This window comes from Kogia breviceps, chromosome 2, assembly GCF_026419965.1.
Source record: "Kogia breviceps isolate mKogBre1 chromosome 2, mKogBre1 haplotype 1, whole genome shotgun sequence".
In the NCBI taxonomy this organism is placed as follows: domain Eukaryota; kingdom Metazoa; phylum Chordata; class Mammalia; order Artiodactyla; family Physeteridae; genus Kogia; species Kogia breviceps.
In genome coordinates, this window is record NC_081311.1 from 63,087,346 (window position 1) to 63,159,268 (window position 71,923).

A 71,923-nucleotide genomic window follows, 5' to 3' on the forward strand; every position below is an offset into this window, starting at 1 on the left:
TTTAAGAACTGCAGAGTAAAGAACCTTTCTGTAAAGTGTATAAAGACCCTAATCTTTCTTTCGAGTTCAGACATTTTGTTGTAGGGCTTTCTCAAAGGGAGGCCAACTTGTGGATGCAAATTCTCTGACCAGACTTCTCTTGGGAATCTCTGGGTCCCCTGAAAGAGAACTTGGGTTCCTGCCCTCTTCTCTCTACATGAGGTTTCCCAGTCCACACCCTCCCTGGGCTCTGAATATGGTCCCACTTTGTGGGCAGAGAGCTGGAATCTTCATCCTCACGGCTCCAGGACCTGACTCAGGGCCTCCTGAAAAGCAGCACTTGTGGAATGAATGAAATGACAACAGGGTTTTGGAGGGCCAGTACATTTATGAAGGAGGTTCAGAGAGCTGAGGTGGCGTGTCCCAGATCACACAGCTCATTTGCAGCAGAGCTGGCATCAGGACCCAGAATCTAATGCTGAGCAGGAGAGAGAGACAAGAGTAGGGGTCAGGAGAATGTTGTAGGCTAGTCTGCCAGTACAGACCAAGTGAGCAAGGGCAAGTCATTTCCCTCTTTGGGCTGCAGTACCTCATCTGTCAAAGGGGAAACGGTGAGGATCACAGGAGTCACAGACGTAAACTTTAAAGTCCTGTGGAAATGCAGAGTGTGTTCTATTCCAAGCAACATTATCAGAGCATCCAATTATTTGAAATGGCACCACCAAACAGATCTATATTGTTTGGGAAGAATAGAGTTCTCTTTCTCCTCTCTCTGGTTCTTTAAGATCTGTGAAGTCAAGGGCCAGACTGTGGTTTTGTGTGTGAGGGCTGCTGAAGCAAGAGTGTGAGGGGTCCACGTGTCAGTGGGAACTTGCAGGAGAGGCAGTGAACTGTCTCCATTCTGGCCCTCCGCAAACCCACCAGATGAGCTCAGGATTTAATGGCCTGCCTCCCTTCTCAGGGGCTCAGTTTTCCACCTGCAGAGTGGGGGCCCTGTGGCGACAGAAGGGAAAAGTCGTGGCATGTGATTGCTAATTTTCTCCCTCTGCAGGGCCATCCCAGAGGAACTTGCAGTGCTCTCCCTGGACTCCACCCCATACTTCCTGCCTTAGACTTGGTAAGTCAAGAGGGAGAGACTACAGCTGGGACCCCAGCAGCCTGACTCATGAACTGTGGGCTGAGGCCTTCCCTGGAGCCAGTCTCGGCAAGCAGAGAGCAAAACCTTTCCCTGGCTCTCTACCCCAACCCCCTTCCCTGGGGCTACAATGGTTGCTTTTGTTGGCAAATATTGTATGCTCAAGCTCTTTTCTAATGAGGAAGCCTTTGTTAGGAACAGGGGACATGGGAGCAGAGCTCAGAGCCTGGGCTAGAAGGTGGAAGAAATGGCTGCGTGGCCGGCCCTGTTTCTGGAGATGATCGGAGCCAAAGCAAAGAAATCTCCTGGCATCTGCTGGAACCCTCCAAGGACAGCAGGTTCTGGGTTCCCAGTCTCTCACCTGAGATTCTGCACGGGGAAAATGGCTTGGATGGTTCTCTTGCTCACAGCCCTCCGACCCTTGTCCAACACTCCTCCCGTCCAAAGCCCTGGCAGGAGATGGGGAGATGCAAACAGCTTGCACTGCACACAGTCGGCAACCACCTGGAAGATATGACAGGTGCGTGAGAAAGCCGGACAACCAGGAGAGACAGGGACGGAGAAGTGCACACCGGATGAGGGAGCAGGGTCACCCGTGAGCGCCCCCTGAGGAGGAAGGCAGCCCCGACACCGCTGGCGCATTCTCCTTTGAGCACAGACAAAACCCCAGAGACTGGAGCTGGAGGTGCCCTGAGATAGTCTCCAAGCCAGTGCCCCACCCGCATTTTACAGGTTCCATCTAGAGAGTCAGGGGACTCGCCTCTGGTCACACAGCTAGTTAAGAGTGAGACTAAACCCCTGGCTTCAGAACCCAGGTACCTGCTCTCTCACCTGCAGGAGCACAGCCTCTCTCCCAGGCACCAGCTCTTTCCCTCCCCTGCTCCACCTTCCAAGAGGAGGAAGACGGGGTTTGAGGTTGAGACAGCAAAATCTCCCCTCCTCAGGGGGAGTCACAGACGCCCCTAAGGAAGTAAGAGTCTCAGCCTGAGACAGGTCTCTGCAGCAAGAAGCCAGGAAGTCCCTGGGCAGGATGTGGATGGGGGAGACGACATAGCAGTGGCATAGGCTTGTCACAGCTTGGGGGCCCAGCAGGTGGCTGTCATTTGTTGAATGCCAGCTGCTGTGCTTTACATGTTACCCTGAAACACACACACAGAGTCCCTTTCTTATATCTCCTGGTGTGATCAGTGACCCTCTGGGCTCTGACTTACTCAGGCGAGGAGAAAGGAAATTCCACTCTAGCTCAGTGACAGCCACACCATCCACCCAGTTAGGAAGCCAGACAGCCAGGCCACCCTAGTCACCAACTCACCTCCAAGCCCTATATAGTCAACTCTAAAGGACCCCCACATACAGCTACTTCCATCTCAAATGCGTCCCCTGCCCCACCAGGTCACCAGCATCCCTTCAATGGCCACTGCCATAAGTTTGTCCTAACAGATCCTCCCCCCAGCTCTGGCCCCTGACACCTCTTCTCCAACTGCATCCGAGGACATATTTGAATCACACCTTAGATCATGTATCTGCCTTTGCTATAAAACCTCCAAAGGCTCTGTTACTCTTGGGATAAAGACCAGACTCCCTAACACAGCCTATGAGGCGCTGCACAGGGTGGTCCTGCTGTCCTTCCTGCCTTCGTGTCCCCCCACTCACAGCCCTCCAGGCTAGCTCCTTGTATGCACCATGCTCATCTTGCCTCAGGGCCTTTGCACAGGCTGTCCACTCTGCCCTGAATTCTCTATCCTGCCTCTTCGCCCAGTCAATCCCTGCTCACCCTTTGGACAGCCTTCTAGTCGTCACTACCTGAAACCTGTCCGGCCCTCCCTACCAAGGACACCATCTCTGTCCACCTCCTTCACAGTACTTCTCACTGTTGAGTTTCACCTGATTTTGTGTGATTCACAGATTAACATCTGCTTGCCCCCCGGACCATAAGTTCCACAGGGAGCAGGAACCTTGTCTGGATTTTTTTCCAAATTGTATCCCCAGTGCCTGTCCTGTGTTTGGCACCTAGTAGGCTCTCAATAAATATTAGTTAAATTAATAATCAAATGAATGGAAGCTGGAGAAGGAAAAGTTCATGGAAAATCTGGGGAGTTAACCATTTATAAAAACTGCCTAGCATAGGTAAATCTATAGAGATACCAATTAGGTTACTGGCTGCCAGGGCTTGGGGAGGAAAGGAATAGGGAGTGAGTGCTAAAGGCTGTGGGGCTTCGATCTAAATTCAGATAGTAGTGATGACTGCATAATTCTGTGACTATACTAAAGACACTGAATTGTACATTTTGGAAGAATGAATTTTATGGTATGCGAATTACATCTCAATAAAGCTGTTAAAAAAAAAAAGAAAAGAAAATTTGGGTACCACCATTATGGAGAACAGTATGGAGCTTCCTTAAAAAACTAAAAATAGAACTACCATATGATCCTGCAATCCCAATCCTGGGCATATATCCAAAGAGAACCATAATTCAAAAAGATACATGCACCCCAATGTTCACTGCAGCACTATTTACAATAGCCAGGACATGGAAGCAACCTAAGTGTCCATTGACAGATGAATGGATAAAGCAGATGTGGTACATATATACAATGGACTACTACTCATCCATAAATAAGAACGAAATAATGTCATCTGCAGCAAAATGGATGGACCTAGACATCGTCATACTGAGTGAAGTAAGTCAGACAGAGAAAGACAAATATCATATGATATTGCTTACGTGGAATCTAAAAAAATGATACAAATGAACTTATTTACAAAACAGAAATAGAGTCCCAGATGTAGAAAACAAACTTATGGTTACCAAGGGGGAAAGGGTGGAGAGGAGGGATAAATTGGGAGACTGGGATTGACATATACACACTACTATATATAGATAGATAAGGATAGATAACTAATAAGGACCTACTGTATAGCACAGGGAACTCTACTCAATACTCTGTAATGACCAGAAAAGAGTGGATATATGTATATGCATAACTATTCACTTTGCTGGACAGCAGAAACTAACACAACATTGTAAATCAACCATACTCCAATAAAAATTTAAAAATGAAAGAAGGGAGGAAGGGAGGGAGGGATTGAGGAAGAAAGAAAGGAAGAAAGGAAGAAAGAAAATTTGGGGAGTTAAGCATTTCCCAGAATAATCGTTCCAGGGGAAAACCTGAGACATATACATGCAAGTTCTGATTCCATCACCAACAAGAAGGTCACCAGGCTCCATAGTCAGGCAGAGATGGGGGAGAAGAGTCACCTTTGTGCACCCCCCAACCCTTGAAGAGATATTGAAAATAACAAAGCAATCATCATAGCAGCCACTTACTGATCGGGCACTTTGCATATTTGCATCAGTTCCCGCAACAGCCCTAGGCTTGAGTATCCTCATCCCCCTTCCAGGCTCTGCAAGCTTAGGTGATTGCCCCAGGCAGTATTTGCAGCTACTTAATATCAGTCATATTCACTCCCAAGTTGGATTCCAGCCCACAGGCTTCTGAGTACACCATGGTGCCTGCATGAGATCGCCCCACCCTTATCCCATTAGAGGTCTCCTAGTTCATTTTGTCTTCCTTTTTATTTTCAAAAAAACTTTTTGTTGTGAAAACTATAACACGTACAGAAAAGTGCCATCTGCTTATTTTATAAAGGGCTAAACTGAGGCCCAGAGAGCAGAGGTGACCTTTTCAAGGCCACACAGTGAGATCACTCAGGAGCAAAATAATACCCCAAGACTCCTGGTTCCTGGTCAGGTGATCTTAGAGCATCACTACTCTAGGCTCCTCCCACCCAAGACCAGGCCCCTCTGGCCGTTCATCATTGGTTCCCACCTCAGCCCAAAGTGAAGATGAAGAAAAGTTTGGATCTCTTCTTCCTGACACCTGAAAGCCACTGTCCTGCCGAGAAGTTCTAGGCCAGTGGTTCTCAAATCAGGGTTTCCCGGAGCAACAGAATATCGGCATCACTTCAGTGTCTGTCATCAATGCAGATTCTCAGGCCCCACCCCAGACCTGCTTAATCAGGAACTCGGAGGAGGGGCCCAGTAATCTGTATTTTAACAAGTCCTCCAGGGCATTCTGATGCATGCTCCTATTTAAGAATCACTATTGTAAGCATAGCCTTGAAAATAGGGGCAAAAGTGGGACTGAGAACAAACTCACTGAGGATTTGTGACCTGTTCCTTATTGATGGCTGCCCCCCCTCACTTCCCATCCTGTCTCCAAAACCTGAGCTTGAGTTTATGTGAACTCTGAGTCCTTGGCAGAGCTCCGGGACATCCAGAGGAACCAGAGACCGTGGCTTGTGGCCCTTCTCCACATCATCCTTCTCCCTTTTTCCCCCAGCATTCCCTCTGCACATTTTTTGGCAAATGTCTAATGACTGTATCTAGTAGACCTGGATGGGCTAAGTTAACCACAGTGATTTGTCATGCATTACGGAACAGCTGATACCCCCAAGACCAGCTGAACCATGAGATCAGTTAGAAACAATGCTGTCGTGCCCGGTGTGTAGACCTTCTGTGGTTGTGGTTACTGTGTGTTGAGGGTTCAGGGAGAGGAGGTCTCCCTGTCCCTGTAAGGAAGGATGCCAGAAGGTCCAGCTGTCCTTTGGGAACTCTGCTTCTGCCATTTCCTCTCCCAAAACTGTCGGTCTACGATTACAATATCAGCATCCCTCTAGCCAAAGTCCAGTGCAGCCCCTGGCATTGGCCCTTTGGGGTTCAAGAGAGGTAGTGAAATCGAGCAGGACCCTGTGGGGCTCCTGGGCACAAAAGCCCTTCTGTGTCCCCCGTTTCTTCTTTGTAGGGAATAGGCTTCAGCCTCCATGACCTTCCCTGAGTTCCAAAGGGCAGGTTCAACGGGTTGCTAATCAGGGAAGTGAGGGGATGCAGAGACAAGGAAGGAGCAATCAAGAAACAATAGTGCAGGGCTTCCCTGGTGACACGGTGGTTATGCATCTGCCTGCCAATGCAGGGGACACGAATTTAAGCCCTAGTCTGGGAAGATCCCACATGCTGCAGAGCAACTAAGCCCATGTACCACAACTACTGAGCCTGTGCTCTAGAGCCCACGAGCCACAACTACTGAGCCCACGTGCCACAACTACTGAAGCCCACACACCTAGAGCCCGTGCTCTGCAACAAGAGAAGCCACCGCAATGAGAAGCCCACGCACCGCAAGGAAGAGTAGCCCCCACTCGCCGCAACTAGAGAAAGCCCGCGCACAGCAACAAAGATCCAATGCAGCCAAAAAATAAAATTAACTAATTAATTTTTTTAAATATGCTTATTAAAGAAAAAAAGAAAGAAACAATAGTGCAGCCTTGGGACAGGGTCCTGGTTTCACCTCAAAGGATACACATAACAATATCTTTGAGCTCTTCTTCAGAACTAAAACCCCCAACAAATGGAAGATGTTAACTACAGTACTTGATGAAGCATTCTTCATTCCAGAGAGAAGGTCACAGTTTGATAACCTCGAGAACCACAGAAGCTCATCAGGAGACTACCTGAGGCCAGATTAAAGGAATGCAGGCCCTGCACACACCCTGATCCTTAGCAGCAACCCCACCTTTGAACCAGTGCTATAAAACTCCGCACCAAATGCCCCAGATTGGGACACACAGAGTTTGAGGGCATGAGCCCGCTGTGTCCCCCTTTGCCTGTCAAAGCAATAAACCTATTCTTTTCTGCTTCACCCAGAACTCTGTCTCTGAGATTTGATTTGGCACCAGTGCACAGAGGCCAAGTTTTCGGCATCAGCAGGCAGAAAGCAGAGACCACTCCCACTTCCTGGAGACACTTGGGTATGACAGAAGGACTCGGAGAGATTTGGCAAGGACCCATTTCTCACAAGCCTTTCTTCCAATCCTGGTGTCCCCTCAGATGCCATGGTGGCACCCTGTAGCAGAGAAGAGCCAGGCCTCCATTCTGTTCCTTTCTCCAGATCAGTTGAGTTACATGTAACGACAACAAAATTAAATATAGCTTAATTTATTACCCCACATAATATGGAATACTGAAGCAGGCCCATTCTGGCCTGGTTAATTTGGCAACCCAAAAGAATCATCTGACATCCCAGTTCCTTCCTCTTTCCACTCTGCCATGTTTGGTGGTTAGTCTCATCCTCAGGCTTGTCCCTTCTGAGTCACAGAATGGCTGCATTAGTGCCAGGCAACATATGTTCACCAGATGTGAAGATCACCAGAGGCAATGCAAGAGGGAGTTCTTTCTTGTCCTCACTTTAAAAAAATTTTATTATGCAAATTTTCAAACATACACAAAAGAAGACAGAATAGTATGAAGACCCTCCTCTCCCCACTTTCACCCGTAACCCAGCTTCAATCATCATCAGCCCATGGCCAATCTTGTTTTCTTTACTTCCTCCCCCCCACACCCTGGGTTATTTGAAAGCAAATCTCAGGCATTATCTGCCATTTAGTATCAGTAGTTCATAGATGAGGACTCTCTCTTCTTTAAAAACAACATGAACAACAAAAACCATAATGTCTCTGTCACACCTAACAAAATTAACCACAATTCCTTCAAATCATCTTATATCCCATCATTGTTAAAATTGCCCCAAGTGTCACAAATTTTTTTTGTTTTGTTTAGTTTTGTTTTTAAGACTTGGTTTGTTCAAATCAGGGTCCAAACAAAGTCCGCACATTGCATTTGGCTGATGTGTCACAGAAGAGTCTTTTCATCTAAACCAGAGGTGGGCAAACTACACCTAGGGCCAAATCCTGCCACTGCCCTGTAAACACTCCCACCCACATCCACTTGTTTACACATTCTTTGGCTCATTTCTTGCTACCAAGAGAGTGGAGTAGTTTCTCCAGAGCCAGCATGGCTCACAAAGACTGAAATATTTACTACTTGGTCTTTCCAGGGAAGGTCTGCTGACCCCTAATCTAAACAATTTCCTCTTCTTTTTTTCCTCTCCATTTTTTGATTGAAGAAACCAGGACATTTGTCCGACAGAATTCTGCATTTTCTTTTTTTTTTTTTGCGCTACGCGGGCCTCTCACTGTTGTGGCCTCTCCCGTTGCGGAGCACAGGCTCCGGACGCACAGGCCCAGCGGCCATGGCCCACGGGCCCTGCTGCTCCGCGGCACATGGTACCTTCCCGGACCGGGGCACAAACCCATGTCCCCTGCATCGGCAGGAGGACTCTCAACCACTGTGCCACCAGGGAAGCCCCAGAATTCTGCATTTTCTTGTGCCCCTTTTGAAGAACAAGGTAAAGGCTTCCAGAGGCCCCCTTGCAGCAGTTTGCCCCTCAGGGTCCAGAATTTCCCTCAGCCCATTCCTCAGCCAGTCCCCAGCAATGGCTGCTCCTATGCAGCCATAGCTGCTCTGAAGAAGATGAACAAATCACGTTTCTATGAGAAAGGAGGGAGGGTAGTGAATGGTTACTACGTGGGAAACCCTGATTGATTCCGACTTTCCAAAATGAGCCAACTCAGCAAAATGCCACAGCTGGTCCTGTCTCCCTCTGTGGCTCTAATGGTCAGGGTGGCCCCCTCACTCCCAGGACACAGATTCTCCCTGCTCCGGCTTCCAACTCGTGGCCAACATCTAACAAACTCCTGGCATGCCCCCATTGCAGCCCTGTGCTGGACACCAGCAGTCAGAGGTGACCATGGCAGACCAGTCTGTGTGTTCTGCGCTCACCATCTAGTTGAAACTGGAGGGAAGGGGGCAGGGCACAACCTTTAAAAGAATGAAAGAATGACATAGCCCGAGGACACGACATAAAGTGATTAGAACTAAGTAAGTCGGGCCTCCCTGGTGGCACAGTGGTTAAGAATCCGCCTGCCAGTGCAGGGGACATGGGTTTGATCCCTGGTCTGCGAAGATCCCACATGCCACAGAGCAACTAAGCCCACGCGCCAGAACTACTGAGCCTGAGCTCTAGAGCCCCCGAGCCACAACTACTGAGCCTGCGTGCTGCAACTACTGAAGTCCGTGTGCCTAGAGCCCGTGCCCTGCAAAAAGAGAAGCCACCGCAATGAGAAGCCCGCGCACCGCAACAAAGAGTAACCTCTGCTCGACACAACGAAAGAAAGCCCGTGTGCAGCAACGAAGACCGAATGCAGTCAAAAATAAATAAATAAATTTATTTAAAAAAAAAAAAAAAAAAAAGAACCAAATAGGTCCAAGATGGCAGACGAGTCGACTTCCACTAGACCTTGAGCCTCAGTATACGCTCACTGTAACACATCAGCAAGCTAAGTGACACGCCCACAGGTGCCATGACAGTCCCAAGGCTGACCATAAAGGTCAAAAAGTGGGTGGTGGCCCAATTTCTGGAAATCTCCACCCCTTCCCCCAAATAGCTGGAATACTCGTCCCACTTATTAGCCTATGAAATTACCCACCCCTATAAACACTGACAACCCCATACCCTTGTGCCACTCTCGCCTTCTGAGATGGCCCACACTCTGTCTGTGGAGTGTGTATCTCCCTAAATAAACCTTCCTTCACTTTACTATGGCTCGTTCTTGAATTCTTTCCTGAGCAAAGCCAAGGACCCACACTTGGTGGCTGTCCCAGGGACTCGTCTGAGACCTGGGACGTGACCATCCTCTCGAGCCCCACTCTCTTTCCTGCAACATAGTGAGGGTCACAAGGGGGCTCCGGTGAGGGGGTGACCTGCTGGGAGGGGCGTAGGCACACATGCTTGAGGGCGCAGAGCAGGGACTCCAAACCTACAGGTGAGCCGATGGAAGACGCTTCCTGGAGGACATGCCCCGTGGCTGGTGGAGAGAAGTGGGCAGGGATCCGACCTTGAGGTGCCTAAAAGGCCATGTCCAGGGCTCTGGCCCATCCAGAGGGCTCTCGGCAGCCACCAGAAGCTTCTATGAGTGGGCAGGAGCAGTGTTAGGATTTGGAAAGCTAGTGAGATGTAAAAACTGCTCTCAAATTCCTCACTCACACTGTGGTACTGGGTACTTGAGGGTTTAGAGCCCGAAGGGGTGAAAATGTTAAGATATGGTGGGAGGGCGTGCTTATCACAGTATTGTCTGTCTTTCTGAAATACAGCAGATATACATATATTAAGATGTAGATCTTTGTGTTATAGTTTATATTTAAATATATAATTTATATAATACATACTATAAAATGTATATTATAAATATTATATATAATGTATATCAATATAAATAAATGTATATATTATGATATATAAATATATAACATATTTAATATACAATACATACTTTAGAAACTATATAATGTGTTATATAATTATGTATTGCTATAAACTATAATATAAAGATATATACCTTTGGGACTCCCCTGGTTGCCCAGTGGTAAAGAATCCGCCTTCAAATGCAGGGGATGCAGGTTCGATCCCTGGCCAGGGAACTAAGATCCCACATGCCGTGGGGCAACTGAGCCCGCATGCCACAACTACTGAGCTCCCACGCCTCAACTAGAGAGCCTGCGTGCCGCAAACTGCAGAGCCCACGCACTCTGGAACCCGTGTGCCACAACTACAGAGCCCACGCACCCTGGAGCCCACACACCACAACCAGAGAACAGAAAAACCCACATGCAGCAATGAAAGATCCCGCATGCCTCAACGAAGATCCCACATGCCACAACTAAGACACAATGCAGCCAATAAATAAATAAATAATAAATCTTCCAGAAAAAGATATTTGCCTTATATATATATTTGACATACTTCAGAAGGACAGAGAATACTACTTTGTTTCCATATGTTGTCAACACGGTGGAGTAGCAGAGTCTGGTGGTGAAATTGAGTCTCTGAAATGCAATTCAGGTGGTGGTGACTTCTCTTTACTCAAGACCAACTTTGCTCCAATAGCTTGCCCCTGCCTGCACCCCTCTTTGAGCCTCAGTTTTCTAAATCTGGATAATGAGACTACAAATATCTGTCTCCCATCAGGAACAGACACAAACCACACCAGCCATGTCTGAAAGCTCTTTAAGAACCAGCACAGAGAAGGCATAATATTATTGGCACTTCTGCTTTCTTCTTAGCCCCTAAAACTGAAAGTCCTGAGTGACTTAGAAGACCCTGCCCTCTGCACCACTCAAAGGGCAGAGTGGCTGGAGGTGAATCTAGGTTCACTCATTTCCAGGATGACCTGCCTCTTTTCAAACTGAGGGCAACCCAGGTGCTCAGGCTTTGCCTGTGAAATTCTTACCTTCCAGTGCACAGAGCTCTCATAAGCCCTAGCTTCAAGTCATCACGAGTCGAAAACTGTCATGTGTGCAACCTCCAAAAGAGGGAGAGGCTGTCACCCGCCATCCAGCCATGGAGAAGGCTGCAGACATTTATTGAGCATCAACTCTGTACTGGGCACGGTGGAAAGCACTGCAGAGACCCCAGTAAATGTCAGCCCCTCCAGCTCTGCTCTCCATTTACAAACTTTGAGCTAAATTCAGATGACCTGAACGCATACCTGCTTGTGTTTCAAATGGGAAGATGATGTTTTGTGTGATGTCTAGCGTTTGCTCAGCAAGAAAAAAACCTTGGCTGGGAAGTGAGGAGGCCAGGCTCTGGTCAGAACTCTGCTGCTGACTGACTGGGTAGTTCTGGGCAGTCCTTGCTGCCCTCTGCACCAGGAGTGGGTAGATGAGATCATCTCTGTGGTGCCTCTGAGCCCCGACCATCCATGACTCAGCCCCCAGGGCTTTGCACCCCTCAGCCCGGACGCCTCTGCCCCACGCCTCCATCCAGCAGGCCAATACTCTTCCTTCAAATCCTTTGTCAGTGGTCACCTCCTCCATGAAACGCTCCCAGACATAGAACTACTCCCACTCTCCCAGCCAGCAAATCATCCAATCTCCCCCTTCTGCTCCACGTCTATAGCTTGGACAAGTCCGTAGGACTTCCTGTGCCGAAATCATCCATCTGTTTAATAACTGTGAACTAAAGGTCTCATTCCACCTCTACTTACTGCCTAGCATATAGTCTGGGACACAGTAAATGCTTTGTAAATGTGGGATGAATCAACGAATGAATGCATCAATTAAACATTTGTGGTTTCTTAAGTCTGCTGTAGTGTTAGGAGATTCCTGCTGTGGTCCGGGGAAAGACACATACTTCCTGTTGAAGCATTTCATATCAACTTCTTAAGGACAGGGGCCATTCTTGGCTCAGGTTTTGTCTCACCAGAGCTTGGCACCCAGTAGGTGCTCAATGGATGTGTGTTTCATGGACCAGCATCAAGGTCCCCTCCCCTCAGCCCTCCATGCTGGGTGAACCACTCTCTCCAGGGGGCTCAATGATTCCTCTAAGAGTTTGAACTCATTGCCATGAAAGGCACGTGGATCAGGGATTAGATTAGGATAGAAAATATCTACGCTGGCACCGGTGTGGGGAGCTGCAGGTCAGGCTCCCATTGGCAGGGTGGTAATCGCAAAGAAAAGCCCGCCAGCTCCTACAGCGTGCCCAAGATGACCATCACCACCATGGTTTATGAACCCGGGCTTAAGTAAAAAGTCACCAAGGAGAGAACCTCTCCTATCTTCTGTTACTAAATAATAGTGATAATGATACATTTGTGGAGCAAAGTGCAGGTACCACAGACTGCTGTTAAGGGCTGGGCTAGGTCAGCTCAGCCTTCAGCCAGGGGTTGGGGCAGTGGGGGTTGGATGTTCTAAGTGTGATCCAGCCAAGGATAACGTCTCCTTCCGTTAGGACCCAATGTCAAGTTAAAATTGATTTTACCATCTTGATTCATTTAACCCCCGTGGGTTAGGGATTGTCCCCATTTACAGATGAGACTAACTGAGGTCCAGAGAAGTTAATAACCAGCCCAAGTAAGCAGCAGAGCTGGGACTTGGAGTCAGCTCATCAGACTCCAAAATCCACACTCTCCAAGCTCCTGGAGGGTCTGCAAGCACATCATTTCTCACCAAATTGTTAGCTTCATAATGGTTCCTCAGAGTGGGAGGGAGGGAGACGCAAGAGGGAAGAGATATGGGAACATATGTATACGTATAACTGATTCACTTTGTTGTAAAGCAGAAACTAACACACCACTGTAAAACAGTTATACTCCAATAAAGATGTTAAAAAAAAAAAAATGGTTCCTCATAGCACATGGCTCCCCATGCTGCCTGGAACTGGGCTGGATCCACAGCCAGCTCTCAGGAGACTGCAGGGTACTGATCAAGTGATCAAGTTCTGTGCCTGATTGAGTTCTGTGCACTGATTAAGCTCTTGAAAGAAACAGTCCCCGCAGCCCCGGCTGGAAGGTGAGAAAGGCTATCAGGCTCCAGGGATACTCAGGCCTTGGAAACTCAGTGAGGCTGGATACACACCATCTCATCCAACAGCTGATGGCAACACCCCCAGTGGTCACCATTAGTCACCCAACCGCCACCAGCACTTCTGTTCTTTTTATAACTCCAAGCAGCTGAGGCCAGCTGGGCCCTACAGCCAGCCGTGCACATTTACGCTCCACAAGCCTCCAGAATATGATTTTTGGCAAGGCCTCCAGATCAATTAGCCAAGTCAGCCTTGGAAACTGGTAGGCTTGTGTGGGTGGGAACCAGGCCAGAAATTCCTCCCAGGGCCCCTGACTCAGTCACCGAATGGTTACTTAGGGTCAGTGGAGCTGAGCCTTGGGCAGAGCGGTAGAGAGCCGCAGAAGACAAGGTCACGGAGAGAGCAAAGTGCAGGGAGAATTGAGGTACATGGTGAAGACCCAAATGTGAAATAGGCTAAGATTTCACAGTACAAACTAGACTGCACAGTACAAATTGCAAAACCAGGGCTCCTGAGCTGTGTGCTTCCCTGAGTCCACTCCAGCTGGCCCAGAGGAAGCTTCCTCCTACTCGGAAGCAAGTGACCTCCACTGAGTGATCAAAATAGGTCCACATACCCCTGCAGACCCATGGCCCAGAGAGCAGCTGAGAGATGAGCCCTCTCTGGAGGCAGCCACTCACGGTGACCTAACTGTCTTACGGCAGGTGGGGCGGGGGGAGCCCTTCCTCAGTCCCAAGGGAGCGGCTTTTGGAAGATGCACTGCTGTCAAGGGGCAAATGGCCCAGAAAGCAGGTGGATTTAGCTGTCACCGGAAGAAATGTCCACAGCTGCGGTCCATCCTGTGCTCTGAGTTTCAAGCAGCACTGCAACAGCCTGGGCTCAGATTGGATCCACCCAGCTCTGTCTGTCAGCCTCGGGGATGCCTGGTTCTTCCTCCTCCTCCTGACTGCAGCAGTGCAAACAGCAGCCGAAGTGACAGGCGGGCAGCACACTTCCCTCCTCCCTCGAGCCCCACAGCTTCGCTACCAGGAAGGACAGTGGGGAACCTTTATGCCCCAAAAACCCCTTGGGTAGAGAGCCTTTGTTACCACGTCTATGGGGTATATCCCCCCCCCCCTACAGCTGCCTCTGTCGGGCTCTTATACTCTCCTCTTCCAGAAAGACATGTCTCCATCAGCACCCATCCTTGTCACCAAACCTGTGAAGCTGCGAAGGGTCTGAGGTGTCACCCTACTTGTACGCCAATCCCCAGTTTCCTGGCAGAAGACACTAAACTCCCGGGTAGGAGATCAAGGACCTTTTGGCTCACAGCATTCTTAGCAGCATGAGCTTCACATTCCCTTGTTCCCAAGTTGCACCAAGTTGGAGGTGGGCCTGGGTGGATGCCATGCCCTCGGTGGGTTTGGGTCATAGCTGAGGAACCCTGAGTTTAGGAAATTCCAATCTTATAAGGGGCTACTAGCAAGCCTGCTCAATCATTGCCCTGGGGGCACAGCAAAAAAATCTGCCCTCTGCCCTGGGGAGAGATAAGATCTTCACCTTGCAGGGCCATTAGTTATGCAAAAATCCTCAAAGAGATAGTTCTGTACAGAAAGCCTTAGACATCTCCCAAAAGATACTGTGGGGGCAATGCAAGCCTGTAAGCTAAGCAGGAGAGGCTACCTGCCTCCATAAATACAAGGGCAAGCTGTGAGCCACATCCTTTTCTTCCCTTGGCTGAGCTCTGCCTTGGACTAGAGCATCTAGAAGCAGAATCCAAGACAACACAGGTGAGGGCTGGTGGTATAGCCAGGTAACAGGAGTCCAGGACAGGGAAGGAGGCTGGGGACCGGGTGGGGACTTCCAGGACCACATCAAACTGATAAGGAGGTACCCCCCGGGGTGCAGCCTCTGACTTAGATGTGACTGCCCACAGAGGACCCCTACCCTTGGGACTTCTTCCTGCTTGATCCATGTTACTTCCCTGACCCTAACAAGACCGAAAGCCCCAGTGGAACCCAGATCTCATCCAGATGGTAGGAACCTGAGGGCTCTACAAATTTAGTCCAGAGGTTAAAGCTTTGGGCTCTGGAACCAGAACAGACTAGCCCAGGTTCAAGCCCAGTGCACCAGGTTCAAGTCCAGGTCCAAGCCTAACCAACCACCTGAGTGACGTGGTACAAGTCACTTCACCTCTCAAGTGTCTCATTTTCCTTCTCTGTAAAAGGAAAAGAAAATAGGTACCCACTCATGAGGGATCTTGCAAAGATTAACCCGATAACCCATGGGAAAGGCTCAGCTATCACAAAGTAGCAGTGCTGTGAATGATGACCACTAGTGTGCCAACAATTTCTCTGGTGGGAAAACTGAAGGCAGAAAGTGTAGGTGAATTGGCCAAAGTCACACTGCAGGAGAACACAAGCTCTAATATTGCAACCCAGGTTCCCCAACATCCTGCCCAGGGCACCCACACCAACAGGGGGTGCCCTATCGACCAACTCTATCTCCTTCTTTCCATTGTCTCTCCAACCTCAGCAGCCTGATACCCCCAACTCGGGCAGTAGATACTGTGGCAGGGGGATTCCATGCACTGCTCCTGGTTTGTCCCTGTCAGATGCAGGATCCCAAAGGGCTTAAGGAAAATAAGCAACACTGGCTCGCCACTTACCAGCTCTGTGATTTACAGAATGTTTCTTAAACAACCGCCCCACCAAGTCTCAGTTTCCCCATCTGTAAAGTGGGAAAATCACAGAGCTGGTTTATCAGACTGTTACTGTATACAAAGTACTTAGCAGAGTGCCTGGCACATCATAAGAACTCGACAAATGTCAGCTGTTATTCTGACTGCAGAATTAGCATTCTTGCTCTAAATGAGGATGACAAAATACTCAGACACACAGGTCTGGGGGCTTTGGTATATTCTGTGCTCTGTAAATGAGAAATTGAGAAATTACCAAATAAGATTGTGCATGGATGTGAAAGCCCTTTTAAACTATACTAAGCTGTGCAGGTGAGAGAGGCAATGATTAAATGGCCCAGAAACGTGCTTCCATCAGAAAGGCCTGGAAGCAGAGCAAGTAAATAGAGCTGCAGCAGGGTAAGGACATGGTGACCACAGGCTGGGCTCAGTTTTCTAAGCTCCCTACACTAGAATGAGAACAGGGGTGAAGATGACCACAATGTCAGCAGTCACCTGTCAGAGGTCTCCACTAGGTCCTTTCATATCCACGACGATCCTGTGTGCTTCGCTGGGCAAGTGGGTATCAATACTCCTGTTTATAGATGTGAAAACAGAGGCTCTGGCCCATGGTCACAGAGCCAGCACTGGAACCCATTCAAAAGAACACCCATGGTCCCAAAGATGCAGGGACCACAGTGGGGCCAGAGCCAGGTGGGTCTACAGCATCTAGAGGGCCTCTGTCCTATTTCTTTTTTTTTTTTTTTTTTTTGCGGTATGCGGGCCTCTCACTGTTGTGGCCTCTCCCGTTGCGGAGCACAGGCTCCGGACACACAGGCTCAGCGGCCATGGCTCACGGGCCCAGCCGCTCCGCGGCATGTGGGATCTTCCCGGACCAGGGCACGAACCCGTGTCTCCTGCATCGGCAGGCGGATTCTCAACCACTGCGCCACCAGGGAAGCCCTGTCCTATTTCTCACAGATCAGATTAAGCATTGGCTGGGTGCGTGACAAGGGTGAGCAACTCATCCTGGTTTGCCCAGGACTTTTCCAGTTGTAGCATTCAAACTCCCTGTTAGGCAAACTGGGATGGTTGGTCATGAAATTGAGCAGGCCCTGAGGGCACCTTCCTGGGTCAGACCTCCCATGTCCCCTGCTTCTTGCTTATATTTTGAAAAGCTTTAGCCTCCTAGGCATTCCCCAAACTCCAAAGAGCAAACATAATCAGTTAATAATTAGAGGAAAACAAAGGAAAGCAGTCAAACAAAACAAAATAATAATAGCTTAGCCATAAAACAAAGTCAAGGACACTTAGTTCCTCTTCAAGGGCTATAGATAATATCCTAACACATATCCTTGAGTTGTTTTGCAGAAGCTAAGACCAGCCCCCCCCCACCAGGTAGAAGAAGTTAACTGCGTGATGACCACCAGAATAGACCCCAGACAGGTTGGAACGAGAAAATTGATGATTGAGATTCCTGAAATACCACCCTGTTATCTCACCACCAACCAATCAGAAGAATGTCCACAAGCTGATCACATACCCTGCAACCCTCACCCCTAATGTGCCTGTAGAAACTCTTGCCTGAAAGCCATCAGGTAGTTGGGTCTTTTGAGCATTAGCTGCCCATTCTCCCTGCTTGGAACTCTGCAACAAACACTGTACTTTCCTTCACCACAACCCAGCGTCAGCAGATTGGTTTTGCTTCATGTCGGGCAAGCAGACCCAAGTTCAGTTCAGTTAACAGTGACCAGGAGCCACTGGCTTCAGAATGGGGCCTATTCCCTTCCAGAGAGCCCCTGAGTACCCTCAGAGAAGCCATTCTCAGCTCCTGCTTCACACCCCACACTCACTCCACTGTTGCCAAGGAGATCTGCCCATACTGGAGGTGGAGGTGCTAGAAAGAGGGCAGGTGTGGCTGAGTCAGCGGTGTGTGGAGAGGCTGAGGAGGGAAGGAGGTGAGAAGCTGCAGAGACCTGCTCTTATACGTCCTTCTCGGGCTCAGCTCCACGTGAGCTGGTGCTCCTGTCTCCACAGCTCCTCCCAGGCATCCTCCTCCTACTGCGGCCCATTTGCCCTGCTTGTGGCTGGCGGGGGAGCCCATGGATGTGACCAGCCTATGGCACTTGGGATGCTTCCTGGAGGACACATAGCACTTTCTGTGGCCCAATGGCACTTGCACCCTCTGACATGAAGCCTGAAGTGGGGCACTCTCCAGCACCTGCCCTTGGCCCCCACCAACTGGCCCACCTAGAGCTCCAGCTCCCAGTGTTACCTGGCCAGGGCCAAATCCAGCTCTCCCGCACTCCCAAGGAAGTTGGCCAATGTTCCAGAACCAGCACAGCTTCAGCACGAACTTGGTGGAGTGTTGCTTCTTGCAGGGGTGAGGCCTGCTGGGTGGGGGAAAGGTCAAGGAGAATGTAATGCTGGGAAGGAGGAAGAAGTAGCAATGTTCTATCTGCAATGAGAAGCATAGAGACAGAGACAGCGGGATGAGCAAAGGCCACTCAGCATGCGTCACAGGAGCCTTCCTGGGATAGGACTGATCCAGCAGCGCTAGTTTACTAACAGGGGCTTCAGTGATGTGGTTGGTAATACTGATGGAGAATTAGGCTGAGAGAGCATTTACTATGTTATTTAAATGATTTTTCTGTACTTTCCAAACTTTCAACATGAGTAAGTATTGCTTTCATCATCAGGGGACGACATTAAACAAAATCAAACCTATAGGCTCATCCATATCCATTTTCTATGTTGCCTCTTCCACAGAGTTTTTCCTGGCTCCTTGGAGGGTCAGTGAAAGAGCCCCCGTGACCTGTGCCAGTGCATGTGCCATGGCTCAGCAGCCACCAATCAGGACTGCTGTCCCAGCAGAGGGGGCTGGCCTGCCTGGAGGTCATGAACTTCCTGGTGACAGGTCTGTGGGGAGACTGGACCACTGCCACGGATGCCTACCTGAAGGTCTTCTTTGGCGGCCAGGAGTTGAGGACCGGCATGGTGTGGTGCAACGATCACCCCAGGTGGACGACACGCCCTGCCCACGGGGTGGGGGGGACCTGAGGGTGCAGGACTCTGGCTGGGACGATGACTACCTTGGCTCTTGTGACCCCAAACTTACTGCACAGAAGTTGGAGGTCAAAGACACCTGTTCCCTCAGTGAAGGGACTCTGGAGTTCGTGCACAAGGTGACTGGTGTCCTACACCTGAGCGGAGCTGGATGCCTACACTACAGCCCTCAGGAAGTCTTGGGGGAGCTCTCAGGAACCGCAGTGGGGCTTGCGGGGAGGGCTCATCCCACCCAAAGGCTGGGCCTGCTGCCTTCCCCAAGAGCAACCAGAGACATCTGGGTTCCCAGGAAGCTGAAATGCAAGGGACATAGCTCTGCTGAGGCCCTTCATCCAGGGAAATAAAGGGATAGGAGGTGGCTGACAGGGCAGATCAAGGGCTACTGGGAGGAGGTGGGATGGGGATGACTTCACTCTAATCCCAAATCTCCTGAGATCACTTAGGGGCCTTCCTTCCATCCTCCCCATCCTGGACTGGGAACCAAACAGAGCTGTCCTGGCCTTCCTGTCACCCACCTCAGTCCTGATAACGCTCTCCAGGTGGGTCTACTTATGGAAAAGTTCCGGGTCCCTCTGAAATTAGTAAGCTGCTCTGGGGTTCCAAGGAACAACAAAAATGCCTGTTGTGAGTGTATTTCTCTCTTGGTGGAAATTGAAGAAAGAGGTGTACCAGCCACTCAACTATGACATTCAACAAAAACCTTCCTATAGGGCTTCCCTGGTGGCACAGTGGTTGAGAGTCCGCCTGCTGATGCAGGGGACACAGGTTCGTGCCCCGGTCCGGGAAGATCCCACATGCCGCGGAGCGGCTGGGCCCGTGAGCCATGGCCGCTGAGCCTGCGCGTCCGGAAGCTGTGCTCTGCAACGGGAGGGGCCACAACAGTGAGAGGCCCGCGTACCACAAAAAACAAAACAAAACAAAACAAAACAAAAAAACCTTCCTATAATCCTCAAGAGGGCCTTATGCCACAGCAAAGAACGCTTTCAAAGGGACCCTGGATCTGAAGCCCGTGGAGTCTGCTGGCGGCCCAACTCTACAGAGGCTCCTGACTTGCTATCCCCAGATGTCCTCTGCTTGCTGACATGTTGCATGTTAGCCACCCTGGGTGGAACAGGAGACAATCACACTCCCCACTCCACCCCCAGAGGCCAGGCCCTGAAGACTCTTGTGGGACCCAGTCACAGGGAAGACAGCTCTGTCCCTCACTGCCCACCTCAGACCCACAGGCCTGACCCCAAGACCCCTCAGGACCTGGTCTATTCTCTTCCTCTTCCCCAAAGGCCCATTTTAAAGTGGTTTTTGTTTTTAACCAAAGCTCCATCTTTAACCCAAAGATAAATGCTATCTTTTAGCTCTTCCCCAAACCAAATGAAGACAAACAACACCAATCAGAATAGCTATCATCAAAAAGTCTACAAATAATAAATGCTGGAGGGGGTGTGGAGAAAAGGGAACCCTCCTACACTTTGGTGGGAATGTAGATTGGTGCAGCCACTATGGAAAACAGTACAGACGTTGCTTAAAAAACTAAAAATGGAGTTACCATATGATCCTGCAATCCCACTCCTGGGCCCATATCCAGAAAAGATGGAAACTCTAATTCAAAAAGATACATGTACCTCAATGTTCATTGCAGCACTATTTACAATAGCCAAGACATGGAAGCAACCTAAATGTCCGTTGACAGAGGAATGGGTAAAGAAGATGTGGTACATATATACAATGGAATATTACTCAGCCATAAAATACAATAATGCAATTTGCAGCAACATGGATGGACCTAGAGATTATTGTACTAAGTGAAGTCAGACAGAGAAACACAAACAACGTATGATATCACTTATATGTGGAATCTAAAAAAAATGATACAAATGAACTTATTTACAAAACAGAAATGGACTCACACACACATAGAAAACAAAAACTTATGGTTACCAAAGGGGAAAGGGGCAGGGGGGGAGATAAATTAGGAGTTTGGGATTAACACATACACACTGCCATATATAAAATAGATAAACAATAAGGACTTCCTGTATAGCACAGGGAACTAAGTTCAATATCTTGTAATAACCCATAATGTAAAAGAATCTGAAAAAAATATATATATGTATAACTAAATCACTTTGCTGTGCACCTGAAACATTGTAAATCAACTATTCTTCAATTTAAAAAATCCGCTGGTAAACCTAAAATAGCAATTTCCCCACTTCTTGACAATAAACTTTCAAATATAGTAGGGTCTACTCTCAGAACTCCATTTGCATTGAGAAGCAGAGCCTCTCCAAAAGATCAAATCTCAATATGAACTGGTCTCAGAACTGAGATGACTCATCTCCTGTCTCCCCCAGTGTACACCCTCCAGCAGCTGCTGGCCCCTCCCCAGGGGTGGGAGCTCACTACCTCTGAAGGATGCTCATTTCCTAACAGGATGATTCTGACTCGTTAAGACAGTTGTTTTCTCACCTTCAGCTCAAGCCTGACCCTCCTCCCTCATGGTCTAGTCTTTTCTCTGGGCACCCAGATACTCTCCTCCCTCAGCATTGCTGGACAGCAGTATGGACCCCTGAGGTTTGCTCACCGGCCTTTGTTCATGCACAGCGCGCTTCCAGTCCCTAGAGCACTTGACCGGCTCTAGCTCCTTGGGCCTCACAACAGCCTCGCAACAGTAGGCAGGGCTAGTTTGGGCACGGATGGAGAGGCGGACACTCAGGACACTGTCCCATCGCCTCCAGTTCATGCATAAACAAGTGCACCAGCCTGGAAGCCAGGCCTCCCCATTCCTTGGTCAGTGCCACATTCATCATGTTGGATCACACTCCCAGGAAGCTCTGGGGTTGGATGGTCTGTGTCAGTCCCAGCTCTGCTTCCTGCTGGCTGAGGGACTTCTCAGCCTCACTTTCCTCATCTGCAAAATGAGAAGCAGGACAAGAAAATGCAGGGTAAGAGGGCGAGAGATTGTTCAAGCAAGGATTGCTCTCCTCCTTGGCACTTTACCCCAACTACTGACGTGCAGGACTGGCTGCCGGCAACATTGCAAAGAAGCCATCTGGTGAAGTGCAGGAGATCTGGACTGAGCCCACCTGGGTTCAAACCCCAGCTCTGCTGCCTACTACATGACCTTGCATAAGGTTTAAATGAGATAATGCATATTAAGTGCTTCACACAGTGTCTTCTCCAATAGATGCTCAAAACAATACTTTTAAATTTGAACTTTAATCCTCCAATATCCACAGTATGCACCCTCCCCTCACTGCCAGCTCCTTTGCTTGCATGATTCTATACCCTCCAGATGGCTAGCTCCTACTTGGCTCCCTTCCCAAGTTGGATGTTTATCCCTTAGTTGATAGGGAGGCACGGAAGGTGGTTAGACAGGGAATGAACCTGTTCAACAGGAGAGGATCTGAGCACCTGAGGGGCTGTGCAACAGGCCGTGGGTGACATGAGGAGGCCTGATCCTACCGGCTGCAGGTCTAGGAAAGGGTACGCAAACCCAAGAGGTTGGATGAATATACACAGCTATTGATGAATTGAGGGAAGGGGCTGGAGGGAGGAGGAGCAAATAAAGATGATCCCACTGGTTCTTGCCTTGGTAATTGGGAGCAGGTGGGAATCATCCCCTGAAATGAGGAAGAGAAGTTCAGAAGGGAAAGGGAAGAGTTTCTTGGAACAAAGGTTTGAGGTTTCTGGAACTCAACCCATGGAACCCACCCCAGCTCCCTGGGCTGGGGAGAAATCCGAGGATCATCAGCCTTTGGGTGGCAATGGAAGCCACAGGAGAGGGTAAGCTGACTCCAAGGCCAGTGCATGCAGACAGAATAGAAGCTTGATGGTGGAAATAAAACACTCCTAGTAACTGGAGGTCTTGCCCCTTGAGAATGACCTTTGTAAGGTTCTTATATGTGGCATAAGATAGAGGTATATCAGTGAAATAAAACTGAGGACCCAGAAATAAATGCATGCTTTTTATTTTTTTTATTTTTTTGGCCACGCTCTGCGGCATGCAGGATCTTAGTTCCCTGATCTGGGATTGATCACAGATCTTCCACACCCTCATCAGTGAAAGCCCAGAGTCCTACCCACAGGACTGCCAGGGAATTCCCTAAACACATGCTTTTATAGCCAATTGATTTTCAACAAGTGTGGCAAGACCATTCAGTGGGGAAAAATTAGTCTTTTCAACAAATGGTCTGGGAATACATACTTGCTATACATACAGGAAAAAAAAATGAAGTTGGACCTTCACTTCACATCATATATAAAATTAACTCAAAATGGATCAAAGAATGTTAACGAAATTTACTGTGGTAATCATTTCACAACATAGGTAAGTCAAATCATGCTGTACATACACCTTAAACTTACAAAATATGTCAGTTATTTCTCAATAACATTGAAAGGAAAAAATAATAGCAAGCAGGAATTCTATTTATTCCACCATTACAACTTCATTCAGACTGTACTCTGTATGCTTTAGGAGTAGATTTTTCCATATCCATACTGACGTCTTCTCATGATAATGTTTATCATTGATAGCAGTTGTATTTTTTCTTTCTAATATTGGAGATTTTCTTAGGATATTTTTAAAAATTAATTTATCACCTGAAAAAAAAAAGTGGATCAAAGACCTAAAGCTAAAATCTAATATTACAAAACTCGTAGAAAAAAATATAGGTATGAATCCTCATGGATTAGGCAATCCTGCCTTGTGTTAGGCTATTATTTCTTAGATTTGACACCAAAAACTTAAGCTACAAAAGAAAAAAATAAATAAACTGAAATTTATCAAAATTAAAAACTTTTGTGCTTCAAAGAACACTATCAAGAAAGTGAAAAAGACAACCCACAGAGCAGGGGTAAATTTTTGCTAATCATATATCTGAAAAGGGTCTAGTATCCAGAATATATAAAAGAAATATACAACTCAACAATAAGACAAATAACTCATTTTTAAAATGGGCAAAGTATCTGAATAGACATTACTCCACAGAAGATATACAAAATGACCAATAAACACATGAAAAGACATTCAACATCATTAGTCCTTAGGGAAATGCAAATCAGAACCACAATGAGATGCCACTTCCCATGTGCAGATAGCAATTTCTCAAAAAGTTAAACCTAGAGTCACCATGTGACCCAGCAATTCCACTCCTAGGTATATACCTCAAAGAAATGAAAACGTATGTCCACGCAAAAACTTGTGTATGAATACTTATAGCCCCGTTGTGCATAATAGTCAAAAAGTGGAAACAACCCATTACCTGATAATTGGTAAACAAAATGTGGTATAACTATACAATGGAATGTTATTCAGAGATGAAAAGAATAGAGTACTGATAAATGCTACAACATGGATAAATTTTGAAAGCCTTATGCTAAGTGAAGGCATCCAGACATACAAGACCACATATACATATCATATGATTTCACGTATATGAAATTTCCAGAATAGGCAAAGCCATAGAGAGAGAAAGTGGATTAGTTGCTGGATATGGGCTTCTTTTGGGGGTAAGGAAAATGTTCTGGAACTGATAGTGGTAATAGTTGCACTACACTATGCATGTACTTAATGCCACTAAATTTTACACTTGAAAGGGGTGACTTTTATGGTACACAAATCTTAATTTTAAAAAGGAAAAGCATTTATTTTTAGGTATGGGCTTATTCCAATTTTTTATTTCTTTCCATGTTAGTTTTGGTAAGCTATAGTTTTAAGAAAATATTGATTTTACCTAAATTGTCAAATTTATTGGCATGAAATTGTTCATAATATCTTATGATCTTTTTTTTTTTTTTTTTTTTTTTTGCAGTAAGCGGGCCTCTCACTGTTGTGGCCTCTCCCGTTGCGGAGCACAGGCTCCGGACGCGCAGGCTCAGCGGCCATGGCTCACGGGCCCAGCCGCTCCACGGCATGTGGGATCTTCCTGGACCGGGGCACGAACCCACGTCCCCTGCATCGGCAGGCAGATTCTCAACCACTGCGCCACCAGGGAAGCCCTCTTATGATCTTTTTAATGTTTGTAGGCTCTGTACTGATATCACCTTTTTCATTCCTGATCTTTTCAATTTGTGCCTTCTCTCTTTTTTTCTATATGTCTTGCTAAAGGTTAATAAATTTTGTCATTTTAAAAAAACAACTATGGCTATTGATTTTTCTTTATGGTATATCTGCTTTCTGTTTCATTAATTTCTTCTCTTTATTATTTCCTTCCTACACTGTTTGGATTTAATCTGTTGCCCTTTTTTGCATCTTGAGATAGATACTTTAATTATTGATAGTAAATCTTTCTCCTTTTCTAATATATGCATTTATGACTACAAATTTCCCTCGAAGCTTGACTTTGTCACATCCCACATATTTTAGCATGTTATATTTTTACTATCATCCAGTTCAAAGTATTTTCTAATTTGTTCTTTGTCTTAGGGTCATATTGAAAGATACTGGCTGATTTCCAAACATCTTGGGATTTTCTTTTGTTTTTTGTTCTTGTTATTGATTTCTAGTTAAATCCATTAGATAACAGAGCATTCTCTGTAAACTTTCAATCCATTGAAATTGATTCCACTTTTGAGACTTATTTTATGGCCCACTAGATAAACAATTTAGAGAAATGTTCAATGTGCCCTTAAAAGAAGACGTATTTCTTCAGTACATGGGTGCAGTGTTCTATGTATGTTAATTGGGTTAAGGTTACCAACTGTGTTGTTCAAATCTTTTATATCTTTACTGATTTTATTGCTGTCTACTTATTTAATCAGTTACAGAGAGAAGTAAATTAAAGTCTTTCATTATGATTGTGTATTTACTCTGTTCCGTTGCTTGAATTTTCTTCCTTAGGTTCTCTTTTATATACAGGCTGGATCTTCTCTTCCATACCTATCATTTTCTCTCATATCTTTTCTCCCCCCATTCTCCAGTTTATTTTTATTTCTTTTTCCTTCTTTTCATCTTCTATTTCTCTTATGATATTATTTGTGTTATTTATTCACTCTGGTATTCACTCTAGTTTTCATTTCTGAGATGGTTTTTCTTTTTAGAAAAGAAAAATAGTTTCTCCTTACTAAATTCTATGTGAACTCTTTTCAAGTCTTCCTTTTGTCTAATTATCTCATTTATGAATTTTTATGATCCTGTGTTATGTTTTAATTTCATACCTCCTGTCATTTCTTAAAAAAATTCTTTTACCTCATTTTGAAATATTAAAGTAAAAATGTCATTTGTTTTGTAGGCATGCCTTTCTAGAGAACCTCATTGTCTGATGACCTGTTTATGCTCATTAGTCCCTTTTCTTATTAGAACCCTGAGTGGGGCTGGGTTCCTTCCCTCAACTCTTTTCTGTTGCCCGTGTTTAAGTGAGGTAGGTTTCCCTGTACTCCTGAATGGGAAGAATGGGCAGATTTCTTGGCCAAGATTCATGACTCTAGGGCTCCCCCTTCTGTTGTACTGGAAAATGGCTTTAAAATGTGGCTTCGGAGGAGTTTGAGAACTGCTTCCTGTTACACTCCACTACTTTTATCTAGATCTTCTCTTTACTTGGTTCCTCACTGTCCTGTTTGGTTTGGATTCCACTCCCAGCCATTTCTCCTCAGTGTAGGGCTTTGTCCTAAAAGGGATATTTGGCTGGCAAGTTTCAACGTTTCATCGGGAGATTTCATGTGCTATTGGGAGGATTAATTTACATCATAATTTTAAAGCACTTCTCAAGGTGCCTGGCAGATAGTGTTAAATATGGGATATTTACAATAATTATAATCATTAATACCTACCCATTTTCCTACATACTAGTCCTACTCATAAACACAAGCTATTTCCTTGATGTGAGTCTCTCTTTCCTGCCTCCATGCCATTGCTCCTGCTATTCCACCCCCTGAAAGCCATGTCTGCCACCTACCAATGCGCCATGTCTGTCACCACATCTGCCACCCACCAATCCTTCAAGAGCGTCTGAGTCTTGTGACATCAGAGGGTTAACTGAACCTAAAACCACTACTCTGGACCACTGAAGCTCCTCATTTCTAAGCCACATATCCCAAACCCCCTTTAAAATTTTATGCCGATGACTTACCTTTTATTTAGATCTTTTACTCTGTGCTAATCCCTGTACGTACATCACCTTTTAATCTCCACAGCAATACTTTGAGTTATAGGCATAGTTGGATAGGTACAATTACTGACCTTATTTTACATATGAGGACATTGAGGCTTAAAGAGAGTAGATACTTATCCAAGGTTGATGTTAGTTGGGATACAGCAGTGATTTTGACCAGGCAGTCTGGCTCCCAAGACTATAATCTCAACCACGGTGCTAAAACTTCTCCGGACTGTAGTCCCCATTAAAGATAGAATCCTATCTTGTGTGGCTCTGTAATCATCAGCACCTAGCATATAGTAGGTGGTCAGTAAAGACTTCATCGGTGAGTTACAATAGATGAATGTGCACAGTACTTTGTGCTGGTCACATGCATAAGGCTTCAGGGTTTTAAGACAAAACTTTTCTAGCTGAAAGGCACATGGAAAAGTCTCAGACACTGCTCAATTTCTTCCAAAGAGCCATTAGTCAGACTCTTACTCAGAACTTCTTTTTTTTTTTTTTTCCATTCAGCTTTAAGCTCAGGGAGACGTTTGTATTTTCACAAGCCCTTGGCCACTAGTAACCCATTACAAAACTCCCAGGCATGGTCAAGCATGGCCCTCAAGACATTCACAAAACCCACACCAATTTTCTAAACTCTATAATCTGAGGCCACCACTCTCACAGAAAAATCCCAGACCTACTGTTCTTTAATAGAAATATCAGAAAATTGGGAGCTCACTGATCAGTTAGAAATACAATTTTTCCAGACGTTGGAATTTCACTTGGATGTGGACTTACTAGGCAGCTGTATGTGAGCTGGGCTCCTGAGAAAGACCCAGCCTTGAGCCAGAAAACCTGGGTTTGGTCCCTGCTCTGTCACTTGTTGGCTGTGTAATGCTGGGCAAGTACTTCTTGCTGGGTCTCAGTCTTTCATTAAATAAAATAATTAGGAATAACAACATTCTGCTTATGTCACAACATTGTTAGGGGTACATTCAATAATGTATGTGACAGTCTTTGTAAACTGTAAAGTCCATGCTATACAAAATCAAAAGAGTGAGCCATGGGAGCCAACTGGGAAGGCTGGGCTGCCATGTTTAAACAGCCATGAAGGGACCATTGAAGCAAATGAGTGAGCCAAGAAGGCACCTAGTGAAAAGTGTAGAACAGAGCAGAGAAAGAAGAGGAGATGAAAGACTGCAAAGTCTGAAAGAGAAATACAGAAAGGACAAGAGAGAGGGAGGAGCCTGATGTCTTTGTAGTTCCAGCATTCTGAAAGATTCCCACAGTAATATATCCTTACAGCAACCCTCATTATCTCTATTGATTTAAAAAAAAAAAGCAGGAGATTCTACTTCTACTACTCATTTCTATGATATACACATTAGCATTCTGTTTTATTAATAGAGACTTCTCAGTAGATATTAATGTGGTGGGGTGAACCTCAAAGCAAGGGTGTTACAAATGCCCTCTCAGTGCTGTCCAAGTTGGGTTGATTTCACATGAAAATGTCAGCATCCACCATGCTTAGATCTCTTTGTTAAAACAGGAAAAAGTTTCCATTAATTTAACGGTGTATGAATTCACTAGTGGTTGCTATACTTATCAGAGGCTTTTGAATCTTTTGGAATAAAATAGAAAAAATAGAATAAAATAGTCTAGCACATAGTAGGTGCTATTTTATTTGAATAATAGGAATATTTGAATAAATATGAATAAAACATTTATTGAATGAATAATATTTGTGAGATCAAATACTATAGAATAATTATCCTTAAAAATCTCCCCTGCTGCAAAACACCTAGAAAGGTCAAATTAAATATAGTGACATGTATCAGAAAACATAGATGAGATTAAAATAAGTAAGAGAAATTCCAAGGAGCCAAAACCAAAGAAGTAATAACTAGGGAGAAAAGCAGGCAGACCAGCCATGGATGCCCTGAGGGCATGTGCCTATCCAAGAAAACCAGAGCCCAAGTTATAACGACCAGAGGAGTAAAAAGCAATCATGTCTTAGGGATGGAGGTGGGGTAGGGGAAATGAAGCTGAGATCATCCCACATAAAACCTAAATAAATGCTCAAAGGGCTAATAATGTCAATGAAAGGGGAGACTAGAAAAAGAAAGTATTTACTGGGAAAGGGAGTCAAGAAAGATACTTGTTTGTCTCACTCTCAAATCTGAGTGAAAGGACAAAATCTCTCCTAAAACATCATAACCACAGACCTACCCCTCCCCCTTCATTTGAGGTTCAAATTTATACCACATGTATGTGTTAGCATGTGCCAAGCCAAAAAATTAATACAAATAGATGGGTTGGTAAAACTGGGAGGTACCTCATAAAACCAAAGCAAACCTACTTTGGAGGAATTTCTCAACCCAGGCTTTGTGGGATTCCCACAGATAAAGACAATCAAGCATGAGATCACAATCTAAACTTACAAGCAAAACGCTCAAGGATACAAGCCACTAAGAGGGGAGAGTCAGCTGATATAACAACATAAAGGATTTGATACACCAAGGGTTACAGGTATTGGCATGACTAGACATAAAATTTTAAATGAGTATGTTTGAATGTTTTTAAACTTTTTTTTTTTTTTTTTTTTTTTTTGCGGTATGCGGGCCTCTCACCGTTGTGGCCTCTCCCGTTGCGGAGCACAGGCTCCGGACGCGCAGGCCCAGCGGCCATGGCTCACGGGCTTAGTTGCTCCGCGGCATGTGGGATCTTCCCGGACCGGGGCACGAACCCGTGTCTCCTGCATCGGCAGGCGGACTCTCAACCACTGCGCCACCAGGGAAGCCCTAAACTTTTTTAAAGGAATAGAAAACATAATCACAAAAGTTGGAACAGAATGAAACAGAGTTTATAAGTAAATAATAAATCACTGAAAGTAAAAATGAACTAAACAAAAATCTGGAAGTTTGACCACATACTCCATAGATAAGCCTAAGGAAAACAGGTCCACTCATGCATTGCTGTAGGAGTGAAAAACGATGCCAGCCCTATGGAGGGTATATATATGTATACATGTACATATGTATATATACTCTATATGTATATGTGTAACATATGTATATATGTATGTATGTGTGTATGCATGTGTGCATGTATACATGTAGTTTATAACAAAATTGAACATATATAAGGTTCTGACCCAGCAATTCAACCTCTGGAAATTTATACACAGATACACCTGCACATATCCAAAATAAGATATGTACAAGGTTATTCACTGCAGCATTGTTTGTAACGGAAAAAGACTGTAAACAACTCAAATGTCCATCAGTAGGAGGCTGGCCAAATAAGTTATTGTTCATCCATATAATAAAATACTATGCAAATGTTTAAAAATAAAAGAATGAGGAAACTATGTGCTGATATGTAAATATCTCCAAACTATTCTATTTAATTACAAAATCAAAGTACAAAGCAAGATGTATAACATGCTTCCTTTTGTGTGAGAAAGGGAGAAAATACGAAAACATTTCTACTAGTATTTGCTTGTATCAGTGTGAAAAAATTCTGAGAAGACACCAAAGAAACTAAAAAAGAGAAAAAAGAAAAGGAAAAAGGTGGCACCTGTGGAGGTAAGTTAGAGGGGGGGCAGGTGGGTAAAGGGGCAGGAAGGAGTTTAATCACTATATATCTTTTTATATTGTTTTGATTTTTGCATCTTGGTAAATGTATTACCTAATTTAAAAACTCAATGGATGGATTAAATAGCACATTAGACAAAGCTAAAGCAAGAATCAGTGAACTGAAACAAAGAACTAGAGAAAAATAATGAGAACACAGTACAGAGAGACAAAAAGTAGACAAGAAAGAGTATAACAGACCAGGAAGAGAAAGTGAGAAGGCCTATTATATTGTTAATTGCAAAAGTCAAAAATAGAGAGAATGAAGGAGATGGAATATATGAAGGGATAACGGCCAAGATGTTTTCATCATTTTCCAGAATGATGAAAGATGTGAATCCTCAGGTACAGGAAGAACAAATTCCAAAGAAGATAAATTAAAAGTAATTCATATCTGGATACATACTTTGTTGTACAATTTCAGAAAATCAAAAATGAAAAGATCTTAAAAACAGTGCCTCCCCCAACCCCAAAACACAAATTCTCTATAAAAGTAATGACAATTAAACAACAGCAACAATGGAAGCCAGAAACAGTGAAGTAACTTCAAAGTATTGAGAGATGTCAACCAGCAATAACTTCAAAGTGTCAGTCAGCTGAAATTATGATTCAAAAACAAAGGTGCAACAAAGACATTTCAGGCAAACAGAAACTGAGAGTGTGTGCCACCAGAGACACCCACTGATGCCCTTTTAATGTGTGCACTTTAAGAAAAAGGAGAATTATCCCCAAAGGAAGCCCAGAGAATAATGAGAAAAGGAATTGGTAAATGTGTAGGTAAATATAAACAAACGTTGACTGTATCAAGTAATAGTACCAATGAATAATTTAGTAGAGGAAAAGTAAGCTAGAACTAAAATACCAGTAAAAATAACCCTCAGAAAGAGAAAGGGTAATTTCAGATAACAGCATACTAAGTATCCCTGGAAAGGAGAATAACAGTAAAGAATGTTAGATCTTGAGAAGAATGCATGTTAGCATTTTTATGGGTAACCACTAAAGAATCAGGAAGATTCTAAGATCTAAGCCATGAGAGGGAAAAGAATGTACTTTTTAACAAGTTTAGTCAATCTATCATAAAAGAAGGCAGGAAAGGAGTGCAGAAAGGGAAGCAAAGAAGAAGAAGGACAATGAAAAAACATAACACATGATGGCAGAAATAAACTCTAACAGAACAATAATGACAATAAGTGTAAATGGACTTAATGCAGTTATGTAGTTACTCAGATTGGATGACAAAACAAAATCTAATTATGTTTAACAGAGACCCACTTAAAACATAAGAACACAGGGAGTTTGAAAGTAAGATAGATCTCCATAGTGAGTACTAATCAAAAGAAAGTCAGTACAGTTAAAAATGATTAAGATAGTAAATTTTATGTTATGTGTAATCTACCACAGTCTAAAATAGCAATAGTAAAAAAAGTTGGGATAGCTCTATTAATATGAGACAAAATTGATACTGTGGCTAAAAACATTACTTGGAATTAAAATGGTCACTAAACAAGGAGTTCAATTCACCAAGAAGGCAAAATGATACTACCTTGTTTCATAAAACAGCCTCAAAGCCTAAAGCAAAAGTTGACAGAACTCTAGCTGCAGGGAGAAATCTACAGATGTTGGATGTCTTCACAGTGGGAGATTTTAATGACTATCTCAGTAATTAGTATATTGACAAACCATAGATTTGAACATAGAACCCTGAAACAAAAAATTAGCAAACAGATATTCTTCTCAAATACATAGGAACATTTACAAAAACTTGACATTTAGTAGACCACAGAGAAAATTTCAACAACCATCAAAGAATGGCTGTCATATAGGCAACATGTTCTGACTACAATGCAACTATGTTAGAAATCAATAACCAAAAGATAGTATTTAAAACTCCATTTTCGGACTTCCATGGTGGCGCAGTGGTTAAGAATCTGCCTGCCAATGCAGGGGACACGGGTTCGAGCCCTGGTCTGGGAAGATCCCACATGCCGCAGAGCAACTAAGCCCGTGCACTACAACTACTGAAGCCTACGTGCATGGAGCCCATGCTCTGCAACAAGAGAAGCCACCACAATGAGAAGCCCGCGCACTGCAACAAAGAGTAGCCCCTGCTCATGGCAACTAGAAAGCCCGCGTGCAGCAACAAAGACCCAACACAGCCAAAAATTAAATAAATAAATAAATAAATAAAACTCCATTTTCTTCAAAATGTAAAAAGCACACTTAAAAAAATAACTCACAGGTCAAAGAAAAATCATAAGGAAATTTAGAAAATATGAAGAAACTAGGCAATAATGAAAATACTTCATACCAAAACTTTAGAGGTGCAGTTAGAAAGATTGTTAGAGAAATGGAGAAGCTTAAATGCTTACTTTAAAAAAGAAGAAAGTCTAATCCAGTAATTCCACTTCTGGGTATTTGTCCAAAGAAAACAAAAACACTAACTTGAAAAGGTATCTGCACCTGTTGCAGCATTATTTACAAGAGCCAAGATACAGAAGCAACCTAAGTGTCCATTGATGAATGAATGGATAAAGAAAATTAAGAAAGTTATAGATAGATGATAGATAGATATGCAAACATATATATTTATAATTATTATTCAGCCATAAAGAAGAAGGAAATCTTGCCATTTGCAACAGCATGGATGGACCTTAAGGATGTTATGGTAAGTGAAATAAGTCAGAGAAAGACAAATACCATATGATCTTATTTATATGTGGACTCTTCTCTTTAAAAGCCAAACTCATAAATACAGAGAACAAATTGGCAAGGGTTGGGGGGTCAGTGAGATGGGTGAAGGAGACCAAAAGGTACAAACTTCCAGCCACAAATAAGTCATGGGGATGTAATCTACAGCATGGTGACTACAGTTAATCATACTGAATAGCATATTTGAAAGCTGTTAAGAGAATAGATCTTTAAAGTTCTCATCACAGGTAAAAAAAAAAAAACATTTTGTAACCAAGTAAGGTGATGGATATTAACTAGACTTTTTGTAGTAATAATTTCAGAATATATACAAACATCAAATTGTTATGTTGTACACCAGAAACTAATAATAATGTTATACGTCAGTTATACATCAGTTCAAAAAAGAAGAGTGAAAGTTAATGAACTAAGGATTCATCTCAAGACATTAGAAAAAGAACAACAGAAGGAGCCCAAAGAATACAGGAAAAAGGAAGGAAATAAAAATATAAGAATGAAATGAACAAAATGGAAAATAATGATACAATAGAGAGGATGAATAAAGCCAAGAGCAGATTCTTTGAGAAAAGTAACAAAAATACATAAAAATCTTTAACAAGAATGATCTGGAAAAAAAGAGAAAAACCATAATAAAAATTATAATCTAAAAAAGGGGTATCACTACTGATTAAGAAAAAAATAACTTTTAAGAGAAAGAGAGACTGTTGTAAATAACTTCATGCCCACAAGTGTGAAATTTTACAGACAAGAAGGTTTCCTAGAAAAATGAAACTTGCCAAAACCAATACCAGAAAAAAAGCTGAAGAACCTGAACAGAGCTATTGAAGACATGGACCCTGCAGTTACAAATCTACCCAACTACAAAAGCTGAGCCTTCTACAAACTCTGCCATAGCATGGAGAAAGTGGAAAAACTCTTCAACTTATTTCATGAGACTGTAGGTGACAACTCGAGAATAACTATGGATAACTCATTTGAGGGGTGAGGAAGAATCCCAAAGTTTCACAAATCTGTAAAGAAAAGGGAACAAAGAATGATCACAGGATGAAAGGAACAACGCCTGGGACTGCATTTTGGATCTCTAAAATATGCACCGTAAGTACAGTCTAAACACTGGATTTGTTAAAGGACCTCTTTCCTTTCATTACAGTTCGTGTTAACAGTAGGTATAGTTTGTATAATTAGATGTCCTCAGGATCAGTATCTTTCTCATGTATTCTGTGTAGAGTATCCATGGAGCTTTTCTGTCAAGAGTAAACATTTTGTAACCTAAAAAATATATCTATCAAATCTATATCCACGTGCATAAGAATGAAGGTGGACCCCTTTCCATACACAATATAAACACCAAGTAGATCACAGGCCTACATGTAAGACCTATCTATAAGACTCTTAGGAGGAAACATAGGGTTTTTCATAACCTTGGGTTAAGCAAAGACTTTTAGATATGACACTAAAAGTATAACCAACAAAAGAAAAAAATACATAAATTGGGCTTCGTCAAAATTAACATCATTCATGCTTCGAAGGACGCCATCAAGTGAGTGAAAAAACAACTCAGAGAATAGGAGAAAACATTTGCAAATCATATACCTGATAAGGGTCTAGAATCTGAAATAAAGAACTATTATAAATCAATAATAAGAAGACAAATAACCCAATTCAAAAATGGGCAAAGGACTCAAATAGACATTGCTCCAAAAAAGATATACAAGTGACCAATAAGCAAATGAAAAGATGCTCAACATCAAATCAAAACCACAATGAGACAACACTTCACACACATAAGAATGGCTATAATCAAAAAGTCAGATAATAACAAGGATGTGAAGAAGCTGGAACCCTCATACACTGCCGGTGGGAATGTAAAACGATGCAGCCACGTAGGAAAACAGTTCCTAAAGAGTTACTGTAGACCCACCAATTCCACTCCTACATATAAGTCCAAGAGAAATGAAAACATATGTACACACAAAGAACTTGTACACAAATGTTCATAGCAGCATTATTCACAATAGCCAGAAAGTGAAAACAACCAAAATGTCCATCAACTGATAAATGGATAAACAAATGTGGTATGTCCATACAATGGAATATTATTCAGCCATAGAAGGAATACAGTATTGAGACATACTACAGCTTGGATGAACCTTGAAAACATTATGTTACATGGAATAAGCCAGATACAAAAAGCCACATCTTATATGATTCAATTAACAGGAAAATCCATAGAGACTGAAAGTAGATTGGTGTCGGGGGAAGGAGCAGTGACTGCTAACGGGTACATGGTTTCTTTGGGGGAGTGATGAAAACGTTCTAAAATTGATTGTGGTGATGGTTGCACAACTCTGTGAATATACTAAAACCCACTGAACTGTACACTTTAAATGGGTGAATTGTATGGTATGTGAATTATATTTCAACAAAGTTGTTAATAATAAACCGTATAGATGGTGTCTGAAAATTGCATCTTATGTCTCTGTGGAAAAACTGTGATTAAAACACATTTCAAGTGCTAAGTTTCAGTAGGAGAGGACAGCTGTCATCAGCTACATAGGCCAAAATCAGTAGTTGTAAACTTCAACGTCATCACTGCTCTTTCATGGACCACCACCCAAAAGCATCTCTTGGACATTTGCCACTTCATATGCCGAGTGAAAACTGCTAAATGCACATTTCAAGGCCTCCCTGGTGGCGCAGTGGTTGAGAGTCCGCCTGCCGATGCGGGGGATGCGGGTTTGTGCCCTGGTCCGGGAAGATCCCACATGCCGCGGAGCGGCTGGGACCGTGAGCCATGGCGGCTGGGCCTGTGCATCCGGAGCCTGTACTCCGCAACGGGAGAGGCCACAACGGTGAGAGGCCCGCGTACCACAAAAAAATAATAATAATAATAAATAAATAAATGCACATTTCAGCATTAGGATCCTTAGAAATTCAAAGTCCTCCCTCTGATTTTATAGGTGAGGAAACGAACCTAGAAAGGGGTTAAAACTCTACTGCCAAGAGTCACAAAGCAAGTTTGCATCGAAGCTGGGATTAGAACCTGTCTCCCCTACCTCACCTTTCTCTTCCTACAGATTTTCTGCGGGGTTCCACGCCCCTCAAACTGGTCTTCTGAGCACGGTCAAAACTAAACTCCTCACAGCCTGGATTTCTGACTTAGGCCGCGGGCAGGAGCTAGAAGGGGGTCAGGAGGCCGCAAATTCTAGGACAGGGAGGGGGACATTATGGGGAGGAGATGGGGCTGGCTTTCGAGAAGACAGTTTAAACCCCAGTTCTCGTAAGAGCAGGGGACACAGTGGGGGACATAAACTCAAGGGATGAGCCATCCCCTGGTGTCACATGTGGTCTGGGGCCTGTGGCTATTTTTTCCTGTCACTAACGCGGTTAGAGGGTGAACTCTCACAAGAACGGTTCCCCACTTACCCAGCTATCTCCACCTCAGACCAGTATGACTCTGCCCCCCCCCAGAAGTTGCCCTGTGAGCCACTCAACCCATGGAAACCTCATGTAAGACAAAGGTTGGAGAAGGCCCCAGGCCTCTGGCCTCACCCAAGTCTCTCTTCCCAGCAGTGTCGCACAGCTGCCCGCCCACCTGCACTATGGGTGCAATCACAAACCAGGCCTAGGGAAGAGCAGGAGACCCTGTCCTGACGTATGCGTTTGGGGCCCAGAACCTGGCCTGGGCTGGGGTGCAGGTGTGGGCAGGAAGTGGGCAAACAGATATGAACAACATTTATTTTCTCCCCACTGCCCTGGGAGGAGGGAACGGTCACATGCTTTAACACTCACAGAGGGCCAGGCACTGTTCTAAGCGCTTCACACGTAGAAACTCCCCAATTCTTCACAACCCATGGGGTCTGCACTAATATCATCCCCAGTTTGAGATGAGGAAACTGAGGCACAGAGAGGCTAAAGAAGCTGATCAAGCCACACGGTTAGTGCGTACCCGAGCTGGCCCAAGCCCAGGCGGACTGGCTCCCGAGAGCTCCTACTCGGTACTGCCTCTGACAGCCCACACATGTGATGCTGCAGGGAGAAGCAGGGAAGCTGTCGCTGCTGGCCTGTCATCAACACCAGAGCTGAATCTCGAAGCTCTCAGACCCCTGTGTTCTTGCTTCACCCCCTAAACCTCACCTGTTTGCCCCGGGTTCCCATGCCCCAGGCAACTCTGCTTGGCAGATGAGCCTCTGGCCCTCTCAGCTTGCTTCATGAAGGCTGTCAGCAGGCCGGATGAGGAGGTGAGGGTAGGGTGGGTGCTGGTGGGCGGGGGAGAGGGAAGGGGACCCATGACTAGAGCTGGGGGGCGGGGCAGGAAGCAGAAGTGACATGAACTGTGGCCTGCGTGATGAGCTGTGAGGAGATGTGAACTGCGGCCTGGGGGGCTGCACCACCATTTCAGGAGCCTCCTGTGGGGAGAGAGGGTGTCTCTCTCGTAGGAGCATCTCAACACAGGACTGCAGGTAGGGAGGAAGCAGGGGGTCAGGGAGGCTGGGAGCCTCTGAGTGGGGACAGAGGGGCACAAGAGTAGGGCTGCTCTGTCTGGGGAAGAGCCTGATGGGGCAGGAAGTGCTGTAACCCATAAGGCAAGAGACCTGGGTCCAGACTGTGCTCTGTCACTAACTCGCTGGGCAGCCTCATGCCCACCTGGGCTTCAGTTTTCTCTTATACAAAATGAAGAGGTTAGAGTACACAGTTTTTAAGGCCCCTTCAAATGCTGACAGTTAAAACTAAGAAAGCTGGAAACAGGCTCCCTGGGAAATAATATGACAAGGGTCAGGATGTAGAGTAAGTTCTTTAGATTAAGATTATGAACTATGCTGGCTGCCTAAGCAAGATGATCAGAGGGCCTTCAAAAGACTCCCCTTCTCCTATTTACCTCCCCGGGGCCTGCCATTTTGTCTAGAATTCCACCATTCAAGCCACTCCTTTAGGTAAGGCACAAAAGGTTCCAGCTGGAATACAGGGGAAGTTCCTGCTCTCCGTAATCCCCCGGGCCTCAGACAAGGTGCTGTCCCTGGCAGGTGCCAGAGTGGACAGGCCTCTGAGGAGCTCAGTCTGGATGGGGTAGAGAGAGGAGATTCCAGATCATAAGGAGGCCCAGTGAAGCTCCAGAGCCACCTCAAAGTGAGGAAGAACCTTTCAGCTAAGCATTGTCCAATAGTCGGCAATAGGCAGCTTGCAGACATGGCCAGAATCCCGAAGAGCGTTGGAAGGGAATGCCAAAGAGGAGACAAGCATCAGGAGGAGAGCAAACCGAATGGCCCCTCCCCACACAGGATCTAGGGGCAGAGGCGCATAGGCAGCTTTTATTCTAGAATTCAGGCTGATGTTCTTCCATGAGCTCAGAGGGAGGGCCCCAAAGGGGAAATGGGGAGAATGAGGGTGATGCCCAACCTTATTTCTTTTCCAATTCTGTTAAGGGCTTAATGGGGGTAGGGGGAGATAATGAGAGAGGTGAGGTGAGGAAAGAAAGCATGGCTTGTTCTTGGGTCCACAATAATACCTCTCCAGAATCCAGGCTTCCCTAGAGTTCCCAGATTCCCCAGTTTCCTCCCCAAATCTTCTACAGCTACTCTCCGTCCCCTCCTCTGCACTCAGAGCCCCCTCCCCACCAGCAGTAGCTGTGGTCCTGGGGACAAAACCATCCATCTGGATTACCATTTGGCCTTAAATAGTGAAATCCTAGCAAGGGTCTCCTCCTTGCTGTGTGACCTTGGGCAAGTCCACTCCCCTCTTTGGGTCCATCTGTACAATGTACGGGGTGGACCAGGTTTGCGAAGGCCATGCCGGCTCTGACATCCAATGACTTAAGAGAGATCTCATTCCCTCCCCATCCCATACGGCCTGATAAGCTACAGTTGGAGGAGGGGTCGGCCCTCCTCCATGCCCGTGCCCACAGCTTCTGCCCTCTGCCTCCACAGCTCCATGGCCTCCCGAGGGCTCCTCCCTGGCATCCTCCTCCTGCTGCTGCCCGCACCCACCCCTGCCCCCTGCTACACGGCCGCACGCTCTGAGTGCCGGCGCAACCTCAAGTTCGTGCCCGGCTCCTGGCTGGCAGGGGAGGGCGTGGATGTGACCAGTCTCCGGCGCTCAGGCTCCTTCCCGGTGGATACACAGCACTTCCTGCGGCCCGACGGCACCTGTACCCTCTGCCGCAACGCCCTGAAGCAGGGTGCCCTCCAGCGCCTGCCCCTGGCGCTCACCGACTGGCGCGCCCAGGGCTCGGGCTGCAACCGCAAAGTGGTCAAGGGTGAGGGTCGCTCCACCGAGGAGGTGGCTGGGGCAGCGGCCAACAGCATCCGTAACGACTGGCAGGTGGGACTGGACGTGACTCCCAAGCCCAGCAGCAACGTGCGCGTGACCATGGCGGGCTCGCACTCCCGGGCAGCCAACTTCGCGGCCCAGAAGACTCACCAGGACCAGTACCGCTTCAGCCTGGACTCAGTGGAGTGTCGCTTCTACAGGTGAGCGCCGGGGTCAGGGGAGTGGAGGGTGGATGGGGCTTGGAAAAGGCGTGGGAAACTCGGGGTGGTCTGGGAGCCCTGGGATGGCAGCGTGCGGAGTTGGAGGCCGCTTCCGCCAGGAGGAGATGGCAGTCCTGGTTCTCACGTACCTCCTTCCCTGAGGCCCTGATCTGGAAGAAGCCAGGGAGAGAACAGGTGGAGGGCAAGCCAGCAAGGCTATGCTCAGAGCCCCAGGTGGTGCCAGTCTGGTCTACTGAGCACCCAACGGCCACTTCCCTGGGCATTGCTAGCTTCCTGCAGGCAGGAGGCCTGGCTGGGTCCCTCCTATCCCTGGGCCTCTTTCATCCGTTCAAGCACTCTTCATTTCTGCCTTGCCAAGCTCTGTGCTAAAAACTCGGGCTACAGGTTGAACAACAGCAGCCATGCTCTGAGCCCTCAGGGACCTAGTCACCCTAAGAAATACATGGTCTCCATGGGACCCAGAGTCACCCACCCTGACTTCTCTCACGGGAGGCCATGTTTCCCACACAGTGAGACAGGGTACTCCTGCCTGCGTGGCCAGAGTTGCCAGGAGCCCAGGTATACAAGGCCCAACCCAGGGGACAGACAGACAAAGGCCACAGGACTAGGTTCCAAAGCCAGAGAGATACCATCGGTGTGGTACCATCACTTTTAAAATTAGAAAAGAAAAAGAAAAGAAAAAACTTTTTCTGAAAAAGAAAGACAAAAATACCTATACGAAGTACCTAGGTCACCAAGGGGCCACGGGCAGGGTGGGTTTCCCTGCTGGCTTGGTGGTTCAGAGCTTGAGCGTTGGAGCCAGGCCACCTGGGTCCAAGTCCTAGTTCTGCCACTTAATGTGACCTTGGGCAATCTCACAGGAGTTATTTAGGGGAAAACACTACCCACCACTGGGCCCATCTGACGTTCTTCTCTCCCCTCAGTTTCCACCTGGTGCACACTCCCCCACTGCACCCTGAGTTCAAGAAGGCCCTCAAGACCCTGCCCCGCCACTTCAACATCTCCACCGAGCCTGACTACCGGAGGCTCATCTCCAGCTATGGCACCCACTTCATCCGGTCCGTGGAGCTGGGCGGCCGCATCTCGGCCCTCACCGCCCTGCGCACCTGCGAGCTGGCCCTGGAAGGGCTCACGTCCCAGGAGGTTGAGGACTGCCTGGCCGTCGAGGCCGAGGTCAGCATAAGAAGCCACGCCAGTGCCTCGTCGGCATTCAAGGAGTGTGAGGAGAAGAAGAAACATCACAAGATGGGGACTTCCTTCCACCAGGCCTACCGGGAACGCTGTTCTGAGGTCGTTGGCGGCCACCACACGTCCATGCATGACCTGCTGTTCGGGAACCAGGCCGGGCCCGAGCAGTTCTCAGCCTGGGTGGCCTCGTTGCAGGACAGCCCCGGCCTGGTGGACTACACGCTAGAGCCGCTCCACGTGCTCCTGGACAGCCAGGACCCGCGGCGGGAGGCGCTCAGGCAGGCTGTGAGCAAGTATGTGACGGACAGGGCACGCTGGAGGAACTGCAGCCGCCCGTGCCCCCCGGGGCAGCGCAAGAACCCTGAGGACCCGTGCCAGTGCGTGTGCCATGGCTCTGCGGCCACCAACCAGGACTGCTGTCCCAGGAAGAGGGGCCTGGCCCGCCTGGAGGTCATGAACTTCCTGGCAACGGGTCTGTGGGGAGACTGGACCACTGCCACGGACGCCTACCTGAAGGTCTTCTTCGGTGGCCAGGAGCTGAGGACCAACACAGTGCTGAACAACAACCACCCCAGGTGGATGACACGGCTGGACTTCGGGGATGTGATCCTGACCACAGGGGGCCCCCTGAGGGTGCAGGTCTGGGATGCAGACTACGGCTGGGACGATGACCTTCTTGGCACCTGTGACCAGACTCCAAAGTCTGGCTCACACGAGGTGAAGTGCCACCTGAAGCACGGTCACCTGAGATTCTCCTACCATGCTAAGTGCTTGCCTCACCTGGCGGGGGGGACATGCCTGGAGTACGCCCCCCGAGGGCTTCTGGGGGAGCCTCCAGGAAACCGGAGTGGGCCAGTGTGGTGAGAGCAGTGGGCCGAATTGGAGGGGGTCTCACGAAGGGACCCAGAGGGCCTATCTCCATATCCCCATTAGACAGTTGGAAAACTGAGGCTTTCTTTTTTTTGCAGTGAGGTGGCTGAATTTACAGGCCAGCCCTGAGTCACTCTGTCCAAACTACCTTAGCTCTTCGATATTCTCAAGCCCCAGAAATGAGCTGGTGTTGGGCCACGCCCTACAGCCACTGCTACACAGGTCCCAGCTCAGGTCAGGGGCCGGGCAGAAGGCCAGGAGGCTGTTCCCACTAGGCTGACTGGTGTCCTTTGTACCATTCCCTTGCAGCCCCTCTTCTAGCGTGGTGAATTCTTCATCATATTAGATCTAACCCCTTTGGCCCCAGCTGCTCTGTTTGCTCTGTTTTCTTTGCCCACCAAGCATTGCCTCTCAGACAAATCCAGAGCTCTCTTGACCTGTCTCATTGTGTACACAGCCTGACAGAGGACCAATAAATGTGATGTGACAGTGACCATGATGGTGCTGGTTGTGGCAGAGGAGAGGATGGAGACCAAACACAGCCTTGGAGATAAACTTCTACATTAGCAACCCTACCCAACAGAACAGGTGGTAGACCCTAGGGGTAGGCAAATAATGTAAATAAACTATTTTTCCACTTTGGCTGGAAATGGGGGGGACCCCAAATATTTTACTTTCCTCATAACTCTCTGATTCGAGTAACAGCAGCATAAACAGTGATAAATGCCAACGGGCATTCAGTTCTGAGCCGAGAAACGAGAGGAAATGGTGAGGATTCTGGTGAACCGAAGGGCACGTCTTATCCAAGGAGGGGGTGGGGGGATGGGCAGCTCTGCACCAGCCAAACATTCCCAGGCAGGAATGTAAGCCCAGTGCTGCCAGGTTTTCTAATTTCTTCAAGTAACCAGAAATCCCAGCGTGACTTATAAGTGTTGACAATTCATTTCACTTTGTAAAAATAAACCTATATGGGCAAGCATAGCACGAACCAAAGAGGACGTGTATGCAGGCCACGACTGATCCGGAGCAACCAGTTTGGAAACTCTAATTTCAGCAGAACCCATCTGGCAGACTTAACAGCTCTCCCCTGTCCCACAGTTCGAGGAGAGAAGGCAGTGGTTTCAACCAGGTAGTGTCTGAGGGCCTCCTTGGCCCGGCATGCAGGAATCCCCAGAGCCTCAGGTTGTGATATAAAATGAACTGGTCCTTGTTTCATGTGCCTGGGACACAGGCCTCAGAACACAGGCCCATGGGGTGGGCGGCAAGATTCAGGGTAGCCTCCTAGACCTGGTAGGATTTGGCTGTGAAGGGCCGTTGTCAGTGGGGTTCAGAGGTGCTGACAGAGCCCTCCTGACTCTCTTTGAAACTCCCTACAAATTAAGCCCTTTGAGGTCCACGTGGACCCAGAGGCTCAAAAACCCAGCAGTGACATTACACTGACCCTGAATCCCCAAGTTGGGCGGGGGGATTGCCAAGCTCTAGAAGCCTGGTTGAAACCACCGTTCTTACACCTTTCCCTTCACAGCCACATAAACAAACAAGAGCACAAGAGAAATCACGAACTTCATGCTGCCTGCTGCACTCATTGAAAATAAACATGGGTATGGGCTGTACCCTCACGGAAAGCAGGGTCAGGGCAGTCCTGGCTCCGGAAACAACTCTGACAAGAGATGGCAGGCTTGTTCTAGTCCCCACGTGGTCAGTGACCTCCAGCAAGTCCCCCTGAGCCTTGATTTCCCCAAAAAGACAATCTGTGTTTTACTCCCTTCCCAGGACTGTTTGGAAGGGGGCCATGAGCCATTCTAGAAGGTCAGTGCTATGGAAGCAGTCCTGGAAGTCCATCTGGTTAATGCTCCTGGTTTTGCATTTAAGGAAACTGAGGCTCAGAAGAAGGGATTTGACCGTGGTTGCCGAGGTTAGTGGCCGAGCCAGGTCTCCGTGAGTCATGGGCACTCCACTCTGAGCACAGCTCTGGAGAGACCAGTGGGACCCCGACAGGAGGGCCCTTGGGGGAAAGGGGTGGTATTACCGAGGAAAAGAAATGGCTGATGTTGTTGAGGGGCAGCGATGGAGCTCTCAGCCCTAATGAGACATTTTCATGGACATTTCGCTGACATTTTGTCACACTTGGGGCCCCTTGTTTGTTCGGGATGTCCCTTGCTGGGCCTGGTGTCTTCCATCTGCCCTCAGGTCTCAGCCATGCCCTGCTCCGCCCAGCTCTGGCCCGGAGGCTGGCCGATCTGAGCCCACCTGTCAGTGAGCAAGATATGGGAGGAAGGGAGAAGGGGAGAGCACAGTGACAGGCCATGGACTCCCCTGAGTGCCTCTCAGTGAGGCGGCCTAGGGTTGACTGTGTCCCGGTATCACCGCTCCTCTCTGGGACGTCTCTGCATGTCTCTCTCTTTCTGGGTTCCAGCCACAGTTCCCTCCTCTCGTACCTTCAGACCTATAGGGATGGTAACCGCTTCACCACTATTAATCCCGAGTTATTGTACTACCCCTTCCGCTTCTCTACAGCCCCCTACACCTTTGTAAATAGGCCCTTTATAAAAATAAATAAATAACTAAAGAAAAACCCTCCTCAAATTACCATAATTTGAATATGTCATTTGGTCTGTGGTCTAAATGTTTGTGTCTCCCCACAATTCATGTATTGAAATAGTATTACCTCAGGGTGATTGTATTAGGAGGTGGGGCCTTGGGAGGTGATTAGGTCATGAGGGTGGTACCCTCATAATGTAGGTTACTGCCCTTATAAAAGAGGGCCCAGAGAAATCCCTGGTCCCTTCCCCTATGTGAGGACACAGTGAGAAAATGCCTTCTATGAAACAGAAAGCAGGCCCACTGAATCTGCCAGCACTTTGATCTTGGACTTCCAGTCTCTAGAACTGTGAGAAATAAATTTCTGTTGTTTAAAAACCACCCAGTTTGGAGTATTTTGTTATAGCAGCCTGAACAGATTAGGACAGCTTCCAAAAGGGGTACTGATGACACAACACCAATGAGTCTGGTGGGAAGCAGAGCTACCTCCCCTCAGAAGCTGAAAATGCCCTATTCTTGCTTCTCCAACCTCCCCTGCAACTAGGAAAGGACATGTGACTGGATCTGCCAGTCAGATGCCGCTGCCCAGGCACGGGGTCCCTTCAGAAGCTGATGCTGAGACCAGATTAGAGTATAGGTAATTATGTTGGAAGTGACCCTAAGAAGCCCACTAAGGGAGAGAGGAAGTAGGCCAGGGGAGGGAGGGTGACCCATAAAAGGGGCTTTATCCAGCAAGTTACCATATGGGAAACCAGAGCCAATGAAGAGTTATCCCAGCTGGGATGGAGGGGGCTGGGCGTCCATACACCACTTCCCATGCGTCACTGGTTAGGGCTGAATTATTTTCCTACTTATTTCATCCAGACTTGGCTTCTATTTCTGGCAACTAATAACCCTGGTGATGACACCATTCCATCTTTCCCCTTGCTGCTTCAACACCCCCATCCCCCTTCCCAACCATCCTCCCACCCCACTCTGGCGGGCCCTGTCCTTAGAGACACCATTCAATTGCCCCCAGCACTCCCCTCCCCAGGGCATGGAGCACAGAAGGGCAGGGACCTTTCATGGTTTCCATCATTCACCGATGCTTACTGAGACCTTCTATCAACCAGGTCCTGAGGCCAGTGAACAAGCCATGCAGAGCATCTGTCCTCTCGTGGTCTGTGTCTGATGGGGAGATGATGTGGGCCCGGAGGAGATTCGGGGAGCAGGGTAGCACTTAGGCTGCAGGCTGGGTTGGATTGCTTTTTTTTTCCCCTCTCTCTCTCCCCGCCCAAGTGATCTCTTCCAAGACTTCAGGCTGGGGTTGACAACAGACTGGTTTTTGTTTTTTAAGCAGTTGCCACAGCACCTTCATCTCCCTTCAAACACACTTCGTGGTCTCTGAGGTGTGGCCCCCAGCTGCTGTGGTGGCAGCAGCAGTGTCTCTGACATGTGTGAGCAGAGGAGGATCTGCTGGAGGATAGCAGTCTGGGGGTGGGGAGAGCCCGGTGGGAGGTGCAGGGGGCCCCTTGCAGCTTTGATAGGCTGTGAGTCCTCTCTGCAGTGATCTTCATTCCCCCACATCCGTCACCAAGGCCAGCCAGTTCAGCCTCTTCTTCTCACAACCACAGCCTCTCTGGCCCAGGCCATCAACACCTCTTGCTTGGATGAGTCTTCCTGTGGCCTCCTCATGGATCACTAGGCTCCTGTCTCCCCCTCACTGTCCCTCCAACTCACAGCCACAGTGGTGCTGGCAACCCTCCCCGTATCCCCTCAGCCCCGCTCCATGCTGGCCCTCCATCTCTGCCTGAGGGTCCCACGGGGAGGCCAGAAGTGCTGGGGAACAGTGTCCATGCCCGACCCAGCACAGAAGAGCCCTCAACCGATGGCTAATGGGAAGTGGTGTATAAATAGCCCAGCTCCCTCTGCCTGGGGTGGGGGATAACTCTGGGAGGCATATGCTGCAGTGGCTCCCAGAGTTTCCCATCAGGGTTAAGCTCCAGTACCCACGATGGTGACCTGCTTGACCCCAACTGCTCTCTTGGCTGTCTCCCTTCCCTGTCTCAATTCCCCACTTCCCTACTGGTATTATCTGGAATCACCTCCCACATAAAGTACCTGTTTGCAAATGCCTGTCTTAAGGTCTCTCTCTGGGGAAACCAGCTAAGATGCATATCTGATCACATCATTGCCTCGCTTGAAACTCTTCATTGGTTCCTTGTGGCTCTTGGGATACAGTCCAAAGCCCCTAGTGTGATCCACACGCTGACCTCACTCTCAACTCTGCCTTTCCCGCCCCCTACCCCGCCCACTGCCCAAGCCCTGCCTCACTGAGCATGTTCATTCCTCTGTTGGCCACGCTCTCCCTAGCCCTTCACATGTGCTGCCTCCTCTTTCTGGAACTTTTCTCCTCTACCCAGACTAAGTCCTGCTCAGCCTTCAGGCTTCAGCTTCAAAGGTGACTTCCTCTGGGAAGCCTTCCCTGGCTTGCAAGTCTAGGTCATGGCCCCCCTGTACCCTGTTCCCATAGTCCTCATTATTTCCCCATCACAGTGCCAAGGGGCCAAGGGCCATTTCTATCTTATTCACAGTTAAATCAACTAGTCCAGCACCTAACATAAGTTTGATCCTTGAAAAATATTGGATGGGTGATTAGATGGATAAGTGAATGAATGAATAAAACCTACCAAAGAATCTTCCAGCCTCCGCTTGAACTCTCCCAGAGACAGAGAACTCATGACCTCCGAAGGTAGCTGTTCTACACAGAAGGAAGAAGGTTCTAACCATGAACCATCATGTGACACAGAAACCGACCTCTTTATAATGTCCAGCCCTGGTCGTGGATCAGGGATTCTGTGTCTAGATCTCTGGTCCCGTCTCTGACTTGGTTGGGCTGAAGCACCACTAAGCTGATTCCAGTCCAGGCAATGGCTGTCCCTGACTCCTCTTTGTGTGAAGGAGCCACAGAAGGGCCACACACTGCCTGGGTCAAGGTGGACATGGGACTGGGTCAGCCACCCTCCTCTCTGTTACTGACAGTAGAAGCAAGAACCTCTCATGGGAGGGAGACCTTCAAGATGGCAGAAGACTAAGATGTGGAGATCACCTTCCTCCCCACAAATACATCAGAAATACATCTACACGTGGAACTTCTACAGAACACCTACTGAACGCTGGCAGAAGACCTCAGACCTCCCAAAAGGCAAGAAACTCACCACATACCTGGGTAGGGCAAAAGAAAAAAGAAAAAACAGAGACAAAAGAATAGGGATGGGACCTGCACCAGTGGGAAGGAGCTGTGAAGGAGGAAAGGTTTCCACAAACTAGGAAGGCCCTTCGCGGGCAGAGACTGCGGGTGGAGGAGGGGGGAGTTTCGGAGCCACGGAGGAGAGCACAGCTACAGGGTGCGGAGGGCAAAGCGGAGAGATTCCCACACACAGGATCGGTGCCGACCAGCATTCACCAGCCCGAGAGGCTTGTCTGCTCACCTGCGGGGACGGGCAGGGGCTGGGAGCTGAGGCGCGGGCTTCAGAGGTCGGATCCCAGGGAGGGGACTGGGGTTGGCCATGTGAACACAGCCTGAAGGGGGCTAGTGCGCACCAGCTAGCCGGGAGGGAGTCCGGGAAAAAGTCTGCACCTGCCTAAGAGGCAAGAGACCATTGTTTCGGGGTGCACAAGGAGAGGGGATTCAGAGCACCGCCTAACTGAGCTCCAGAGACGGGCACAAGCTGAGGCTATCAGCGCGGACCCCAGAGACGGGCATGAGATGCTAAGGCTGCTGCTGTCGCCACCAAGAAGCGTGTGTGCAAGCACAGGTCACGATACACACCTCCCCTCCCAGGAGCCTGTTCAGCCCACCACTGCCAGGGTCCCGTGATCCAGGGACAGCTTCCCCGGGAGAATGCACGGCACGCCTCAGGCTGGTGCAACGTCACACGGCCTCTGCCGCCGCAGGTTCGCCCCGCATCTGTACCCCTCCCTCCCCCCAGCCTGAGTGAGCCAGAGCCCCCTAATCAGCTGCTCCTTTAACCCTGTCCTGTCTGGGCGGGAACAGAAGCCCTCAGGTGACCTACACGCAGAGGCAGGGCCACATCCAAAGCTGAACCCAAGGAGCTGTGCGAACAAAGAAGAGAAAGGGAAATTGCTCCCAGCAGCCTCGGGAGCAGCGGATTAAATCTCCACAATAAACTTGATGAACCCTGTATCTGTGGAATACCTGAATAGACAACGAATCATCCCAAAATTGAGGAGGTGGACTTTGGGAGTGACGATATATATATATATATATATATATATATATATATATATATATATATTTCCTTTTTCTCTTTTTGTGAGTGTGTATGTGTATGCTTCTTTATGTGATTTTCTCTGTATACCTTTCCTTTGGCCATTTGTCCTAGGGTTCTGTCCATCCGCTTTTTTTGTTGTTGCTGTTTTGCTTTTTGGGTTTTTTTTTAGTATAGTTTTTAGTGCTTGTTATCACTGGTGGATTTGTTTTTTGGTTTGAATGCTCTCTTCGTTTTTCTTTTTTTTATTACTTTTTAACTTTTTAATAATTGTCTTTTATTTTTTATTTTAATAACTTTATTTTATTTTATTTCTCCCTTTTCTTCTGAGCCGTGTGGCTGACATGGTCTTGGTGTTCCGGCCGGGTGTCAGGCCTGTGCCTCTGAGGTGGGAGAGCCGAGTTCAGGACATTGGTCCACCAGAGACCTCCCGGCACCATGTAATATTAAACGGCAAGAGGTCTCGCAGAAATCTCCACACAAACACCCACCTCCGATCAACAACCAGCAAATTTCAGTGCTGGACATCCTATGCCAAACAACTAGCAAGACAGGAACACAACCTCACCCATTATCAGACAGGCTGCCTAAAATCATAATAAGGTCACAGACACCCCAAAACACACCACCAAACATGGACCTGCCCACAAGAAAGACAAGATTCAGCCTCACCCACCAGAACACAGGCACTAGTCCCCTCCACCAGGAAAGCCTACACAAGCCACTGAACCAACCTTAGGCACTGGGGGCAGACACCAAAAATAATGGGAACTATGAACCTGCAGCCTGTAAAAAGGAGACCCCAAACACAGTAAGTTAAGCAAAATCAGAAGACAGAGAAACACAGCAGATGAAAGAGCAAGGCAAAAACCCACCAGACCAAACAAATGAAGAGGAAATAGGCAGTCTACCTGAAAAAGAATTCAGAGTACTGATAGAAAAGATGATCCAAATCTTGGAAATAGAATGAAGAAAATGCAAAGAGCATTAAACAAGGACCTAGAAGAACTAAAGAGCAAATAATGACAAACAACACAATAAATGAAATTTTAAATCCTCTAGAAAGAATAAATAGCAGAATAACTGAAGCAGAAAAAGGGATAAGTGACCTGGAAGATAAAATAGTGGAAATAACTACTGCAGAGCAGAATAAAGAAAAAAGAATGAAAAGAATTGAGGACAGTCTCAGAGACCTAGGGGAGAACATTAAACACACCAACATTCAATTATAGGGGTCCCAGAAGAAGAAGAGAAAAAGAAAGGGACTGAGAAAATATTTAAAGAGATTATAGCTGAAAACTTCCCTAATATGGGAAAGGAAATTGTTAATCAAGTCCACGAAGCACAGAGAGTCCCATACAGGATAAATCCAAGGAGAAACATGCCAAGACACATATTAATCAAACTAAAAAAAATTAAATACAACGAAAAAATATTAAAAGCAGCAAGGGAAAACAAACAAATAACATAGAAGGGAATCCCCATAAGGTTAACAGTTGATCTTTCAGCAGAAACTCTGCAAGCCAGAAGGGAGAGGCAGGACACATTTAAAGTGATGAAAGGGAAAAAGCTACAACCAAGATTATGCTACCCAGCAAGGATCTCATTCAGATTCGACAGAGAAATTAAAACCTTTACAAACAAGTAAAAGCTAAGAGAATTCAGCACCACCAAACGAGCTTTACAATAAATGCTAAAGGAACTTCTCTAGGCAGGAAACACAAGAGAAGGAAAAGACCTACAAAAACAAATCCAAAACAATTAAGAAAATGGTAATAGGAACATACATATCAATAATTACCTTAGAGCTTCCCTGGTGGCGCAGTGGTTGAGAGTCCGCCTGTCGATGCAGGGGACACGGGTTCGTGCCCTGGTCCATGAGGATCTCACGTGCCGTGGAGCGGCTGGGCCCATGGGCCATGGCCGCTGAGCCTGCGCTCAGCGTCCGGAGCCTGTGCTCTGCAGCGGGAGAGGCCACGACAATGAGAAGCCCGCATATCACTAAAAGAAAAAAATAATAATAATAATAATAATTACCTTAAATGTAAATGGATTAAATGCTCCAACCAAATGACACAGACCGGCTGAATGGATACAAAAACAAGATCCGTATATATGCTGTCTAAAAGAGACCCACTTCAGACTTAGGGACACATACAGACTAAAAGTGAGGGGATGGAAAAAGATGTTCCATGCATATGGAAATCAAAAGAAAGCTGGAGCAGCAATTCTCATATCAGACAAAATAGACTTTAAAATAAAGACTATTACAAGAGGCAAAGAAGGATACTACATAAGGATCAAGGAATCAATCCAAGAAGAACATATAGCAATTGTAAATATTTATGCACCCAACAAAGGAGCACCTCAATACATTCAGCAAATGCTAGCAGACACAAAGGGGGAAATCAAGAATAACTCAAGCATAGTAGGGGACTTTAACACCCCACTTTCACCAATGCACAGATCATCAAGATGAAAATAAATAAGGAAATGCAAGTGTTAAATGACATATTAAACAAAATGGACTTAATTGATATTTATAGGACATTACATACAAAAACAACAGAATACACTTTCTTCTCAAGTACTCATGGAACATTCTCCAGGATAGATCACATCTTGGATCACAAATCAAGCCTTGGTAAATTTAAGAAAATGAAATTGTATCAAGTATCCTTTCCAACCACAATGCTATGAGACTAGATATTAATTACAGGAAAAAATCTGTAAAAAATACAAATACATGGAGGTTAAACAATACACTACTTAATAACCAAAAGATCACTGAAGAAATCAAAGAGGGAATCAACAACTACCTAGAAACGAATGACAGTGAAAACACGACGAACCAAAACCTATGGGATGCAGCAAAAGCAGTTCCAAGAGGGAAGTTTATAGCAATACAATCCTACCTCAAGAAACAAGAAAAATCTCAAATAAACAACCTAACCTTACACCTAAAGCAATTAGAGAAAGAACAAAAAAGCCCCAAAGTTAGCCAAAGGATAGAAATCATAAAGATAAGATCAGATATAAATAAAAAGAAATGAAGGAAACAATAGCAAAGATCAATAAAACTAAAAGCTGGTTCTTTGAGAAGATAAACAAAATTGATAAAACATTAGCCAGACTCATCCAGAAAAAAATGGAGAAGACTCAAATCAACAGAATTAGAAATACAAAAGAAGTAACAACTGACACTGCAGAAATACAAAGGATCATGAGAGACTACTACAAACAAACTATATGCCAACAAAAAGGACAGCCTGGAAGAAATGGACACATTCTCAGAAAAGCACAACCTTCCGAGACTGAAGCAGGAAGAAATAGAAAATATTAACAGACCAATTACAAGCACTGAAATTGAGACTGTGATTAAAAATCTTCCAACAGACAAAAGCCCAGGACCAGATGGCTTCACAGGCAAATTCTATCAAACATTTACAGAAGACCTAACACCTGTCATTCTCAAACTCTTCCAAAATACAGCAGAGGGAGGAACACTTCCATACTCATTCTATGAGGCCACCATCACCCTGATACCAAAACCAGACAAAGATGTCACAAAGAAAGAAAACTACAGGCCAATATCACTGATGAACATACATACAAAAATCCTCAACAAAATACCAGCAAACAGAATCCAACAGCACATTATAATGATCATACACCATGATCAAGTGGGGTTTATCCCAGGAATGCAAGGATTCTTCAATATACACAAATAAGTCAATGTGATACACCATATTAACAAACGGAAGGATAAAAATCATATGGTCATCTCAATAGATGCAGAAAAAGCTTTCGACAAGATTCAACACTCATTTATGATTAAAAACCCTCCAGAAAGTAGGCAGAGAGGGAACTTACCTCAACATAATAAAGGCCGTATATGACAAACCCACAGGCAACATCATCCTCAATGGTGAAAAGCTGAAACCATTTCCACTAAATGAGGAACAAGACATGGTTGCCCACTCTCACTGTTATTCAACATAGTTTTGGAAGTTTTAGCCACAGCAATCCGAGAAGAAAAAGAAATAAAAGGAATCCAAATCAGAAAAGAAGTAAAGCTGTCACTGTTTGTGGATGACATGATACTATACTTAGAGAATCCTAAAGATCCTACCAGAAAACTACTAGAGCTAATCAATGAATTTGGTTAAGTAGCAGAATACAAAATTAATGCACAGAAATCTCTTGCATTCCTATACATTAATGATGAAAAATCTGAAAGAGAAATTAAGGAAACACTCCCATATACCACTGCAACAAAAAGAATAAAATACCTAGGAACAAACCTACCTAAGGAGACAAAAGACCTGTATGCAGAAAACTATAAGACACTGATGAAAGAAATTAAAGATGATACAAACAGAGGGAGAGATATACCATGTTTTTGGATTGGAAGAGTCAATATTGTGAAAATGACTATACTACCCAAAGCAATCTACAGATTCAATGCAATCCCTATCAAATTACCAATGGCATTTTTTACAGAACTAGAACAAAAAAATCTTAAAATCTGTATGGAGACATAAAAGACCCCAAATAGCCAAAGCAGTCTTGAGGGAAAAAAACGGAGCTGGAGGAATCAGACTCCTTGACTTCAGATTATACTACAAAGCTACAGTAATCAAGACAATAATGGTATGGCACAAAAACAGAACTATAGATCAATGGAACGGGATAGAAAGCACAGAGATAAACCCATGCACCTATGGTCAACTAATCTATGACAAAGGAGGCAAGGACATACAATGGAGAAAAGACAGTCTCTTCAATAAGTGGTGCTGGGAAAACTGGACAGCTACATGTAAAAGAATGAAATTAGAACATTCCCTAACACCATACACAAAAATAAACTCAAAATGGACCTAAATGTTAAGACTGGACACTATAAAATTCTTAGAGGAAAACATAGGAAGAACACTCTGTGACATAAATCACAGCAAGATCTTTTTTGATCCACCTCCTAGAGTAATGGAAATAAAAACAAAAATAAACAAATGGGACCTAACAAAACTTAAAAGCTTTTGTAAAGCAAAGGAAACCATAAACGAGACGAAAAGACAACCCTCAGAATGTGAGAAAATATTTGTAAATGAAGCAACTGACAAAGGATTAATCTCCAAAATATACAAGTAGCTCATGCAGCTCAATATCAAAAAAACAAACAACCCAATCCAAAAATGGGCAGAAGACCTAAATAGACATTTCTCCAGAGAAGACATACAGATTGCCAACAAACACATGAAACGATGCTCAACATCATAATCATTAGAGAAATGCAAATCAAAACTACATTGAGGTATTACCTTACACCAGTCAGAATGGCCATCATCAAAAAACCTACAAACAATAAATGCTGGAGAGGTTGTGGAGAAAAGGAAACCCTCTTGCACTGTTGATGGGAATGTAAATTGATACAACCACTATGCAGAACAGTATGGAGGTTCCTTAAAAAACTAAAAGTAGAACTACCATACAATCCAGCAATCCCACCACTGGGCATATACCCTGAGAAAACCATAATTCAAAAAGAGTCATGTACCCCAATGTTCAATGCAGCTCTATTTACAATAGCCAGGACATGGAACCAACCTAAGTGTCCATCTACAGATGAATGGTTAAAGAAGATGTGGCACATATATACAATGGAATATTACTCAGCCATCAAAAGAAACGAAATTGAGTTATTTGTAGTGAGGTGGATGGACCTAGAGTCTGTCATACAGAGTGAAGTAAGTCAGAAAGAGAAAAACAAATACTGCATGCTAACACCTATATACGGAATCTAAAAAAAATTTTTAAACGGTTATGAAGAACCTAGGGGCAGGACAGGAGTAAAGATGCAGATGTAGAGAATGGACTTGAGGACATGGGGAGGGGGAAGGGTAAGCTGGGATGACGTGAGAAAGTGACATGGACATAATACACTACCAAATGTAGAATAGATAGCTATTAGGAAGCAGCCTCATAGCACAGGGACAGGGAGATCAGCTCAGTGCGTTGTGACCACCTAGAGGAGTGGGATAGGGAGGGTGGGAGGGAGACGCAGGAGGGAGGAGATATGGGGATGTATGTATATGTATAGCTGATTCACTTTGCTATAAAGCAGAAACTAACACACCATTGTAAAGCAATTATACTCCAGTAAAGATGTTTAAAAAAAATACAATGGGAAAGTAGAATGAACATATGATGTATCTAAAGCTGTATATCCAAACTCAGATAACAACAAACTACTGAGCTTTATACGGGGATTCAATATGCAAAATATCATTAGAACACTTTGAATTGAGGGCCAAACAGTTTCAGTATAACTGAAATCTTCTCCATATGCATTTATTCATAATAATAGATTTCTAAATCCCCAAGTATTTCTTATTGTGAAAAGACTTTAAGTATGTAAATTATAGTCTAATATAATTTAGCAGTTCTCAAATGAATAAATAATTGATAAATTAACATGTTCAGTTTTCAGGGTTCCAGTGAAATGTCTGTAACTCTTAGTTTTCAAACTGCCTGATTCTTTCTCCCCGACAATTCCAAATTATTCTGTTGTTGTTCTTTAGTTTGAAGATCTATTTGACCAATTTAAGTAGTATAATTTCAGTTTAGTGTATACATCTAAAATTATAATCCAGAAACCAAAGATAATTTCTTATAAGAGTTGTTGAAATGTGTTTGTAGCCTATGCTATGACCGCAGCAGAAACTCAATCAAAACCTGTTTGCTATGGGCTTCCCTGGTGGCACAGTGGTTGAAAATCTGCCTGCCAATGCAGGGGACACGGGTTCGAGCCCTGGTCTGGGAAGATCCCACATGCCACAGAGCAACTAGGCCCGTGAGCCACAACTACTGAGCCTGTGCGTCTGGACCTTGTGCTCCGCAACAATAGAGACCGTGACAGTGAGAGGCTCGCGCACCACGATGAAGAGTGGCCCCCGCTCACCGCAACTTGAGAAAGCTCACACACAGAAATGAAGACCCAACACAGTCAAAAATAAATAAATAAATAAATAATTTTTTTAAAAAAATCTGTTTGCTAGGGCTTCCCTGGTGGCACAGTGGTTGAGAGTCCACCTGCTGATGCAGGGGACACGGGTTCGAGCCCTGGTCCGGGAAGATTCCCACATGCCGTGGAGCAACTAAGCCCGTGTGCCACAACTACTGAGCCCGTGTGCCACAACTACTGAGCCCATGTGCCACAATTACTGAAGCCTGAGCACCTAGAGCCCATGCTCTGCAACGAGAAGCCATGACAATGAGAAGCCCATGTACCACAATGAGGAGTAGCCCCCACTCGCCACAACTAGAGAAAGCCCGCGCACAGCAACGAAGACCCAACACAGCCATTAATTAATTAATTAATTAATTAATTTTTAAAAATATGTTTGCTAAATAAATGAATAAATCGGAAAAAAAAAATAGAACCTCTCATGGAAGGTGAGGGATGGCTGTTGATTGTTACCTACCCAGACCTCTTGTTTCACAATGGGCTCAGTCACCAACTGAGTCAGTTCCAGCTGGGGCAGCTCTTTCTCTGGGCTCAGCTGGTATCCACTTGGCCTAGGCAAGTTTTGACCCCAGAAGGGCCAGGCCTACCACCCTAACCTGCTCATGGGGCTCCCCTCCCCCACCCACCGCCTGCCAGACAAGCTCCTTTCCAGCCAAGACTTCCACAGCCCAGGCGGCCAAACACCAGGCAGGGACAGACTGGGCATCTGCCTGGCTTTTATCTGTTAGGGAGGGGGTGATGGGGTGGCAGGTGGGTCTGGTACAGCTAAGACCACGGTCACTGGTGAGATTTTCATGGGGTGGTTAGGGTTACTGCCACACAGAAAGAGACCAACCTCTGTCACAGACAGGACCCTCAAGAGCAGCTAAGGACTGACAGCCAACCCAGGCTGCAGATGAAATGACCATGGCCACACACTCACCCCAGACTAGCCATAGAGAGTTACCATATGAACCTTGACTTTGATCCAAGACTGAGCTCCAACCCCAACCAGTTCTCTTTAGTACATCACAATCACATAAAACTCACTCCAGACCCCGGTGTCCCCAGCTGTAAAAGGAGGAGCTAGAACAATGTCTGCATGCTCTTTCAGCTGGGAGGGACTGGGCCCTGATTCCGCAAGCCGGCTGGTCCCTGACACTCAGTGGACATGGCCGAAGGACCTGACAGCCCTGTCACCCCGAATCTGCTGGGTGGGCAAACCCCAGAAGCACCACCCTCCCAATGCTTGGAAGAAGTCCTGCTCCACAAGCCCTTCTCTTCCCAAAAGCCAGATATGCAACGCCAGCTGGCCAGAACTAAAACAGCTGCTATTGCTTTACAGGCTATAATGGCAATTTGTTTACTGTGGGGCTCAACTGCACATCTGGGCTCACAGTTAATCTCCACAACAGCTGGTTCCCTGCTTCTTCTTAAAAGGGTCATGACGTCAGCCTGCTGGCAGGACACTGACTTTTCCCCTGGGAAACCCAAACACCCCATGAGATCAACCAGCCTGAAAGGGAAACATCTTTGTCTCCATCTCCTTTTTTTTAAACATCTTTATTGGAGTATAATTGCTTTATAATGTTGTGTTAGTTTCTGCTGTATAACAAAGTGAATCAGCTATATGTATACATATATCCCCATATCCCTTCCCTCTTGTGTCTCCCTTCCACCCTCCCTATCCCACCCCTCTGGGTGGTCACAAAGCACCAAGCTGATCTCCCTGTGCTATGAGGCTGCTTCCCACTAGCTATTTATTTTATGTTTGGTAGTGTATATATGTCCATGCCACTCTCTCACTTCGTCTCAGCTTACCCTTCCCCTCCACATGTCCTCAAGTCCATTCTCTACATCTGCATCTTTCTTGCTCTCCTGCCCCTAGGTTCTTCAGAACCTTTTTTTTTTTAGATTCAATATATATATGTGTTAGCATACAGAATTTGTTTTCCTCTTTCTGACATACTTGTATGACAGACTCTAGGTCCATCCACCTCCCTACAAATAACTCAATTTCATTTCTTTTTATGGCTGAGTAATATTCCATTGTATACATGTGCCACACCTTTTTTTTTGAAGTTTTGAATTTTATTTTACTTATTTTTTTATACAGCAGGTTCTTATTAGTTATCCATTTTATACATATTAGTGTGTATGTCAATCCCAATCTCCCAATTCATCACACCACCACCTGCCCCCCACCACTTTCCCCCCTTGGTGTCCATACATTTGTTCTCTACATCTGTGTCTCAATTTCTGCCCTGCAAACAGGTCCATCTGTACCATTTTTCTAGGTTCCACGTATATGTTACGATATTTGTTTTTCTCTTTGACTTACTTCACTCTGTATGACAGTCTCTAGATTCATCCATGTCTCTACAAATGACCCAATTTCGTTCCTTTTTATGGCTGAGTAATATTCCATTGGTATATATGTACCACATCTTCTTTATCCATTTGTCTGTCGATGGGCATTTAGGTTGCTTCCATGACCTGGCTATTGTAAATAGTGCTGTAATGAACATATTGGTACGTGACTCTTTTTGAATTATGGTTTTCTCAGGGTATACGCCCAGTAGTGGGATTGCTGGTTCATATGGTAGTTCTATTTTTAGTTTTTCCAGGAACCTCCATACTGTTCTCCATAGTGGCTGCATCAATTTACATTCCCACTAACAGTACAAGAGGGTTCCCTTTTCTCCACACCCTCTCCAGCATTATTGTTTGTAGATTTTTTGATGACGGCCATTCTGACTGGTGTGAGGTAATACCTCATTGTAGTTTTGATTTGCATTTCTCTAATGATTAGTGATGTTGAGCATCCTTTCATGTGTTTCTTGGCAATCTGTATATCTTCTTTGGGCAAATGTCTATTTAGGTCTTCTGCCCATTTTTGGATTGGGTTGTTTGTTTTTTTGATATTGACCTGCATGAGCTGCTAGTATATTTTATATATTAAGCCTTTGTCAGTTGCTTCGTTTGCAAATATTTTCTCCCATTCTGAGGGCTGTTTTTTAGTCTCGTTTATGGTTTCCTTGGCTTTACAAAAGCTTTTAAGTTTCATTAGGTTCCCTTTGTTTATTTTTGTTTTTATTTCCATTTCTCTAGGAGGTGGGTCAAAAAGGATCTTGCTGTGATTTATGTCATAGAGTGTTCTGCCTATGTTTTCCTCTAAGAGTTTTATAGTGTCTGGCCTTACATTTAAGTCTTTAATACATTTTGAACTTATTTTGGGGTATGGTGTTAGGGAGTGTTCTGATTTCATTCTTTTACATGTAGCTGTCCAGTTTTCCCAGCACTACTTATGGAAGAGGCTGTCTTTTCTCCAATGTATACTCTTGCCTCCTTTATCAGGTGACCTCCTTTATAAGATGACCATATGTGCGTGGGCTTATCTCTGGGCTTTCTATCCTGTTCTGTTTCTATCCTGTTCCATTGATCTATATTTCTGTTTTTGTGCCAGTACCATATTGTCTTGATTACTGTAGCTTTTTAGCACAGTACAGATTACTTTAGTCTGAAGTCTGGGAGCCTGATTCTGCCAGCTCTGTTTTTCTTTCTCAAGATTGCTTTGGCTATTCGGGGTCTTTTCTGTTTCCATACAGATTGTGAAATTTTTTGTTCTAGTTCTGTGAAAAATGCCATTGATAGTTTGATAGGGATTGCATGAATCTGTAGATTGCTTTGGGTAGTATAGTCATTTTCACAATGTTGATTCTTCCAATCCAGGAATGTGGTATATTTCTTCATCTGTTTGTATCATCTTTAATTTCTTTCATCAGTGTCTTATAGTTTTCTGCATACAGGTCTTTTGTCTCCTTAGATAGGTTTGTTCCTAGGTATTTTATTCTTTTTGTTGCAGTGGTATATGGGAGTGTTTCCTTAATTTCTCTTTCAGATTTTCCATCATTAGTGTATAGGAATGCAAGAGATTTCTGTGCATTAATTTTGTATTCTGCTACTTAACCAATTCATTGATTAGCTCTAGTAGTTTTCTGGTAGGATCTTTAGGATTCTCTAAGTATAGTATCACGTCATCCACAAATAGTGACAGCTTTACTTCTTCTTTTCTGATTTGGATTCCTTTTATTTCTTTTTCTTCTCAGATTGCTGTGGCTAAAACTTCCAAAACTATGTTGAATAACAGTGGTGAGAGTGGGCAACCATGTCTTGTTCCTCATTTAGTGGAAATGGTTTCAGCTTTTCACCATTGAGGATGATGTTGCCTGTGGGTTTGTCATATACGGCCTTTATTATGTTGAGGTAAGTTCCCTCTCTGCCTACTTTCTGGAGGGTTTTTAATCATAAATGGGTGTTGAATCTTGTCGAAAGCTTTTTCTGCATCTATTGAGATGACCATATGGTTTTTATCCTTCAGTTTGTTAATATGGTGTATCACATTGACTGATTTGTGTATATTGAAGAATCCTTGCATTCCTGGGATAAACCCCACTTGATCATGGTGTATGATCATTATAATGTGCTGTTGGATTCTGTTTGCTGGTATTTTGTTGAGGATTTTTGTATGTATGTTCATCAGTGATATTGGCCTGTAGTTTTCTTTCTTTGTGACATCTTTGTCTGGTTTTGGTATCAGGGTGATGGTGGCCTCGTAGAATGAGTATGGAAGTGTTCCTCCCTCTGCTGTATTTTGGAAGAGTTTGAGAATGACAGGTGTTAGGTCTTCTGTAAATGTTTGATAGAATTTGCCTGTGAAGCCATCTGGTCCTGGGCTTTTGTCTGTTGGAAGATTTTTAATCACAGTCTCAATTTCAGTGCTTGTAATTGGTCTGTTAGTATTTTCTATTTCTTCCTGCTTCAGTCTCGGAAGGTTGTGCTTTTCTGAGAATGTGTCCATTTCTTCCAGGTTGTCCATTTTATTGGCATATATTTGCTTGTAGTAATCTCTCATGATCCTCTGTATTTCTGCAGTGTCAGTTGTTACTTCTTTTGTATTTCTAATTCTGTTGATTTGAGTCTTCTCCATTTTTTTCTGGATGAGTCTGGCTAATGGTTCATCAATTTTGTTTATCTTCTCAAAGAACCAGCTTTTAGTTTTATTGATATTTGCTATCATTTCCTTCATTTCTTTTTCATTTATTTCTGATCTGATCTTTATGATTTCTATCCTTCGGCTAACTTTGGGGCTTTTTTGTTCTTCTGTCCTTAATTGCTTTAGGTGTAAGGTTAGGTTGTTTATTCGAGATTTTTCTTGTTTCTTGAGGTAGGATTGTATTGCTATAAACTTCCCTCTTGGAACTGCTTTTGCTGCATCCCATAGGTTTTGGGTCGTCGTGTTTTCATTGTCATTTGTTTCTAAGTATTTTTTAATTTCCTCTTTGATTTCTTCAGTGATCTCTTGGTTATTTAGTAGCAAATTGTTTAGCATCCACGTGTTTCGTTTTTTTTCAGTTTTTTTTTCTGTAATTGATATCTAGTCTCACAGCATTGTGGCTGGAAAAGATACTTGATAATACAATTTCATTTTCTTAAATTTACCAAGGCTTGATTTGTGACCCAAGATATGATCTATCCTGGAGAATGTTCCATGAGCACTTGAGAAGAAACTGTATTGTTGTTTTTGGATGGAATGTCCTATAAATATCAATTAAGTCCATCTTGTTTAATGTGTCATTTAACGCTTGTGTTTCCTTATTTATTTTCATTTTGATGATCTGTCCATTGGTGAAAGTGGGGTATTAAAGTCCCCTACTATTATTGTGTTACTGTTGATTTCCCCTTTTATGGATGTTACCATTTGCTGTATGTATTGAGGTGCTCCTATGTTGGGTGCACAAATATTTACAATTGTTATATCTTCTTCATGGAACCATCCCTTGATCATTATGCAGTGTTCTCCTTTGCCTCTTGTAATAGTCTTTATTTTAAAGTCTATTTTGTCTGATATGAGAATTGCTACTCCAGCTTTCTTTTGATTTTCATTTGCATGGAATATCTTTTTCCATCCCCTCACTTTTAGTCTGTAGGTGTCCCTAAGTCTGAAGTGGGTCTCTTGTAGACAGCATATATACGGATCTTGTCTTTGTATCCATTCAGCCAGTCTGTGTCATTTGGTTGGAGCATTTAATCCATTTACATTTAAGGTAATTATTGATAGGTATGTTCCTATTACCATTTTCTTAATTGTTTTGGATTTGTTTTGTAGGTCCTTTCCTTCTCTTGTGTTTCCTGCCTAGAGAAGTTCCTTTAGCATTTATTGTAAAGCTCGTTTGGTGGTGCTGAATTCTCTTAGCTTTTGCTTGCCTGTAAAGGTTTTAATTTCTCCGTCGAATCTGAATGAGATCCTTGCTGGGTAGCATAATCTTGGTCGTAGGTTTTTCCCTTTCATCACTTTAAATATGTCCTGCCTCTCCCTTCTGGCTTGCAGAGTTTCTGCTGAAAGATCAGCTGTTAACCTTATGGGGAATTCCCTTCTATGTTATTTGTTTGTTTTCCCTTGCAGCTTTTAATATTTTTTCTTTGTATTTAATTTTTCTTATCTTGATTAATTTGTGTCTCAGCGTATTTCTCCTTGGATTTATCCTGTATGGGACTTTCTGTGCTTCCTGGACTTGACTGACTATTTCCTTTCCCATATTAGCGAAGTTTTCAACTATAATCTCTTCAAATATTTTCTCAGTCCCTTTCTTTTTCTCTTCTTCTTCCTGGACCCCTATAATTGAATGTTGGTGTGTTTAATGTTGTTCCAGAGGTCTCTGAGACCTCCTCAATTCTTTTCATTCTTTTTTCTTTATTCTGCTGTGTGGTGCTTATTTCCACTATTTTATCTTCCAGGTCACTTATTCGTTTTTCTGCCTCAGTTATTCTACTATTGATTCCTTCTAGAGAAATTTTAACTTCATTTATTGTGTTGTTCATCATTTGTTTGCTCTTTAGTTCTTCTAGGTCCTTGTTAAATGTTTCTTGTATTTTCTCCATTCTATTTCCAAGATTTTGGATCATCTTTACTATCATTACTCTGAATTCTTTTTCAGGTAGACTGCCTTTTTCCTCTTCTTTTGTTTGGTCTGGTGGGTTTTTACTTTGCTCCTTCATCTGCTGTGTATTTCTCTGTCTTCCCATTTTGCTTAATTTACTGTGTTTGGGGTCTCCTTTTCACAGGCTGCAGGTTCGTAATTCCCATAGTTTTTGGTGTCTGCCCCCAGTGGGTCACGTTGGTTCAGTGGCTTCTGTAGGCTCCCTGGTGGAGGGGACTGGTGCCTGTGTTGTGGTGAATGAGGCTGGATCTCATCTTTCTGGTAGGCAGGAATGCATCCAGTGGTGTGTTTCGGGGTGTCTGTGAACTTAGTATGAGTTTAGACAGCCTGTCTGTTAATGCGTGGGGTTGTGTTCCTGTCTTGCTAGTTGTTTGGTACGGGGTGTCCAGCACTGGAGCTTGCTGGTCATTGAGTGGAGCTGAGTCTTAGCATTGAGACAGAGATATCTGGGAAAGCTCTTGCTGATTGATATTACGTGGGGCTGGGAGGTCTCTGGTGAACCAGTGTCCTGAACTCGGCTCTCCCACCTCAGAGGCTCCGACCTGACACCTGGCTGGAGTACCAAGAGCCTGTCAGCCACACAGTTCAGAAGAAAAGGGAGGAAAAAAAAAGAAAGGAAGAGAAAATAAAATAAAATGAAATAAAGTTACTAAAATAAAAAAATTTTAAAATATTATTAAAATTAAAAAAATTTTAAAGTAATTTAAAAAAGAAGAGAGCAACCAAACAATAAACAAATCACCAGTGATAACAAGCACTAAAAACTATATTAAGATAAACATAAAAATCAGAAACTACTCAGTCGCAGATAGCAAACTCCAAGTCTACAGTTGCTCCCAAAGTCTACCACCTCAGTTTTGGGATGATTTGTTCTCTATTCAGGTATTCCACAGATGCAGGGTACATCAAGTTGATTGTGGAGATATAATCCACTACTCCTGAGGCTGCTGGGAGAAATTTCCCTTTCTCTTCTTTGTTTGCACAGCTCAGCTTTGGATTTGGCCCTGCCTCTGCATGCAGGTTGCCCTCTGGTGTCTGTTCTTCGCTCAGACAGGAGGGGTTGAAGGAGCAGCTAATTAGGGGTCTCTGTCTCACTCAGGCTGGGGGGAGGGAGGGGTTCGGAATGCGGGGCCAGGCTGTGGCACAAGAGGCCAGTGTGACGTTGCAACAGACTGAGGCACACCGTGTGTTCTCCAGGGGAAGTTGTCCGTGGATCACAGGACCCTGGCAGTGGCGGGCTGCACAGGCTCCCAGGAGGGGAGGTGTGGATAGTGACCAGTGCTTGCACACAGGCTTCTCGGCTGAAGCAGAACCTTAGCGTTTCATGCCCATCTCTTATGTCTGCATTGATAGCCGCGGCTCGCACCCGTCTCTGAAGCTCTTTTAGGTGGTGCTCTGCCTTCTGTGGGCAGACAGGGAAGGAATCCCCTCTCCTCATGCACCCCAAAACAATGGTCTCTTGCCTATTAGGCAGGTGCAGACTTTTTCCTAGACTCTCCCTCCCGGCTAGCTGGGGTGCACTAGCCTCCTTCAGGCTGTGTTCACGGGGCCAACCCGTCCCCTCCCTGGGATCCGACCTCTGAAGCCCGAGCCTCAGCTCCCAGCCCCAACCCGTCCCGGCAGGTGAGCAGACAAGTCTCTCGGGCTGGCGAGTGCTGGTCAGCACTGATCCTCTGTGCGGGAATCTCTCGCTTTTCCCTCTGCACCGCTGTTGCTGTGCCCTCCTCAGTGGCTCCGAAGTTTTCCCCTCACCACCCCATCTCCATCAGTGAAGGGCCTTCCTAGTGTGTGGAAACTTTTCCTCCTTCACAGCTCCCTCCCTCTGGTGCAGGTCCCATCCCTATTCTTTTGTCTCTGTTTTTTCTTTTTTCTTTTGCCCTACCCAGGTACGTGGGGAGTTTCTTGCCTTTTGGGAAGTGTTAGGTCTTCTGCCAGCGTTCAGTAGGTGTTCTGTAGGAGTTGTTCCACATGTATATGTATTTCTGATATATCTGTGGGGAGGAAGGCGATCTCCATGTCTCACTCCTCCACCATCTTGAAGGTCCCCCCATCTCCCTGTCCTTTTTATTCATAGCAGTCATTGCTTGGAGGGCTGGGACCTTCACCCAAGATCCTGCCTCCACTGGGAGGCAGTCATTGAGGACGTCATTCCCACCTCCACCAGATCCCTCTCTCTTGGGAATGTGGGGCTTCATGGGACTTCATTTCATAAGGCATTTTTACAAGTTGCAGTAACTGAGAGACCTCACTGCCTCTCCTTTGCCTCTTCACTCCCCTTACTTTTCTCTCACTAACACCACAAGTGAAATACTAATAAATAACATTTTTTGAGTGCTTACTGCAGGGTTTTGAAGCCTGTACATGCATCGTCCCCGCAGCCCTATGTGGTGGATGTACTCATCCCTGCTTTAGAAATGAGGTCTCCCAAAGAGCCGAGGAGATTGTTTCTCCAGCCATCCCACGGTGTGACCCCTGAGGTGTCGACAGTGTATTTTGCACCATCTCCCGTAATGTCTTGTCTGCATAGTCTCCCCAACCATCTCAACACAAAGCCCTCGAGTGGCTGAAGAGGACCTGCTTTAGGGGGGTGTTCTCAGGAAGAGCAATCTCCTCATGCCACCTGCCACTCGCCTTTTTAAAAATTTGATAAAAACATACAGAGCATAATATTTATCATTTTAACCATTTGAAAGCATACAGTTCAGTAGCATTAAATACATTCACAGTGTCGTGTAAGCATCACCCCTGTCTACACCTGAATCTTTTTCATCTTCTCCAACAAAAACTCTGTACCCATTAACAATAAACACCCCCCACCCAGCCTCTGGTAACCTCTATGCTATTTTCTGTCTCTGAATTTAACTACTCTCAGTAGGCAAGTGGAATCGTAACAGTATTTGTCCTATGTGTCTCGCTTCTTTCACTCCACATAATGTTTTCAAGGTCCATTCATGTTGTCGGCTGTGTCAGGACTTTATTCATTCTATGGCTGAATGATATTCCACTGTATGGATATATCACTTTCTTTATCCATTCATCCATAGATGGACACTTATATTGTTTCTACCTTTTGGCTCTGGTAAATAATGCTGCTATGAACATTGGGGCACAAGTTTCTGCTTGAGTCCCTGCTTGTACTTCTTTTAGATAAACACCGAGGAGTGGAATTTCTGGGTCATATGGTAGTTCTATGTATAACCTCTTGAGAAACCACCAAACTGTTTCCTGCACCCTGTCACTGGCTTCTTAGCTAGCCTCTGCCTTGACCTTCCTGTGCCTATCTTCCTACCTGTCAAATCAGGACTTAAACAAGATCCAGCCCAGCTCTCCAGAACTGGAGAGACCAACCTCACACTTATGACAGGGCCATGGCGACTCCAAGCCCTCTAGGCCGCAAGGAACTAGCCCTGCCCACCACCCTGCCCTCCCCCTAGAGCTCCCCGCTACAGCAGTGGCCCTGGGGTGGGGTGGGGGGCAGTGAAGACAGCCAAATGGGTGGGCACTGTCACTAGGCCTCGGGATTCTCTTGCCTGGAACTGTCCCATTCTGTCTTGATCATCACGGCCTCCATGCCCCTAGCAAGACCTGGCACGTAGCAGGTGCTCCAAAAACACCGTTGAATGAATGAATGTTGGCATGTATATACGTCTGCCTCACAGGACAATGAGCTTGTTGCGTGAGGGGGAGACAAGGAGACTGGGGAGGGTGGGAGAGCAAGCACTGGAGCCCTGCTCCTGGGAAGAAGAGCTGAGGCTAGGCTGGAGGGAAGGCCTCAGCTCCTCCCTCCCCACTGCCCCCCACGGCCCCGCCCTCACCCAGAAAGGCCAACTCTTCCCCCTTTTACCTTGAAACAGTTTGAGACCCAGTGTGGGGAGCCACTATTTGGGAGGAAGGGACTTCCAACCAGAGCCAACCAAGGTGCCCCTGCCCTTATGCACAGGTGCACAAGCTCATGATAAATGCCAAGATGAGGATGAGATCTCAAGGTTTCTAGTTTGTTTTTAACTTTATCAACCATTTCTTAAGTGCCTACTGTGAGACATGCCCTGTGTAAATATGCATGATTTCATTTACTTTTCCTAAGAGCCCTACTTTGTAAGTGAGGAAACTGAGGCTAAGAAAGGTTTGATAACTAGTCCAAAGTCTCCCAGTTACTTAGTGCTGGGAAAGGTAAGGTTCGAACCAGGGGTTCTGCCGCCAGTGGCCCTGGGCATGTCCTGCTCCTGCCCCATCCCCCACCCCACCTGTCTTCCCTGGGCATCCACCCCTCAGCTACTGCAGACCTGGGGCGGTGCCCAGGTGCCCTCAGTCACTCTTCCTGTCCTGGCCAGGGCACAGGGCTCTCACTAGGGCTCCCTCCCCTCTGGTTCCTCGCCCCTCCACTCTGGTCCACCTTGCACTGGAGGCTCCTAGCCCACCCTGGCTGTCCCGCTCTGTCCTCCTCAGCACTGGGAAATGACACCTGCAGGTTGTACATTGCTCTCCAGGGGCTAAAACAAGGGGTGTACTTGGTTCCCCTCCCTGGGACACTCACTGAGCCCAGCTCCCATGCCCACCCTGTGGACCAGAAGAGGGTGGGGAAGGCTGGCTGGGAATTCCAGGGAGCTTGAAGGGAAAGTAGAGGGCACACATTTACTGGGCATCCCTGACACATTTACTGGTGTTAGGCAGCATGCTTCTCTGTCCCTCTAACCCCCTCAGCTGCCAGGCAAGGACCCCACAGGCAGGACAGGAGGGGGACTGGCTCAAGGCCATGCAGACTGGCCCAGAAGGACCCACTCCTTAGCAGCCATTCCCTTCCATCCCCAAGGGCCCTCTCCTCTCTCAGGAGGCCGGCTGCTAAGGGAGCAGCCAGTTGCTGGAGGCAGCTCAGGGGAGGGGCCCGGGGATAGGACTCCAGCCTGGCCAGAACCCCTCCCTGCCCCTTAAAGAGCAAACTGGGCAGAGGATAGACAGAAAGCCTGTGTTTAAGCTGGAGCCGGCAGCCTAAACATAAACATCTGTTTCTGATTTCAAAAACAATACAGAAGTATGGTTTGCTGAACCAATTCACAGGGCAAATGACATGGCAGGGGATTCTATAACTTTGTGAAGAACCCAAACTGCTTTCAAGTCCTTTGGAAACCATTAGGACCATGCAAATATGCTTATTAAGCAAACCATGCAAATTAGCTTATAAACCATGAGTAATCCCTCATGATTCTTATCTGGCATTTAAGCGGGTGCTGCAGGGGCCTCCGCTGGGTCCAGAGGTACCTTACTCTTGGTTTTCATCTGTAGTGTATCTTAAAATAATACTAGGGCTTTCCTTGAAAAGGTTCAGTAATGTAGACTTTCTGGTCAATTCTTCTCGAATTATGTCCCCAAACTGTTTCCAAAAAGCAGTTGTTCATTTATTGTTTTGTTATATCAACAAACTGAGCAAAAGGGCCTTTACTGGTACCATCTGGAGTGAAGAGCATTCCCACAGCCCTCCCAGACCAGATGTGTGCAGTGGGCTAAGCCCTTGCTTGCTACGTGACGTAGAGCAAATGGGTCCCCCTCCGAGTCTGCTGTTCCTCACATCGCCTGGAACACGAACACCTCGGTCAGAGTTTAAGATCACACGTGGGCGCCTGTGTGGTAAAGGATCGGATGTGGAAGCACCTACAAACACGTCAGGTGCAGCGGCAGCAACTTAATGGGTTGATGCCTGTCCTGCCCCAGATCCCGTAGACAGCTGGGGAATCCTGCCTGTGCTGCAGGATGGGGTCTGGGGCAGGAGAGCACTGTCAGCTCCTTTTAGAGATGTAGAAACTGGGGCTGGGAGAGTTGCAGCAATTTGTCAGAAACATGTTAGATGCTCAGAAGTACCTGTCACTCAAGAAACACTCACGGAGATGTTACTGTGTGCAGAACCACAAAGACACACCAGCCCCAGCCTGCTGCGCTGGTCTGCTGCTCTCACCTCCCCACCAAGAGACCCACGCCCTGCTGGGGCCAACGTCCCTCCTCAGCAAACCTTCCCTGGCAAATCTCCTTACAAAGCTGCGATCCTGCCTGTCCTCAGCCAAGGAGAGGGTGGGCCTAGCCAGAGAGAATGCCAGCCAGTGCCCTGATGGGGGAATCCAAGGCGGGAAGGACAAGGGCCTGTCTCCTGCATTGGCAGGAGAGAGGGACTCAGGGACCCGGGCAACCCAACGGGAGTGGGGTCACCTCACACGGCCACAGCTCCCCTCCACCTAGTGCTTTCATGGTCCCCACAGCCCTGCACCCCCAGGGCTCCCACAGACGTCCACCACGCAGTGCTTCCTTTCCAAGGGAGTTGGGGACAGCAGGTTGCTTTGGCCACTCAGAGCCTGTATTCTTCAGATTCTCGCCCAAAACCCCCGTGAGGAAACTTAAGCCAATGGACAATGACATAAACTCCTCATGTGACCAAACTTCACGCCCAGTTACTCGCAGCCACCCTGGTGGAAATGGCACCCAGGGATCCAACAGAACCCACATGCAGCCACCTCCAGGGGGCACCTTTCAAGAGAACTGTCCACAGAGAGTTCTCACACAGGACGCTGCTCGAAGCTTCTCCGTGTAGAGCAAGGCTCCCAAAGGCTGGTCCACGCTCACATTTCCAGTCCAGAGCAAAGTGAGCAAAATAAGGACCTTGTAGCATGTTAAAGCTCTTTCATCTAATTGGAAGGCCTGCCACTTTTATCCCCCAGAGAATTTGTCCTTCTTGTTTGGAGGGGTTAAAAATATCCTTTTATGACACAATAGAGTTGTAAGGGAGGTTCATTTCTTTTTATTGGGCCAACTTCGCAAAAATCTGCATCCTAATATTCTTTTGAAAATTCTGTTTGTCTGCACAATCAAGAATTTGGGGAACCACTGGAGAGAACACGTAAAGGAGCCCTCACCTGCTTTGGGAGGGTCACGGTTTTTGTATTTGTTTTGAGAGCCTGATGCAAACACTGGATGCTCTCCTGAGCAGAGTATACAAACACAATTCCATACACAACTTCAAGCGTCTGAAGCCCATGGCACCCTCGGTGAAGAAGAAGGAAGACGGCACCATGAGCTGGTGTTTGGGCAGGCACCCACCCACACACAGCCTTAGGAAATGCGGTTTCTGTGGGTCTCCAGGCTCTGGGTTAGCAACTGGTACCAATCCAGATGCTCGGATGGATCTGAAGATGAAGGGAAAAGAAAGAGCACTGGGCAGGAAGTCAGCACACTGAGTCTGCCCTTGGCTCCCTGCATGACCTTGGATGTCATGGCCCTTCCAGCCTCAGATCCCTCCTTTGCTTAGTGAAGAGGTGTACGAGCTCCCTTCAGGTATCATATTCCCGTAGTGAATTAATTTCCAGCAGTGAATGCCATATTCCAGTAGTATGGAAATGCTCACTAAAGGTTCATTCATTCATTCTTGCCAAAAAGATTTACTGTACCTGCTAGTTGCGAGATCCTGGGACATTCAGAAATGCATAAAACACAGTCCCCAGCACCAAGTAGCCTCCAGTCTACAGAGAAGGCACTGGGTCACCAGCATGGGTTTGAGGGCAGCTTGACGATCTGAATCCCAGATCCCTTAGGGATACAATGTGAGCCTTGAGTAAATTATGAAACTTCTCTTGGTCTTGTAAAAGAGAGATCATAATCCCAGCCTCATCTGACTTGCAAGGCTTTGGTGAAATAATGAACGCAATGCCCCAATGTATGAAAACCACCCGTAGGCACCCAAGAAATAAAACTCTCCTTCCCCTTTCCTGGGAAACACCAAATGCCTTGTGAATTATCGATTCATCAAACATTCACTGACTGTATTCTGTGTGCCACGCCATCATAGACCCTGAGATGCAAAGATTGATCACTGGTAGCCCTTCCTTTAAGGAATTCACAAGTTAGTGGAGGTTTAGACAAGTCGATGGACAATATAGTGTGAAAGTGTTTTTGAGAAGTGGGCCCTGGAGTTACGGGGCTGTTCTTCATACAATACTTCCAACCTTCCTGTAGTTTTGAAATTTTCATAGTGAAATGCTGGAGGAAATGCAGGCACAGCATCTTGAGAAGTCAGAACCCTTTCTCTAAGTATCTTGAGGACACTTAGATCGCAGTGGTGAGGGAGCTGAATCAAGCTGAACTTGAAGCACAGGAGCAGTGGGCTAGGAAGGGAGGGAAGGCACACCAGGCAGAGGGAGGGCCAGAGGGAAATTCTGGAGGTGTCACTGGATCAAGGTGCCTGGGCTTCCTCCTTTGTAAAATAAGGAGAACAGGCCTACCTCCTCGGGCTGTCGTGGAACTACTGGAGGTGACGACATACATGAAGCGCCTGGGAGAAGGCTGTGCTGGTTATCCTCTGTGTATCTCTCTCTCCGTTCCCCATCTCCGGAGGCTGACCCACCCCGTGGACCACGTTGCTGGCACCTCCTGCAATCAAAGGAAGGCACTGACGGGAGATCAGAGGACAAGACAAGGGAGAAGTCAAGGCATTTGCTCCTCCTTCCTCAGCCCCATGCTCAGTGATGCTGCTCTGGCCATGGTTACCCCTGTCTCAACTCAGTTTCTGCTGGATGGTCCCCAGAGTCCCCTGAAGATGCCTGTGGCAGGCTCAGGTAACACTGTGCTATCCCCTTGTCCCCTCAAGTCTAGGGGAGGTTACTGCTTCCCCGTGTAACTAGCTCCTGAGTGCCTCTCACCATTCCAAGCTCGTTCCCTTAACCCTGCCCACACCTCTGCAAATGGTCCTTTCATTAAATTGTCTTTGAACTTGGAGCTAAGGTTGCCATCCATTCTTTGCCAGGATCCTAACTGCTACAGGGCCTAGTGCATAGTATGAGCTATTTTCATATACAAATTATGATTAAGCATATGCTCTAGTTTCCCCTTCCCGACCCACAGCCCTCAAAGTATCATTAAAAGTATTTATTTTTTAAATTCTATGCCAGTGCTAGAATAACAAGAGGTCAGAAATTGTGAGGAATCCCTGAAAGACAGAGATTGATGCAACTGGATGGACAGGGGAAATGACAGCCCACAAAGCCACGCAGCTGAAAGCCTCTGAGAGAGGGG

The 71,923-nt window shown here is 45.9% G+C and overlaps 2 protein-coding genes and 1 long non-coding RNA gene across 13 annotated transcripts in view; 1 reads left to right on the plus strand and 2 right to left on the minus strand.

Annotated features, from left to right (window-relative positions):
• Window positions 1–1,484: 1,484 nt before the first annotated feature.
• Window positions 1,485–21,992, minus strand: LOC136793548 (uncharacterized). Its single transcript, XR_010838939.1, has 3 exons — window positions 21,670–21,992; window positions 18,301–18,483; window positions 1,485–1,618 (listed from the first exon to the last, which is right to left on the minus strand). It is a non-coding gene; the product is annotated as an uncharacterized lncRNA (long non-coding RNA).
• Window positions 21,993–37,830: 15,838 nt separating this feature from the next.
• On the plus strand, window positions 37,831–42,549 carry PRF1 (perforin 1). The gene is made up of 3 exons (XM_059053261.2): window positions 37,831–37,973; window positions 39,435–39,977; window positions 40,922–42,549. Exons 2-3 carry the CDS (start codon window positions 39,439–39,441, stop codon window positions 42,048–42,050), a joined length of 1,668 nt encoding a protein of 555 aa, XP_058909244.1. The 5' UTR covers window positions 37,831–37,973; window positions 39,435–39,438; the 3' UTR covers window positions 42,051–42,549.
• An 8,120-nt stretch (window positions 42,550–50,669) lies between these two features.
• Window positions 50,670–71,923, minus strand: part of PALD1 (phosphatase domain containing paladin 1) — a 118,804-nt gene continuing 97,550 nt past the window's right edge. For 2 of the 11 annotated variants that reach the window (XR_010838943.1, XR_010838940.1), the window contains 2 exons: window positions 71,134–71,281; window positions 62,376–63,444 (listed from right to left, as the gene is read on the minus strand). Coding sequence is in view for 6 of the 11 variants with exons in the window: in XM_067025454.1 (XP_066881555.1) it covers window positions 63,301–63,444 (144 nt within the window). In the remaining 5 variants the exon portion in view is untranslated. Of the gene's footprint in view, window positions 50,870–62,375; window positions 63,445–69,634; window positions 71,282–71,923 lie in introns of those variants that run through there. The other 9 variants (XR_010838941.1, XR_010838944.1, XR_010838942.1 and 6 more) reach the window with 9 other exon arrangements.

What these genes read in the sequence shown, in the direction of transcription:
- PRF1 (XM_059053261.2), top strand. Translation starts at nt 39,439, where the DNA reads ATGGCCTCCCGAGGGCTCCTCCCTGGCATCCTCCTCCTGCTGCTGCCC. An exon ending in GTGGAGTGTCGCTTCTACAG is followed by an intron (nt 39,978 to 40,921) that starts GTGAGCGCCGGG and finishes CTCTCCCCTCAG; the next exon opens with TTTCCACCTGGTGCACACTC.